The sequence below is a fragment of the Anomaloglossus baeobatrachus genome, chromosome 9, assembly GCF_048569485.1.
Source record: "Anomaloglossus baeobatrachus isolate aAnoBae1 chromosome 9, aAnoBae1.hap1, whole genome shotgun sequence".
Classification (NCBI taxonomy): Eukaryota; Metazoa; Chordata; class Amphibia; order Anura; family Aromobatidae; genus Anomaloglossus; species Anomaloglossus baeobatrachus.
The window spans coordinates 212,983,250-213,055,338 of NC_134361.1; the positions used below are offsets into that span (position 1 = coordinate 212,983,250).

At 51.5% G+C, this 72,089-nt stretch overlaps 1 protein-coding gene across 1 annotated transcript; it reads left to right on the plus strand.

The window, feature by feature from the left end:
* Positions 1 to 30,361: 30,361 nt before the first annotated feature.
* GFI1B (growth factor independent 1B transcriptional repressor) lies at positions 30,362 to 55,897 on the plus strand. Its single transcript, XM_075322924.1, has 7 exons — positions 30,362 to 30,737; positions 37,535 to 37,649; positions 43,829 to 43,963; positions 44,050 to 44,318; positions 52,894 to 53,031; positions 53,191 to 53,356; positions 55,463 to 55,897. Exons 2-7 carry the CDS (start codon positions 37,538 to 37,540, stop codon positions 55,639 to 55,641), a joined length of 999 nt encoding a protein of 332 aa, XP_075179039.1. The 5' UTR covers positions 30,362 to 30,737; positions 37,535 to 37,537; the 3' UTR covers positions 55,642 to 55,897.
* The last annotated feature ends 16,192 nt before the right edge of the window (positions 55,898 to 72,089 follow it).

Consider the following 72,089-nt stretch of genomic DNA (forward strand, 5'->3'; position numbering starts at 1 on the left):
GTGAGCTCCCTCTAGTGGTGACTGTATAAATCTGTATGTAGTGAGCTCCCTTTAGTGGTGGCTGTATAGATCTGTATGTAGTGAGCTCCCCCTAGTGGTGGCTGTATAGATCTGTATGTAGTGAGCTCCCTCTAGTGGTGGCTGTATAAATCTGTATGTAGTGAGCTCCCTCTAGTGATGGCTGTATAAATCTGTATGCAGGGAGCTCCCTCTAGTGGTGGCTGTATAAATCTGTATGCAGGGAGCTCCCTCTAGTGGTGACTGTATAAATCTGTATGTAGTGAGCTCCCTTTAGTGGTGGCTGTATAGATCTGTTTGTAGTGAGCTCCCCTTAGTGGTGGCTGTATAGATCTGTATGTAGTGAGCTCCCTCTAGTGGTGGCTGTATAAATCTGTATGTAGTGAGCTCCCTCTAGTGGTAGTTGTATAAATCTGTATGTAGTGATCTCCCTCTAGTGGTGGATGTATAAATCTGTATGTAGTGAGCTCCCTCTAGTGGTGGCTGTATAATCTGTATGTAGTGAGCTCCCCCTAGTGGTGGCTGTATCATATGTATGCAGTGAGCTCCCTCTAGTGGTGGCTGTATAAATCTGTATGTAGTGAGCTCCCCCTAGTGGTGGCTGTATAAATCTGTATGTAGTGAGCTCCCTCTAGTGGTGACTGTATAAATCTGTATGTACTGAGCTCCCTCTAGTGGTGACTGTATAAATCTGTATGTAGTGAGCTCCCTCTAGTGGTGGCTGTATAAATCTGTATGTAGTGAGCTCCCTCTAGTGGTGGCTGTATAAATCTGTATGTAGTGAGCTCCCTCTAGTGGTGACTGTATAAATCTGTATGTAGTGAGCTCCCTCTAGTGGTGGCTGTATAAATCTGTATATAGCAGGCTTCCTCTAGTGGTGACTGTATAAATCTGTATGTAGTGAGCTCCCTCTAGTGGTGACTGTATAAATCTGTATGTAGTGAGCTCCCTCTAGTGGTGGCTGTATAAATCTGTATGTAGTGAGCTCCCTCTAGTGGTGGCTGTATAAATCTGTATGTATTGAGCTCCCTCTAGTGGTGGCTGTATAAATCTGTATGTAGTGAGCTCCCTCTAGTGGTGGCTGTATAAATCTGTATATAGTGAGCTCCCTCTAGTGGTGACTGTATAATCTGTATGTAGTGAGCTCCCTCTAGTGGTGGCTGTATAAATCTGTATGTAGTGAGCTCCCTCTAGTGGTGGCTGTATAAATCTGTATATAGTGAGCTCCCTCTAGTGGTGACTGTATAATCTGTATGTAGTGAGCTCCCTCTAGTGGTGGCTGTATAAATCTGTATGTAGTGAGCTCCCTCTAGTGGTGACTGTATAAATCTGTATGTAGTGAGCTCCCTCTAGTGGTGGCTGTATAAATCTGTATGTAATGAGCTCCCTCTAGTGGTGGCTGTATAAATCTGTATGTAGTGAGCTCCCTCTAGTGGTGGCTGTATAAATCTGTATGTAGTGAGCTCCCTCTAGTGGTGGCTGTATAAATCTGTATATAGTAGGCTTCCTCTAGTGGTGACTGTATAAATCTGTATGTAGTGAGCTCCCTCTAGTGGAGGCTGTATAAATCTGTATGTAGTGAGCTCCCTCTAGTGGTGGCTGTATAAATCTGTATATAGTAGGCTTCCTCTAGTGGTGACTGTATAAATCTGTATGTAGTGATCTCCCTCTAGTGGTGGCTGTATAAATCTGTATGTAGTGAGCTCCCTCTAGTGGTGGCTGTATAAATCTGTATATAGTAGGCTTCCTCTAGTGGTGACTGTATAAATCTGTATGTAGTGAGCTCCCTCTAGTGGTGGCTGTATAAATCTGTATGTAGTGAGCTCCCTCTAGTGGTGGCTGTATAAATCTGTATGTAGTGAGCTCCCTCTAGTGGTGGCTGTATAAATCTGTATATATTAGGCTTCCTCTAGTGGTGGCTGTATAAATCTGTATGTAGTGAGCTCCCTCTAGTGGAGGCTGTATAAATCTGTATGTAGTGAGCTCCCTCTAGTGGTGGCTGTATAAATCTGTATATAGTAGGCTTCCTCTAGTGGTGACTGTATAAATCTGTATGTAGTGATCTCCCTCTAGTGGTGGCTGTATAAATCTGTATGTAGTGCGCTCCCTCTAGTGGTGGCTGTATAACTCTGTATGTAGTGAGCTCCCTCTAGTGGTGGCTGTATAAATCTGTATGTAGTGAGCTCCCTCTAGTGGTGACTGTATAAATCTGTATGTAGTGAGCTCCCTCTAGTGGTGGCTGTATAAGTCTGTATGTAGTGAGCTCCCTCTAGTGGTGGCTGTATAAATCTGTATGTAGTGAGCTCCTCTAGTGGTGGCTGTATAAATCTGTATGTAGTGGGCTTCCTCTAGTGGTGGCTGTATAAATCTGTATGTAGTGAGCTCCCCCTAGTGGTGGCTGTATAAATCTGTATGTAGTGAGCTCCATCTAGTGGTGACTGTATAAATCTGTATGTAGTGAGCTCCCTCTAGTGGTGGCTGTATAAATCTGTATGTAGTGAGCTCCCTCTAGTGGTGACTGTATAAATCTGTATGTAGTGAGCTTCCTCTAGTGGTGACTGTATAAATCTGTATGTAGTGAGCTCCCTCTAGTGGTGGCTGTATAAATCTGTATATAGTGAGCTCCCTCTAGTGGTGGCTGTATAGATCTGTATGTAGTGAGCTCCCTCTAGTGGTGGCTGTATAGATCTGTATGTAGTGAGCTCCCTCTAGTGGTGACTGTATAATTCTGTATGTAGTGAGCTCCCTCTAGTGGTGACTGTATAAATCTGTATGTAGTGAGCTCCCTCTAGTGGTGACTGTATAAATCTGTATGTAGTGAGCTCCCTCTAGTGGAGGCTGTATAAATCTGTATGTAGTGAGCTCCCTCTAGTGGTGGCTGTATAAATCTGTATATAGTAGGCTTCCTCTAGTGGTGACTGTATAAATCTGTATGTAGTGATCTCCCTCTAGTGGTGGCTGTATAAATCTGTATGTAGTGCGCTCCCTCTAGTGGTGACTGTATAAATCTGTATATAGTAGGCTTCCTCTAGTGGTGACTGTATAAATCTGTATGTAGTGAGCTCCCTCTAGTGGTGGCTGTATAAATCTGTATGTAGTGAGCTCCCTCTAGTGGTGGCTGTATAAATCTGTATGTAGTGGGCTCCCTCTAGTGGTGGCTGTATAAATGTGTATGTAGTGAGCTTCCTCTAGTGGTGACTGTATAAATCTGTATGTAGTGAGCTCCCTCTAGTGGTGACTGTATAAATCTGTATGTAGTGAGCTTCCTCTAGTGGTGGTTGTATAAATCTGTATGCAGTGAGCTCCCTCTGGTGGTGGCTGTATAAATCTGTATGTAGTGAGCTCCCTCTAGTGGTGGTTGTATAAATCTGTATGTAGTGAGCTCCCTCTAGTGGTGGTTGTATAAATCTGTATGTAGTGAGCTCCCTCTAGTGGTGGCTGTATAAATCTATATGTAGAGAGCTCCCTCTAGTGGTGGCTGTATAAATCTGTATGTAGTGAGCTCCTCTAGTGGTAGCTGTATAAATCTGTATGTAGTGAGCTCCCTCTAGTGGTGACTGTATAAATCTGTATGTAGTGAGCTCCCTCTAGTGGTGGCTGTATAAATCTGTATGCAGTGAGCTCCCTCTAGTGGTGGATGTATAAATCTGTATGTAGTGAGCTCCCTCTAGTGGTGACTGTATAAATCTGTATGTAGTGGGCTCCCTCTAGTGGTGACTGTATAAATCTGTATGTAGTGAGCTCCCTCTAGTGGTGGCTGTATAAATGTGTATGTAGTGAGTTCCTCTAGTGGTGGCTGTATAAATCTGTATGTAGTGAGCTCCCTCTAGTGGTGGTTGTATAAATCTGTATGTAGTGAGCTCCCTCTAGTGGTGGCTGTATAAATCTGTATGTAGTGAGCTCCCTCTAGTGGTGGTTGTATAAATCTGTATGTAGTGAGCTCCCCCTAGTGGTGGCTGTATAAATCTGTATGTAGTGAGCTCCCTCTAGTGGTGACTGTATAAATTTGTATGTAGTGAGCTCCCTCTAGTGGTGGCTGTATAAATCTGTATGCAGTGAGCTCCCTCTAGTGGTGACTGTATAAATCTGTATGTAGTGAGCTCCCTCTAGTGGTGACTGTATAAATCTGTATGTAGTGGGCTCCCTCTAGTGGTGACTGTATAAATCTGTATGTAGTGAGCTCCCTCTAGTGGTGGCTGTATAAATCTGTATGTAGTGAGTTCCTCTAGTGGTGACTGTATAAATCTGTATGTAGTGAGCTCCCTCTAGTGGTGACTGTATAAATCTGTATGTAGTGAGCTCCCTCTAGTGGTGACTGTATAAATCTGTATGTAGTGAGCTCCCTCTAGTGGTGGCTGTATAAATCTGTATGCAGTGAGCTCCCTCTGGTGGTGGCTGTATAGATCTGTATGTAGTGAGCTCCCCCTAGTGGTGGCTGTATAAACCCACCATAGAGAATTGCAGAGATCGCTTTTAACCCCTTCACTACTCCAGAGATTGGGTATAACATATTGCACCCTGTCGGTACGGGTGATTGGCACTTTGCTGCCTGTTATATGCCGTCCGTGCTGACATCGTGGTTTGCACTGCGGTTTTATTGATTGCACGCTTATTTTGCAGCGATTTTTCTCCGGTTTGGTGACATTTCTTCTCCTGGTATCTGGACAATGGTGCTGTGTGAATCCTGTGCCAGGCTGCAGAGCTGCCCCTGCGCCAATCTTCACTGCTGCATTACATCCTTGTCTGCCCTCTGGTGGACATTCTGCAAACTGCACTTTGTTTTTCTGTAAAAGGCTCTAAAGTGGGTGCATTCTGTGAGCCAATCCTCTGTGTGGCGCCTCCATGGCTGCAGCATTGTCTCATCACTTCTTCTGCAGCACATCGCGACTCCTAATATCATCATCTGCAGATATATAAAGAGAAATTGCACATAACAGATTAGGAGTAGTAGTCATTGTGGTGGTAGTAGTACAAAAGTGAATGCTGCTATTCCTCAGGGCGCCACACAGACTTCTTATTCTTCCTACCCAGACAAGTGTTGTGCTCAGTGCTGCCCCCTGCTGATTACTGTGGGAGCTGCGGAGGGGACTGGGGGAGGGGAAGTGACAACTGATTTGGTTACAATATTGATTCACAAAATTGGTAGTCACTGTCCACCTCTATTCACGCATTGGTCTGCTGTCGTGGGGTCACGCAGCTGATGGGATGTTACAGTGTACAAGGTGACCCTCCTGACCGTCCCTGCCACAGTGGGATATTTAGGAAGATGCTCCGCCATCGCTGGTTTGTGACACTGTGTCATGGAGTTATTTATATCTGCCTCCTTAGGGTGCAGATACAGTTGAACACACCGTCCGCTCCCTGCTCCACCGTCCAGCCTGTGTCTGCCCTCTGCACTGTCTGGGCCTCAGTACAGGAGACTCCGCACAGGGGGCGCACAGCTACCCCAAACCGTCCACAAAATAGAGACGCACAGTTACGTTAAGGGGGCTAGGTGAGGACATAATACTGTGTGAGGGGTCCTGTGGGGCATCATACTGTTTTGGGGGGGCACTGTGGGGCATCATTCTGTTTTGGGGGGGCACTGTGGGGCATCATACTGTTTTGGGGGCACTGTGGGGCATCATACAGTGTTGGGGGCACTGTGGGGCATCATACTTTGTTGGGGGCACTGTGGGGCATCATACTCTGTTGGGGGCACTGTGGGGCATCATACAGTGTTGGGGGCACTGTGGGGCATCATACTTTGTTGGGGGCACTGTGGGGCATCATACTTTGTTGGGGGCACTGTGGGGCATCATACTTTGTTGGGGGCACTGTGAGGCATCATACTTTGTTGGGGGCACTGTGGGGCATCATACTTTGTTGGGGGCACTGTGGGGCATCATACTGTGTTGGGGACACTGTGGGGCATCATACTGTTTTGGGGGGGCACTGTGGGGCATCATACTGTTTTGGGGGCACTGTGGAGCATCATACTGTGTTGGGGACACTGTGGGGCATTATACTGTGTTGGGGACACTGTGGGGCATTATACTGTGTTGGGGGCACTGTGGGGCATCATACTGTGTTGGGGGCACTGTGGAGCATCCTACTGTGTTGGGGGCACTGTGGGGCATCATACTGTGTTGGGGGCACTGTGGGGCTTCATACTGTGTTGGGGGCACTGTGGGGCATCATACTGTGTTGGGGGCACTGTGGAGCATCATACTATGTTGGCGGCACTGTGAGGCATCATACTGTGTTGGGGGCACTGTGGGGCATCATACTGTGTTGGGGGCACTGTGGGGCATCATACTGTGTTGGGGGCACTGTGAGGCATCATACTGTGTTGGGGGCACTGTGGGGCATTATACTGTGTTGGGGGCACTGTGGGGCATCATACTGTGTTTGGTCACTGTGGCGCATCATACTGTGTTGGGGCACTGTGGGGCATCATACTGTGTTGGGGGCACTGTGGGGCATCATACTGTGGGGCATCATACTGTGTTGGGGGCACTGTGGGGCATCAAACTGTGTTGGGGGCACTGTGAGGCATCATACTGTGTTGGGGGCACTGTGGGGCATCATACTGTGTTGGGGGCACTGTGAGGCATCATACTGTGTTGGGGGCACTGTGGGGCATCAAACTGTGTTGGGGGCACTGTGGGGCATCATACTTTGTTGGGGGCACTGTGGGGCATCATACTGTGTTGGGGGCACTGTGGAGCATCATTCTGTGTGAGGGGCACTGTGGCGCATCATACTGTGTTGGGGGCACTGTGGGGCATCATACTGTATTGGGGCACTGTGGCGCATCATACTGTGTTGGGGGCACTGTGGGGCATCATACTGTGTTGGGGGCACTGTGGGGCATCATACTGTGGGGCATCATACTGTGTTGGGGGCACTGTGGGGCATCAAACTGTGTTGGGGGCACTGTGAGGCATCATACTGTGTTGGGGGCACTGTGAGGCATCATACTGTGTTGGGGGCCCTGTGGGGCATCATACTGTGTTGGGGGCACTGTGGGGTATCATACAGTGTTGGGGGCACTGTGGGGCATCATACTGTGTTGGGGGCACTGTGGGGCATCATACAGTGTTGGGGGCACTGTGGGGCATCATACTTTGTTGGGGGCACTGTGGGGCATCATACTGTGTTGGGGGCACTGTGGAGCATCATTCTGTGTGAGGGGCACTGTGGCGCATCATACTGTGTTGGGGGCACTGTGGGGCATCATACTGTGTTGGGGGCACTGTGGCGCATCATACTGTGTTGGGGGCACTGTGCGGCATCATACTGTGTTGGGGGCACTGTGGGGCATCATACTGTGTTGGGGGCACTGTGGGGTATCATACTGTGTTGGGGGCACTGTGGGGCATCATACTGTGTTGGGGGCACTGTGGGGCATCATACTGTGTTGGCGGCACTGTGAGGCATCATACTGTGTTGGGGGCACTGTGCGGCATCATACTGTGTTGGGGGCACTGTGGGGCATCATACTGTGTTGGGGGCACTGTGGGGCATCATACTGTGTTGGGGGCACTGTGAGGCATCATACTGTGTTGGGGGCACTGTGGGGCATCATACTGTGTTGGAGGCACTGTGGGGCATTATACTGTGTTGGGGGCACTGTGGGGCATCATACTGTGTTGGAGGCACTGTGGGGCATCATACTGTGTTGGGGGCACTGTGAGGCATCATACTGTGTTGGGGGCACTGTGGGGCATCATACTGTGTTGGGGGCACTGTGAGGCATTATACTGTGTTGGGGGCACTGTGGGGCATCATACTGTGTTGGGGCACTGTGGCGCATCATACTGTGTTGGGGCACTGTGGGACATCATACTGTTTTGGGGGCACTGTGGGGCATCATACTGTGTTGGGGGCACTGTGGGGCATCATACTGTGGGGCATCATACTGTGTTGGGGGCACTGTGGGGCATCATACTGTGTTGGGGCACTGTGGGGGCATCATACTGTGTTGGGGGCACTGTGGCGCATCATACTGTGTTGGGGCACTGTGGGGCATCATACTGTGTTGGGAGCACTGTGGGGCATCATACTGTGTTGGGGGCACTGTGGGGCATCATACTGTGTTGGGGGCACTGTGGGGCATCATACTGTGTTGGGGGCACTGTGGGACATCATACTGTGTTGGGGGCACTGTGGGGCATCATACTGTGTTGGGGGCCCTGTGGGGCATCATACTGTGGGGCATCATACTGTGTTGGGGGCACTGTGGGGCATCATACTGTGTTGGGGCACTGTGGGGCATCATACTGTGTTGGGGGCACTGTGGGGCATCATACTGTGTTGGTGGCACTGTGGAGCATCATACTGTGTTGGCGGCACTGTGAGGCATCATACTGTGTTGGGGGCACTGTGGGGCATCATACTGTGTTGGGGACACTGTGGGGCATCATACTGTGTTGGGGGCACTGTGAGGCATCATACTGTGCTGGGGGCACTGTGGGGCATTATACTGTGTTGGGGGGCACTGTGGGGCATCATACTGTGTTTGGGCACTGTGGCGCATCATACTGTGTTGGGGGCACTGTGGGGCATCATACTGTGTTGGGGGCACTGTGGGGCATCATAATGTGGGGCATCATACTGTGTTGGGGGCACTGTGGGGCATCAAACTGTGTTGGGGGCACTGTGAGGCATCATACTGTGTTGGGGGCACTGTGGGGCATCATACTGTGTTGGGGGCACTGTGAGGCATCATACTGTGTTGGGGGCACTGTGGGGCATCAAACTGTGTTGGGGGCACTGTGGGGCATCATACTTTGTTGGGGGCACTGTGGGGCATCATACTGTGTTGGGGGCACTGTGGGGCATCATACTTTGTTGGGGGCACTGTGGAGCATCATTCTGTGTGAGGGGCACTGTGGCGCATCATACTGTGTTGGGGGCACTGTGGAGCATCATACTGTGTTGGCGGCACTGTGAGGCATCATACTGTGTTGGGGGCACTGTGGGGCATCAAACTGTGTTGGGGGCACTGTGGGGCATCATACTTTGTTGGGGGCACTGTGGAGCATCATTCTGTGTGAGGGGCACTGTGGCGCATCATACTGTGTTGGGGGCACTGTGGTGCATCATACTGTGTTGGCGGCACTGTGAGGCATCATACTGTGTTGGGGGCACTGTGGGGCATCATACTGTGTTGGGGACACTGTGGGGCATCATACTGTGTTGGGGGCACTGTGAGGCATCATACTGTGCTGGGGGCACTGTGGGGCATTATACTGTGTTGGGGGGCACTGTGGGGCATCATACTGTGTTTGGGCACTGTGGCGCATCATATTGTGTTGGGGGCACTGTGGGGCATCATACTGTGTTGGGGGCACTGTGGGGCATCATAATGTGGGGCATCATACTGTGTTGGGGGCACTGTGGGGCATCAAACTGTGTTGGGGGCACTGTGAGGCATCATACTGTGTTGGGGGCCCTGTGGGGCATCATACTGTGTTGGGGGCACTGTGGGGCATCATACAGTGTTGGGGGCACTGTGGGGCATCATACTGTGTTGGGGGCACTGTGGGGCATCATACAGTGTTGGGGGCACTGTGGGGCATCATACTTTGTTGGGGGCACTGTGGGGCATCATACTTTGTTGGGGGCACTGTGGAGCATCATTCTGTGTGAGGGGCACTGTGGCGCATCATACTGTGTTGGGGGCACTGTGGGGCATCATACTGTGTTGGGGGCACTGTGGCGCATTATACTGTGTTGGGGGCACTGTGCAGCATCATACTGTGTTGGGGCACTGTGGGGCATCATACTGTGTTGGGGGCACTGTGGGGTATCATACTGTGTTGGGGGCACTGTGGGGCATCATACTGTGTTGGGGGCACTGTGGGGCATCATACTGTGTTGGCGGCACTGTGAGGCATCATACTGTGTTGGGGGCACTGTGGGGCATCATACTGTGTTGGAGGCACTGTGGGGCATCATACTGTGTTGGGGGCACTGTGAGGCATCATACTGTGTTGGGGGCACTGTGGGGCATCATACTGTGTTGGGGGCACTGTGGGGCATTATACTGTGTTGGGGGCACTGTGGGGCATCATACTGTGTTGGAGGCACTGTGGGGCATCATACTGTGTTGGGGGGCACTGTGAGGCATCATACTGTGTTGGGTGCACTGTGGGGCATCATACTGTGGGGCATCATACTGTGTTGGGGGCACTGTGGGGCATCATACTGTGTTGGGGGCACTGTGGGGCATCATACTGTGTTGGGGGCACTGTGGGGCTTCATACTGTGTTGGGGGCACTGTGGGGCATCATACTGTGTTGGGGGCACTGTGGAGCATCATACTGTGTTGGCGGCACTGTGAGGCATCATACTGTGTTGGGGGCACTGTGAGGCATTATACTGTGTTAGGTGCACTGTGGGGCATCATACTGTGTTGGGGGCACTGTGGGGCATCATACTGTGTTGGGGGCACTGTGGCGCATCATACTGTGTTGGGGCACTGTGAGGCATTATACTGTGTTGGGGGCACTGTGGGGCATCATACTGTGTTGGGGGCACTGTGGCGCATCATACTGTGTTGGGGGCACTGTGAGGCATTATACTGTGTTGGGGGCACTGTGGGGCATCATACTGTGTTGGGGGCACTGTGGGGCATCATACTGTGTTGGGGGCACTGTGAGGCATCATACTGTGTTGGGGGCACTGTGGGGCATCATACTTTGTTGGGGGCACTGTGGGGCATCATACTGTGTTGGGGGCACTGTGGAGCATCATTCTGTGTGAGGGGCACTGTGGCGCATCATACTGTGTTGGGGGCACTGTGGGGCATCATACTGTGGGGCATCATACTGTGTTGGGGGCACTGTGGGGCATCAAACTGTGTTGGGGGCACTGTGAGGCATCATACTGTGTTGGGGGCACTGTGGGGCATCATACTGTGTTGGGGGCACTGTGAGGCATCATACTGTGTTGGGGGCACTGTGAGGCATCATACTGTGTTGGGGGCCCTGTGGGGCATCATACTGTGTTGGGGGCACTGTGGGGCATCATACAGTGTTGGGGGCACTGTGGGGCATCATACTGTGTTGGGGGCACTGTGGGGCATCATACAGTGTTGGGGGCACTGTGGGGCATCATACTTTGTTGGGGGCACTGTGGGGCATCATACTTTGTTGGGGGCACTGTGGAGCATCATTCTGTGTGAGGGGCACTGTGGCGCATCATACTGTGTTGGGGGCACTGTGGGGCATCATACTGTGTTGGGGGCACTGTGGCGCATCATACTGTGTTGGGGGCACTGTGCTGCATCATACTGTGTTGGGGGCACTGTGGGGCATCATACTGTGTTGGGGGCACTGTGGGGTATCATACTGTGTTGGGGGCACTGTGGGGCATCATACTGTGTTGGGGGCACTGTGGGGCATCATACTGTGTTGGCGGCACTGTGAGGCATCATACTGTGTTGGGGGCACTGTGAGGCATCATACTGTGTTGGAGGCACTGTGGGGCATCATACTGTGGGGCATCATACTGTGTTGGGGGCACTGTGGGGTATCATACTGTGTTGGGGCACTGTGGGGCATCATACTGTGTTGGGAGCACTGTGGGGCATCATACTGTGTTGGGGGCACTGTGGGGCATCATACTGTGTTGGAGGCACTGTGGGGCATTATACTGTGTTGGGGGCACTGTGGGGCATCATACTGTGTTGGAGGCACTGTGGGGCATCATACTGTGTTGGGGGCACTGTGAGGCATCATACTGTGTTGGGTGCACTGTGGGGCATCATACTGTGGGGCATCATACTGTGTTGGGGGCACTGTGGGGCATCATACTGTGTTGGGGGCACTGTGGGGCATCATACTGTGTTGGGGGCACTGTGGGGCTTCATACTGTGTTGGGGGCACTGTGGGGCATCATACTGTGTTGGGGGCACTGTGGAGCATCATACTGTGTTGGCGGCACTGTGAGGCATCATACTGTGTTGGGGGCACTGTGAGGCATTATACTGTGTTGGGGGCACTGTGGGGCATCATACTGTGTTGGGGGCACTGTGGGGCATCATACTGTGTTGGGGGCACTGTGGCGCATCATACTGTGTTGGGGGCACTGTGAGGCATTATACTGTGTTGGGGCACTGTGGGGCATCATACTGTGTTGGGGGCACTGTGGCGCATCATACTGTGTTGGGGGCACTGTGAGGCATTATACTGTGTTGGGGGCACTGTGGGGCATCATACTGTGTTGGGGGCACTGTGGGGCATCATACTGTGTTGGGGGCACTGTGGGGCATCATACTGTGTTGGGGGCACTGTGGGGCATCATACTGTGTTGGGGACACTGTGGGGCATCATACTGTGTTGGGGGCACTGTGAGGCATCATACTGTGTTGGGGGCACTGTGGGGCATCATACTGTGGGGCATCATATTGTGTTGGGGGCACTGTGGGGCATCATACTGTGTTGGGGGCACTGTGGGGCATCATACTGTGTTGGGGGCACTGTGGGGCTTCATACTGTGTTGGGGGCACTGTGGGGCATCATACTGTGTTGGGGGCCCTGTGGAGCATCATACTGTGTTGGCGGCACTGTGAGGCATCATACTGTGTTGGGGGCACTGTGAGGCATCATACTGTGTTGGGGGCACTGTGAGGCATTATACTGTGTTGGGGGCACTGTGGGGCATCATACTGTGTTGGGGGCACTGTGGGGCATCATACTGTGTTGGGGGCACTGTGGCGCATCATAATGTGTTGGGGGCACTGTGAGGCATTATACTGTGTTGGGGGCACTGTGGGGCATCATACTGTGTTGGGGGCACTGTGGCGCATCATACTGTGTTGGGGGCACTGTGAGGCATTATACTGTGTTGGGGGCACTGTGGGGCATCATACTGTGTTGGGGGCACTGTGGGGCATCATACTGTGTTGGGGGCACTGTGGGGCATCATACTGTGTTGGGGGCACGGTGGGGCATCATACTGTGTTGGGGGCACTGTGGGGCATCATACTGTGGGGCATCATACTGTGTTGGGGGCACTGTGGGGCATTATACTGTGTTGGGGGCACTGTGGGGCATCATACTGTGTTGGGGCACTGTGGGGGCATCATACTGTGTTGGGGGCAGTGTGGCGCATCATACTGTGTTGGTGCACTGTGGGGCATCATACTGTGTTGGGGGCACTGTGGGGCATCATACTGTGTTGGGAGCACTGTGGGGCATCATACTGTGTTGGGGGCGCTGTGGGGCATCATACTGTGTTGGGGGAACTGTGGGGCATCATACTGTGGGGCATCATACTGTGTTGGGGGGACTGTGGGGCATCATACTGTGTTGGGGGCACTATGAGGCATCATACTGTGTTGGGGGCACTGTGAGGCATCATACTGTGTTGGAGGCACTGTGGGGCATCATACTGTGGGGCATCATACTGTGTTGGGGGGACTGTGGGGCATCATACTGTGTTGGGGGCACTGTGAGGCATCATACTGTGTTGGAGGCACTGTGGGGCATCATACTGTGGGGCATCATACTGTGTTGGGGGCACTGTGGGGCATCATACTGTGTTGGGGGCACTGTGGGGCATCATACTGTGTTGGGGGCACTGTGGGGCATCATACTGTGTTGGAGGCACTGTGGGGCATCATACTGTGTTGGGGGCACTGTGGGGCATCATACTGTGTTGGTGGCACTGTGGGGCATCATACTGCGTTGGGGGCACTGTGGGGCATCATACTGTGTTGGGGGCACTGTGGGGCATCATACTGTGTTGGGGGCACTGTGGAGCATCATACTGTGTTGGGGGCACTGTGGGGCATCATACTGTGTTGGGGGCACTGTGGGGCATCATACTATGTTTGGGGCACTGTGGGGCATCATACTGTGTTGGTTGCACTGTGGGGCATCATACTGTGTTGGGGGAACTGTGGGGTATCATACTGTGTTGGGGGCACTGTGGGGCATCATACTGTGTTGGGGGCACTGTGGGGCATCATACTGTGTTGGGGGCAGTGTGGCGCATCATACTGTGTTGGTGCACTGTGGGGCATCATACTGTGTTGGGGGCACTGTGGGGCATCATACTGTGTTGGGAGCACTGTGGGGCATCATACTGTGTTGGGGGCGCTGTGGGGCATCATACTGTGTTGGGGGCACTGTGGGGCATCATACTGTGGGGCATCATACTGTGTTGGGGGGACTGTGGGGCATCATACTGTGTTGGGGGCACTATGAGGCATCATACTGTGTTGGGGGCACTGTGAGGCATCATACTGTGTTGGAGGCACTGTGGGGCATCATACTGTGGGGCATCATACTGTGTTGGGGGGACTGTGGGGCATCATACTGTGTTGGGGGCACTATGAGGCATCATACTGTGTTGGGGGCACTGTGAGGCATCATACTGTGTTGGAGGCACTGTGGGGCATCATACTGTGGGGCATCATACTGTGTTGGGGGGACTGTGGGGCATCATACTGTGTTGGGGGCACTGTGAGGCATCATACTGTGTTGGAGGCACTGTGGGGCATCATACTGTGGGGCATCATACTGTGTTGGGGGCACTGTGGGGCATCATACTGTGTTGGGGGCACTGTGGGGCATCATACTGTGTTGGGGGCACTGTGGGGCATCATACTGTGTTGGAGGCACTGTGGGGCATCATACTGTGTTGGGGGCACTGTGGGGCATCATACTGTGTTGGTGGCACTGTGGGGCATCATACTGCGTTGGGGGCACTGTGGGGCATCATACTGTGTTGGGGGCACTGTGGGGCATCATACTGTGTTGGGGGCACTGTGGAGCATCATACTGTGTTGGGGGCACTGTGGGGCATCATACTGTGTTGGGGGCACTGTGGGGCATCATACTATGTTTGGGGCACTGTGGGGCATCATACTGTGTTGGTTGCACTGTGGGGCATCATACTGTGTTGGGGGAACTGTGGGGTATCATACTGTGTTGGGGGCACTGTGGGGCATCATACTGTGTTGGGGGCACTGTGGGGCATCATACTGTGTTGGGGGCAGTGTGGCGCATCATACTGTGTTGGTGCACTGTGGGGCATCATACTGTGTTGGGGGCACTGTGGGGCATCATACTGTGTTGGGAGCACTGTGGGGCATCATACTGTGTTGGGGGCGCTGTGGGGCATCATACTGTGTTGGGGGCACTGTGGGGCATCATACTGTGGGGCATCATACTGTGTTGGGGGGACTGTGGGGCATCATACTGTGTTGGGGGCACTATGAGGCATCATACTGTGTTGGGGGCACTGTGAGGCATCATACTGTGTTGGAGGCACTGTGGGGCATCATACTGTGGGGCATCATACTGTGTTGGGGGGACTGTGGGGCATCATACTGTGTTGGGGGCACTGTGAGGCATCATACTGTGTTGGAGGCACTGTGGGGCATCATACTGTGGGGCATCATACTGTGTTGGGGGCACTGTGGGGCATCATACTGTGTTGGGGGCACTGTGGGGCATCATACTGTGTTGGGGGCACTGTGGGGCATCATACTTTGTTGGAGGCACTGTGGGGCATCATACTGTGTTGGGGGCACTGTGGGGCATCATACTGTGTTGGTGGCACTGTGGGGCATCATACTGCGTTGGGGGCACTGTGGGGCATCATACTGTGTTGGGGGCACTGTGGGGCATCATACTGTGTTGGGGGCACTGTGGAGCATCATACTGTGTTGGGGGCACTGTGGGGCATCATACTGTGTTGGGGGCACTGTGGGGCATCATACTATGTTTGGGGCACTGTGGGGCATCATACTGTGTTGGTTGCACTGTGGGGCATCATACTGTGTTGGGGGAACTGTGGGGTATCATACTGTGTTGGGGGCACTGTGGGGCATCATACTGTGTTGGGGGCACTGTGGGGCATCATACTGTGTTGGGGGCACTGTGGGGCATCATACTGTGTTGGGGGCACTGTGGGGCATCATACTGTGTTGGGGGCACTGTGGGGCATCATACTGTGTTGGGGTCACTGTGGGGCATCATACTGTGTTGGGGTCACTGTGAGGTATCATACTGTGTAATGAATGATTTTCTATTCGTTGGCAGCAAGCAGTGATCTTGAGCCCGGTATTTGGAAGGACACGATCCTGTTAGCAGGAGGCGTCCTCCGTGTGATCCTTCCCCCGGTAGTCGGGCACTGGCCTCTTGGTGCAGCTTTCGCTCATGTTCCGTGGGAAATCTCCAGCGTCGCCCGCACCCAGAAATAAGTTTGGGATTGTAACATATTTATAGAAGCAGCGAAGCAAGAAAGTAAACAGAGCGGAGAATAAAGCATATGGGAACAGGTGCGGTGCCAGCGCTGGCGAGGGAGCGGTGCCAGACCACCAAACCGAGTCAACAGAGAGCCGACCGGAGAGTTCTGAGGAACAAAAGAACCGCCCCTAATTACAGAGACCATATAGATATTTAAAGGGCACCTCCATTCATGGTATGTCGCCTGGCAACGCACAACTTCCTGTTTCAGTGACTACTTCTCTGGGCGAAGTTGGGCATTATAATGACCATCCAAGTCACCACGGAAGTATGTTAGATATTGGGAGTATTACTCCCCCAGCACAGGACTTGAGTAGATGTGGAGCCATCATACAACTTTCTAAGATGCTTGAAACCTCATCATAGGACCTTCTGTGACAATGGAGACACTTTGACAATGGAGACCTCATCATAGGACCTTCTTTGACAATGGAGACCTCATTATAGGACCTTCTAAGATTCTGGAGACCTCATCATACGACTCTCTATGATTCTGGAGACCTCATCATACAACTTTCTAAGATGCTGGAGACCTCATCATAAGACCTTCTAAGATGCTGGAGACCTAATCATTGCACCATCTATGATGACAGTGACCTCATGATATGACCTTCTAAGATACTGAAGGCTTTATTATACGACCTTCTAAGATGCTGGAGACCTCATCATATGACCTTCTAAGATGATGGAGACCTCATCGTAGGAACCCCTAAGATGTTGGAGACCTCATCATATGATCTTCTAAAATGCTGGAGACCGCATCATATGACCTTCTAAGATTCTGGAGACCTCATCATATGACATAAGATGCTGGAGACCCTCTATATTACCTTCTAAGTTGCTGCAGACCTCATCATACGATCTTTTAAGATGCTGGAAACCTCATCATACGATCTTCTACGATGCTAAAGACCTCATAATAGGACTGTCTGAGATGCTGGAGACCTACATATGTTCTTACAAGATGCTTGAGACTTCTCCATGCACGCTTTTAAGATGCTGGAGACCTCATTGTATGATCTAAGATGCTGAAGTCCTCTCCATTCAACATTCTAAGATGCTGTAGATACCTTCCTACAACTTTCTAATATACAGAAGACCTCTCCATAGGAGCATCTAATAAAAGCATCTCAGAAGCTGGAGAACACTTAATGGGACCTTCTTAGACACTAGAGAACTCTCTATCATCTTTTACACTGGAATTGTATCATGGGAAATTCTTAGAAACTGGAAGCACTCACCCATCATAGCTTCTGGACCACAGGACTCTCTTACATACTGGGCCTCTCATCACGGGACCCTCTTAGATACTGGAATGCTCACCACAGGACCCTCTTAGCTTCTGGACTTCTCACCCCAGGACCCTCTTAGATACTGGACCTTTTACCATGGGACCCTCTAAGATACTGGACCTCACACCACAGGACCCTCTGAGATACTGCAACGTTCGTAACAGGAGCCTCTTCGATACTGGGACTTTCACCACTGGACCCTCTTAGCTTCTAGACTAGACCTTCTCCCACCACGAGACCCTCTTAGACACTGGACCTGTTACCACAAGACCCTTTTGTACAATGGACCTCTCACTTCAGGACCCTCTTAGATACTAGACTTTTCACCATGGCACACTCTTAGATAGTGGACCTCTCACCATGGGACACTCTTAGATACTGGACCTCACACCACGGGACCCTCTTAGATAATGAGACTATCTTAGATACTGGGATAAACACCACTGGACCCTCTTAGCTTCTGGAACTTTTATAACCAAAATACCCTCTTAGACACTGGACCTGTTTCCAGGACCCTCTTAAATCTTGGACTTCTCACTTCTGGCCCCTCTTAGATACTGAACCTCTCACCACGAGACCCTCTTAGATACTGAACCTCTCACCACGAGACTTTCTTAGATACTGGACTTCTCACCATAGGACCTTGTTATATACTGGGCTTCTAACCATGGGACCCTCTTAGATACTGGACCTCTCACAATTGGATGCTCTTAGATAATAGACTTCTAATATGCCAGAGACCTCATCATGATATGACCTTATAAGATGCTAGAGGCCTATCCATGTGATGTTTTAAGATGCTGGCAATTTTTCCATACGGCCTTCTAAGATGCTGGAAACTTCATCATAGGACCCTGTTAGATACGGAAGACCTCTCTATAGGTTCATCTCAAAGAACCATGACAGGGGCTGGAGAACACTCAATGGGACCTTCTTAGACACTAGAGAACTCTCTACCATCTTATACACCGGAATCTCACCATGGGAAATTTTTAAAAACTGGAAGCACTCACCCATCATAGCTACTGGACTTCAGACAACAGGAACCTTCTACATACTGGACCTCTCATCATGAGACCCTCTTTGACACTGCCACGCTCACCTCGGGACTCTCTTAGATACTGGAATACTCACCAGAGAACCCACTTAGCTGCTGGACCTCTCACCACGAGACCCTCTTTGATATTGGACCTCTTACCATGGGATTCTCTCTGATACTGGACCTCTCACCATGGGACACTCTTAGACACTGAACTTTTCACAACGGGACCCTCTTAGATACTGGACCTTTTTTACACAGGACCCTCTTAAATACTGGACCTCTCATCATGGTACACCCCGTTAGATAATGGACTTCTAAAATGCAGAAGACCTCTCCATGCGACCTTCTAAGATACTAGAGACTTCATCACACGATATTCGAAGATGCTGGAGACATGTCCATACAACTTTCTAAAATGCTGGAGACCACATCATAAGACCTTCTTAGATATAGAAGACCTCTCCATAGGATCATCTGAAAGAACCTTCTCAGAAGCTGGAGAGCACTCAATGCGACCTTCTTAGACACTAGAGAAATCTCTACCATGCTATACACTTGAATGTCCCCATGGGAAATTCTTTGAACCTGGAAGCACTCACCCATCATAGATACTGGACCTCAGACCACAGGACCCTCTTACATACTGGACCTCTCATCATGGGACCCTCTGAGATACTGCCACGCTCATCACAGGACCCAATTAGATACTGGAATACTCACCACCAGACCCTCTTAGCTTCTGGACCTTCTCTAAGCACGAGACTCTCTTAGACACTGGCCCTCACTTCATGACCTTCTTAGATACTGGCCCTCTCACTTCATGACCTTCTTAGATACTGGACCTCTCACTTTGTGACTCTCTTAGATACTGGACTTCTTACTTTTGGACCTTTTTAGATATTGGTGCTCTCACCACGGGACCCTCTTAGATACTGGACCTTTCACCACGGGACCTTCTTAGATACTGAACCTCTCACCATGGGACACTCTTAGATACTGGACCTTTCACCACGGAATCCTTTTAGATATTGGACCTTTCACCACGGGACCCTCTTAGATTCTACACCTCTCACAATATGACTCTATTAGATACTAGATCCCTCATCACAAGATCCTCTTAGATACTGGATTTCTCACCACGTGACCATCTTAGATACTGCTCCTTTCACTTTGGGACCATTTTAGATACTGGACCTCTCACCACGGGACTCTCTTAGATACTGGACCTCTCACCTCACGACCTTCTTAGATACTGGACCTTTCACGACGGAACCCTTTTAGATAGTGGACCTATCACCTTGGGATCCTCTTAGATACTGGACCTTTCACCATAGGACTCTCTTAGATAGTGGGCCTCTCACCACAGGACCCTCTTAGATACTGGACCTCTCACCTCTGGACCCTCTTAGATACTGGACCTCTCACCTCGGGACCCTCTTAGATACTGGACCTCTCACCTCGGGACCCTCTTAGATACTGGACCTCTTACTGTAGGACCTTCTTAGATACTGGACCTCTCACCATGGGACGCTATTAGATACTGGACCTGTCACCTCGGGACCCTCTTAGATACTGGACCTCTCACAGTGGGACCTTCTTAGATACTGGACCACTCACTTCGGGACCCTCTTAGATACTCAACCTCTCACCACTGGACGCTCTTAGATACTGGACCTCTCACCATGGGACCCTCTTAGATACTGAAAACGATGGGCCACCTTTAGACGCTGTCGCTTTAAACTGCACAATCTTGGCCGCTGACGTTCCCTTATTTGCAAACCTGAATCTGACTTAAGAATCCGGTAATTAGGGCTGAAATTCAATCTCTCCAGTGCGGAGAGCGATGGCCGCGCAGCCTGAGAAACCAGAGGTGTCCACAAATAAATAGAAAGTAACTGGAAGGATTTAACGAGCGCAGTGCCAACATAAACACCATCAGCCACCATGGCCGCCGCCGCCGGACTATTCACACGCTACCAGGTACTAAGACTTATGCAAAGGAGTAAAACTTCCTCCCCCAATGTGTCATTGGTAAACAATGCACAATGTGCCCGTTGCCTATGCAAAGCAGGAGCCGATATTTTGGAGAATGGAGAACACATGGACAGACGCCAAAAATTTAAAGGGGAACTCCATATGAATGTATTTAAGACCCGTAGTTATGGAATTGCACTCATGAATCAGGAGGCTCTGGATGAACACACATTACTTTATATTACCAGGCTGATGATGGGGGTTATAGTTCAGGTCACATTTTATCCCAGCTGCGCCCACAAGGTGACATTAACAATAGAGGTTTGGAGCCGCGGAGACTCATTTATGCAAAGCGGCCAGAAACCGATAATCCTGCATTTCTTACATGCAAAACAGCTCTGTGCAAAGACGGCCGACTCCACCAGGGCGATCCGGACCGACTCCACCGGGGTGACCCCGACCGACTCCACCGGGGAGACCCCGACCTACTCCACCAGGGCGACCCCCGACCGACTCCACCAGGGCGACCGCCGACCGACTCCACCAGGGCGACCCCCGACCGACTCCACCGGGGCGACCCCGACCGTCTCCACCAGGGCGATCCGGACCGACTCCACCAGGGCGACCCCCGACCGACTCCACCGGGGCGACCCCGGACCGACTCCACCGGGGCGACCCCCGACCGACTCCACCAGGGCGACCCCGACCGACTCCACCGGGGCAACCCCTGACCGACTCCACCAGGGCGACCCCGACCGTCTCCACCAGGGTGACCCCCGACCGACTCCACCGGGGCGACCCCCGACCGACTCCACCGGGGCGACCCCTGACCGACTCCACCGGGGCGACCCCCGACCGACTCCACCGGGGCGACCCCTGACCGACTCCACCAGGGTGACCCCGACCGACTCCACCAGGGCGATCCGGACCGACTCCACCAGGGCGATCCGGACCGACTCCACCAGGGCGATCCGGACCGACTCCACCAGGGCGATCCGGACCGACTCCACCAGGGCGACCCCCGACCGACTCCACCGGGGCGACCCCGACCGACTCCACCGGGGCGATCCGGACCGACTCCACCGGGGCGACCCCCGACCGACTCCACCGGGGCGACCCCGACCGACTCCACCGGGGCGATCCGGACCGACTCCACCGGTGCGACCCCCGACCGACTCCACCGGGGCGACCCCGACCGACTCCACCGGGGCGACCCCGACCGACTCCACCAGGGCGATCCGGACCGACTCCACCAGGGCGACCCCCGACCGACTCCACCAGGGCGATCCGGACCGACTCCACCAGGGCGATCCGGACCGACTCCACCGGGGCGACCCCCGACCGACTCCACCGGGGCGACCCCCGACCGACTCCACCGGGGCGACCCCGACCGACTCCACCGGGGCGACCCCGACCGTCTCCACCAGGGCGACCCCCGACCGACTCCACCGGGGCGACCCCCGACCGACTCCACCAGGGCGACCCCGACCGTCTCCACCAGGGTGACCCCCGACCGACTCCACCAGGGCGACCCCGGCCGTCTCCACCAGGGTGACCCCCGACCGACTCCACCAGGGCGACCCCGGCCGACTCCGCCAGGGCAACTCCGGCCATCAGCGTCTGGAGCCCCATCAGTAAGCAGTGGAGGTGACAATGGGAGTAACGGTGCGGGCTGTGAAAGTTGCAGTACCCTAGACCACCAGGGAAGTTATCATAAACCTTTTATTTTCCTAATAATCAGGGAGGTAATAATTAACTCCCTGTGCTGCCATAGACCCCTATGGATGAACCCCAAATCCCTTACTGCCCTAGACCACCAGGGATATTAACATTCTCGTCACTGCCTTGGAGCATTGGGAATGTTACCATTACCGCATTCTGTCCACTAGACTATTGTCTCATTGCGCTAGACCACCATGGATGTTATCCTTAGCCGATTCTCTCTTCTAGACCACCAGGGATGTTATCCTGACCTTAACCCATTCTCAACTCTAGACCACCAGGGATGTTATCCTTAGCTCATTCTCTCCTCTAGACCACCAGGCATGTTATCCTTAACCCATTCTCTCCTCTAGACCACCAGGGATGTTATCCTTAACCCAATGTCTCCTCTAGACCACCAGGGATGTTATCCTTAACCCATTCTCTCCTCTAGACCACCAGGTATGTTATCCTTAGCTCATTCTCTCCTCTAGAACACCAGGGATGTTATCCTTAACCCATTTTCTCCTCTAGACCACCACAGATGTTATCCTTAACCCATTATCTCCTCTAGAACACTAGGGATGTTAGTATTGACATATTCTCTGCATTAGACCACCCACCAGGGATGTTGTCATGAACCCATTATCTGCACCAGGACACCAGGGATGTTAGCATTGACTGTTTCATTGTTCTAGCCCACCAGAGATATTACCATTAACCCATTCTCTCCTCTAGGCCACCAGGACTGTTAGATTTGACTTTTATTGCTGTAGACCACCAGGGATGTTACCATTAACTCATTATCTGCACTAGGCCACCAGGGATCCTTTCACTATCCAATAGCTTGGCTGAGAATATTATTACTTTGAAATATGAGACCCTGTAAGTTGCGGTCCCTCCGGTGGTTCTGGTTCTGCTGGTCCACGTTGACCCTCAGTCCTCCATGTCCGCCTCTGTCAGTGGACAAGCTGCTATATGGACAGAATGTCTACATGTGACGGCACAGAGACGCTCCATGGCTAGTGGTGGCCATTGTTATTGCTGAACTATAAGTTCACATGAAGGCTGATGACATTGTGCGATAATGCAGTGACTGAGGCCTGCACTGTGATACATTCACCAGCAGAGGGCGCTGGAATGCCATGTTTGAGCGCAGGATCTGCTGTGTATATCTCTATCAATGGTGGGCATTGGTATCTGGGCACTGTAGATGGTACTGTTATGGAGGTAAGTGGTTGACATTGATATCTGAGCAATGTAGATGGTACTGTTATGGAGTTAAGTGCTTGACATTGATATCTGGGCACTGTAGATGGTACTGTTATGGAGGTAAGTGGTTGGCATTGATATATTGGCACTGTAGATGGTACTGTTATGGAGGTAAGTGGTTGGCATTGATATCTGGGCACTGTAGATGGTACTGTTATGGAGGTAAGTGGTTGGCATTGATATCTGGGCACTGTAGATGGTACTGTTATGGGGTAAGTGGTTGGCATTGATATCTGGGCACTGTAGATGGTACTGTTATGGAGGTAAGTGGTTGGCATTGATATCTGGGCACTGTAGATGGTACTGTTATGGAGGTAAGTGGTTGCCATTGATATCTGAGCAATGTAGATGGTACTGTTATGGAGGTAAGTGGTTGACATTGATATCTGAGCAATGTAGATGGTACTGTTATGGAGGTAAGTGGTTGATATTGATATCTGGGCAATGTAGATGGTACTGTTATGGGGTAAGTGGTTGGCATTCATATCTGGGCACTGTAGATGGTACTGTTATGGGGGTAAGTGGTTGTCATTGATATCTGGGCAATGTAGATGGTACTGTTATGGAGGTAGGTGGTTGACATTGATATCTGGGCAATGTAGATGGTACTGTTATGGAGGTAAGTGGTTGACATTGATATCTGAGCAATGTAGATGGTACTGTTATGGAGGTAAGTGGTTGGCATTGATATCTGGGCACTGTAGATGGTACTGTTATGGAGATAAGTGGTTGATATTGATATCTGGGCAATGTAGATGGTACTGTTATGGAGTAAGTGGTTGGCATTCATATCTGGGCACTGTAGATGGTACTGTTATGGGGGTAAGTGGTTGTCATTGATATCTGGGCAATGTAGATGGTACTGTTATGGAGGTAAGTGGTTGACATTGATATCTGAGCAATGTAGATGGTACTGTTATGGAGGTAAGTGGTTGGCATTGATATCTGGGCACTGTAGATGGTACTGTTATGGAAATAAGTGGTTGATATTGATATCTGGGCAATGTAGATGGTACTGTTATGGGGTAAGTGGTTGGCATTCATATCTGGGCACTGTAGATGGTACTGTTATGGGGGTAAGTGGTTGTCATTGATATCTGGGCAATGTAGATGGTACTGTTATGGAGGTAGGTGGTTGACATTGATATCTGGGCAATGTAGATGGTACTGTTATGGAGGTAAGTGGTTGACATTGATATCTGAGCAATGTAGATGGTACTGTTATGGAGGTAAGTGGTTGGCATTGATATCTGGGCACTGTAGATGGTACTGTTATGGAGATAAGTGGTTGATATTGATATCTGGGCAATGTAGATGGTACTGTTATGGGGTAAGTGGTTGGCATTCATATCTGGGCACTGTAGATGGTACTGTTATGGGGTAAGTGGTTGTCATTGATATCTGGGCAATGTAGATGGTACTGTTATGGAGGTAGGTGGTTGACATTGATATCTGGGCAATGTAGATGGTACTGTTATGGAGGTAAGTGGTTGGCATTGATATCTGGGCACTGTAGATGGTACTGTTATGGAGGTAAGTGGTTGACATTGATATCTGAGCAATGTAGATGGTACTGTTATGGGGTAATTAGTTGGCATTGATATCTGGGCACTGTAGATGGTACTGTTATGGTTTAAGTGGTTGGCATGGATATCTGGCCATTGTAGATGGTACTGTTATGGGGGTAAGAGGTTGACATTGATATCTGGGCAATGTAGATGGTACTGTTATGGAGGTAGGTGGTTGGCATTGATATCTGGGCAATGTAGATGGTACTGTTATGGAGGTAGGTGGTTGACATTGATATCTGGGCACTGTAGATGGTACTGTTATGGAGGTAGGTGGTTGACATTGATATCTGGGCACTGTAGATGGTACTGTTATGGTTTAAGTGGTTGGCATGGATATCTGGGCACTGTAGATGGTACTGTTATGGGGTAAGTGGTTGGTATTGATATCTGGGCACTGTAGATGGTACTGTTATGGGGTAAGTGGTTGGCATGGATATCTGGTCATTGTAGATGGTACTGTTATGGGGTAAGTGGTTGGCATTGATATCTGGGCACTGTAGATGGTACTGTTATGGGGTAAGTGGTTGGTATTGATATCTGGGCACTGTAGATGGTACTGTTATGGGGTAAGTGGTTGGCATGGATATCTGGTCATTGTAGATGGTACTGTTATGGGGTAAGTGGTTGGCATGGATATCTGGCCATTGTAGATGGTACTGTTATGGGGTAAGTGGTTGGCATGGATATCTGGGCACTGTAGATGGTACTGTTATGGGGTAAGTGGTTGGCATGGATATCTGGGCAATGTAGATGGTACTGTTATGGAGGTAGGTGGTTGACATTGATATCTGGGCACTGTAGATGGTACTGTTATGGGGTAATTAGTTGGCATTGATATCTGGGCACTGTAGATGGTACTGTTATGGGGTAAGTGGTTGACATTGATATCTGAGTAATGTAGATGGTACTGTTATGGAGGTAGGTGGTTGACATTGATATCTGAGCAATGTAGATGGTACTGTTATGGGGTAATTAGTTGGCATTGATATCTGGGCACTGTAGATGGTACTGTTATGGGGTAAGTGGTTGGCATGGGTATCTGGGCACTGTAGATGGTACTGTTATGGAGGTCAGTGGTATTTCTGGCCATGCTGCTGCTGTGTGATCTGGCTGATTAGATAGCCCCTTATCAGGGCGGTGGCGGGGAGGACCCTCTGTGCTGCGGTTTGTGCCTCCGCATGACCCCATCGCAGGGCCGGTATCGGGGCGCTGCCATCTCCTCACAGATTGCCGCTCATCAGGGCACGGATTCACATGTGAAAAGATGGTATCTGATCACGATAGGGAGGACTGACCCATAACACACCCTGCAGGCAGATTGTCGGCCAGATCCCAGCAGCACAGAGGATTTCAGGACAGCAGTGAGCACAGAGTATTCTGAGCAGAGAAGGAGGCTGATTTTATTGCAGGTACCCCCAGCAGCACAGAGTATTCTGAGGAGAGAAGGAGGCTGATTTTATTGCAGGTACCCCCAGCAGCACAGAGTATTCTGAGGAGAGAAGGAGGCTGGTTTTATGGCGGGTACCCCCTGCAGCACAGAGTATTCTGAGGAGAGAAGGAGGCTGGTTTTATGGCGGGTACCCCCAGCAGCACAGAGTATTCTGAGGAGAGAAGGAGGCTGATTTTATGGCAGGTACCTCCAGCAGCACAGAGTATTCTGAGGAGAGAGGGAGGCTGATTTTATAGCGGGTACCCCCAGCAGCACAGAGTATTCTGAGGAGAGAAGGAGGCTGATTTTATGGCGGGTACCCCCAGCAGCACAGAGTTTTCGGAGGAGAGAAGGAGGCTGATTTTATGGCGGGTACCCCCAGCAGCACAGAGTATTCTGAGGAGAGAAGGAGGCTGATTTTATGGCGGGTACCCCCTGCAGCACAGAGTATTCTGAGGAGAGAAGGAGGCTGATTTTATGGCGGGTACCCCCTGCAGCACAGAGTATTCTGAGGAGAGTAGGAGGCTGGTTTTATGGCGGGTACCCCCTGCAGCAGAGAGTATTCTGAGGAGAGAAGGAGGCTGGTTTTATGGTGGGTACCCCCAGCAGCACAGAGTATTCTGAGGAGAGAAGGAGGCTGGTTTTATGGTGGGTACCCCCTGCAGCACAGAGTATTCTGAGGAGAGAAGGAGGCTGATTTTAGGGCGAGTACCCCCAGCAGCACAGAGTATTCTGAGGAGAGAAGGAGGCTGATTTTATGGTGGGTACCTCCAGCAGCACAGAGTATTCTGAGGAGAGAAGGAGGCTGATTTTATGGTGGGTACCTCCAGCAGCACAGAGTATTCTGAGGAGAGAAGAAGGCTGATTTTATGGCGGGTACCCCCAGCAGCACAGAGTATTCTGAGGAGAGAGGGAGGCTGATTTTAGGGCAGGTACCCCCAGCAGCACAGAGTATTCTGAGGAGAGAAGGAGGCTGATTTTATGGCAGGTACCCCCAACAGCACAGAGTATTCTGAGGAGAGAAGGAGGCTGATTTTATGGTGGGTACCCCCAGCAGCACAGTATTCTGAGGAAAGAAGGAGGCTGATTTTATGGTAGGTACTCCCAGCAGCCCAGAGTATTCTGAAGAGAGGGGGAGGCTGATTTTTATGGCGGGTACCCCCAGCAACAGTGAGTATTCTGAGGAGAGAAAGAGGCAGATTTTATGGTGGGTGCCCCCAGCAGCACAGAGTATTCTGAGCAGAGAAGGAGGCTGATTTTATGGCGGGTACCCCCAGCAGCACAGAGTATTCTGAAGAGAGGAGGAGGCTGATTTTATTGCAGGTACCCCCAGCAGCACAGAGTATTCTGAGGAGAGAAGGAGGCTGATTTTATTGCAGGTACCTCCAGCAGCACAGAGTATTCTGAGGAGAGAAGGAGGCTGATTTTATGGCAGGGACCCCCAGCAGCACAGAGTATTCTGAAGAGAGAAGGAGGCTGATTTTTATGGCAGGTACCCCCAGCAGCACAGAGAATTCTGAGGAGAGAAGGAGGCTGATTTTATGGCGGGTACCTCCAGCAGCCCAGAGTATTCTGAGGAGTGAAGGAGGCTGATTTTATGGCAGGTACCCCCTGCAGCACAGAGTATTCTGAAGAGAGAAGGAGGCTGATTTTATGGCGGGTACCCCCTGCAGCAGAGAGTATTCTGAAGAGAGAAGGAGGCTGATTTTATGGCGGGTACCCCCTGCAGCACTGAGAAATTCTGAGGAGAGAAGGAGGCTGATTTTATGGCAGGTACCCCCAAGCAGCCCCCAGTATCCTGAGAGAAGGAGGCTGATTTTATGGCAGGTACCCCCAAGCAGCCCCCAGTATCCTGAGAGAAGGAGGCTGATTTTATGGCAGGTACCCCCAGCAGCACAGAGTATTCTAAGGAGAGAAGGAGGCTGATTTTTCTGATGGGTACCCCCAGCAGCACAGGGTATTCTGAGGAGAGAAGGAGGCTGATTTTAAAGCGGGTACCTCCAGCAGCACGAAGTATTCTAATGAGAGAAGGAGGCTGATTTTATGGCGGGTACCCCAGCAGCACAGAGTATTCTGAGGAGAGAAGGAGGCTAATTTTTATGGCAGGTACCCCCAGCAGCCCCTAGTATCCTGAGGAGAGGGAGGCTGATTTTATGGCAGGAACCCCCAGCAGCCCAGAGTATTCTGAGGAGAGAAGGAGGCTGATTTTATGGTGGGTACCCCCAGCAGCACAGAGTTTTCGGAGGAGAGAAGGAGGCTGATTTTATGGCGGGTACCCCCAGCAGCACAGAGTATTCTGAGAAGAGAAGGAGGCTGATTTTATGGCGGGTACCCCCAGCAGCACAGAGTATTCTGAGGAGAGAAGGAGGCTTATTTTATGGCGGGTACCCCCTGCAGCACAGAGTATTCTGAGGAGAGAAGGAGGCTGATTTTATGGCGGGTACCTCCAGCAGCACAGATTATTCTGAGAAGAGAAGGAGGCTGATTTTATGGCGGGTACCCCCTGCAGCACAGAGTATTCTGAGGAGAGAAGGAGGCTGATTTTATGGCGGGTACCTCCAGCAGCACAGATTATTCTGAGAAGAGAAGGAGGCTGATTTTATGGCGGGTACCCCCTGCAGCACAGAGTATTCTGAGGAGAGAAGGAGGCTGATTTTATGGCGGGTACCTCCAGCAGCACAGATTATTCTGAGAAGAGAAGGAGGCTGATTTTATGGCGGGTAGCCCCAGCAGCACAGATTATTCTGAGAAGAGAAGGAGGCTGATTTTTTTTTATGGCGGGTACCCCCAGCAGCCCAGAGTATTCTGAGGATCTAAGGAGGCTGATTTTATGGCAGGTACCTCCAGCAACAGTGAGTATTCTGAGGAGAGAGGGAGGCTGATTTTATGGCAGGTACCCCCAGCAGCACAGAGTATTCTGATGAGAGAAGGAGGCTGATTTTATGGCAGGTACCCCAGCAGCCCAGAGTATTCTGATGAGAGAAGGAGGCTGATTTTATGGCAGGTACCCCCAGCAGCACAGAGTATTCTGAGGAGAGAAGGAGGCTGATTTTATGGTGGGTACCCCCAGTAGCACAGAGTATTCTGAGGAGAGGAGGAGGCTGATTTTATGGCAGGAACCCCCAGCAGCACAGAGTATTTTGAGGAGCGAAGGAGGCTGATTTTATGGCAGGTGCCCCCAGTAGCATAGAGTATTTCAGGGGATACTTTTTCTGATTTTCTAAGATTTCATTGTCCAAGCATACATACATAGTGGAAATTGCAGGGTCCCCCAGTAGTACAGAGTACAGGGGATAATTTTTCTTATCTTCTAAGATTTCATTGTCCAAGCGTTACATAGTGGAAATTGCAGGGTCCCCCAGTAGTACAGAGTATTTCAGGGGAAAAAAATGAGATTATTGGCTTAGTGTTAAATAGTTGAAATTGCAACATCCCCATAGTGCAGAGTATTTCAGCAGAAGCGTGTACTGATATATTGAGGGTGCACACACCAAGAGTCACATAGTGGAAGGAGCCTGTCCCACAGCAGCACACAGTATTTCAGGGAATAAGTATTCAGGAATTGCACTTTATGCAATTGCCCCCAAAAATTAAAATCTCCATTTTTATTTTGTTGTCATACAAAATCCTGGTACGTTTCCCAAGTGTAAATAAAGAATTCACAGAAAGTGTTTTGTGGCTTCATGGAGTTGTGCGCAGCTCCGGGCGACTCTGCGAGGTCTGCTCCACTTCTGATAAGCAAATATTGTCTCTCTGCTCCACCATTGGCTGCAACTACTCCAGATTTTGACACAAGTAATCAGATTGAAAAATCCGGGCGGGGGGAGAGGCTGAGGCCAAAGACAAGGCGAGGACAGTGGTGAGGTACAGTGTGACACCAGCGCCCACAGGGAGGGAGCACACCTATCATCCGACTACAATCACCGTCCGCAGGGAGGGAGCACACCTATCATCCGACTACAACCACCGTCCGCAGGGAGGGAGCACACCTATCATCCGACTACAACCACCGTCCGCAGGGAGGGAGCACACCTATCATCCGACTACAACCACCGTCCGCAGGGAGGGAGCACACCTATCATCCGACTACAACCACCGTCCGCAGGGAGGGAGCACACCTATCATCCGACTACAACCACCGTCCGCAGGGAGGGAGCACACCTATCATCCAACTACAACCAGTGCCAGGTAAAAAAATGACACTCATCCTGCAAAAATCCTACACTTTTTTTTTTTATATATTTTTTTTTTTATTATTATTATTATTATTATTATTTTACTTTTATTTTTTTTTTATTTATGTTTTTTTAAAGGTTTTCATAGTCCATAACTTATCATTAAATTAAAAAAGCCAGATGTAAAATAAGCTAAAATTTAAATAAAAAATTAATGTTTCATGTAGTTTAATAAGTTTTATTTATATATATATATATATATATATATTATTTATATAATATTTGTGTGTTTTTTATTACTTTTTCTCTTTTTCCTTTGCATATTATCTTGCTATCTATCACATGATTGTATCTTTTTGTATTTAGATACTTTTACTCATTTAATACAAATATCTCGTTGTATCATTTACATTCTTTTCACATTATGATACATTTGTATCATTTATTCCTCCCATATTATTTTTTAATGCTAGGCTGAAATAGATTTAATCATTAAAAATATCTATTAATAAATAAATTCTTTTTTTTCTTCAGATCTAATTAATCCTTTTCCTCTTGCTATAGATTTCAATGAGGACAATTAGGAGTTTCATAGACTTTTAGAATAAATACGTTTTTTATTTTTTAATGAATATATAGTTATGCTTGTTTTTGTTATTTTTGCTTTCTTTTATTTATTTGTATTCCATATAAGGGATTCATTTTAGAATTAAAATTCCATTTGTATAAAATGAGGTGCTGTGTATATTATATGTTAGAAGATATTTATATCAAATATATAAGTACATATATATGTTATATTATTATAAGTACACATATATGATACTTATGTCAGCTATATAAGTACATATATATTATATATGTGATGTGTGTGTGTGTGTGTGTGTGTGTGTATATATATATATATAATATATATATATATATATATATAATATTATATATATATCTATATATATATATAATATATATATATATATATATAAAATATATATATATATATATATATATGTATTTGAGCTTTTTTTTTCTTTATTTTTGTAAACCTGATAATATCTTTACATAAGGAATTTATAAGTGGTTGTGTGTGTGTGTAAAACTCCATGCACTTGATGAAAAAAAACCCAAAATAAAAAGCATCTAGATCTGTGGAATAAGTGATCACAGTGGAAATATTTTGCATCGCAGCTGCCATATTTCAGCGAAATGTCAGTGTTCCTGAATCTTTTGCTGCAGAGCTGCTGTAAAACTGCAACTCCCAGCATATTCTGACAGCTATTCCCCAACCTCTGTCTCTTGAGCTGTTGCAAAACTACAACTCCCAGCATGCCCTGTCATCAGTTCCCCAGCTCTTGCCTCTCCAGCTGTTGCAGAACTACATCTCCCAGCATGCCCTGACATCAGTTCCTTAATTTTTGCCTCTCAGCTGTTGCAGAACTACAACTCCCAGCATACCCTGTCATCATTTCCCCAACTTTTGCCTCTCCAGCTGTTGCAGAACTACAACTCCCAGCATGCACTGACATCAGTTCCTTAATTTTTGCCTCTTGAGCTGTTGCAGAACTACAACTCCCAGCATGCCCTGACATCAGTTCCTTATTTTTGCCTCTCCAGCTGTTTCAGAACTACAACTCCCAGCATGCCCTGACATCAGTTCCTTAATTTTTGCCTCTTAGCTGTTGCAGAACTACAATTCCCAGCATACCCTGTCATCAGTTCCCCAACTTTTGCCTCTCCAGCTGTTGCAGAACTACAACTCCCAGCATGCCCTGACATCAGTTCCTTAATTTTTGCCTCTCCAGCTGTTGCAGAACTACAACTCCCAGCATGCCCTGACATCAGTTCCCCAGCTCTTGCCTCTCCAGCTGCTGCAGAACTACAACTCCCAGCATGCCCTAACATCAGTTCCTTAACTTTTGCCTCTCCAGCTGTTGCAGAACTACATCTCCCAGCATCCCTGACCTCAGTTCCCTAACTTTTGCCTCTCCAGCTGTTGCAGAACTACATCTCCCAGCATGCCCTGACCTCAGTTCCCTAACTTTTGCCTCTCCAGCTGTTGCAGAACTACATCTCCCAGCATGCCCTGACCTCAGTTCCCTAACTTTTGTCTCTCCAGCCGTTGCAGAACTACATCTCCCAGCATGCCCTGCCCTCAGCCTATGCTGGGAGTTGTAGTTCTGCACAGCTGGAGGGGCAGGATTGGGGCTGTTGCTTGTGTCACTGGTGGCTTGCGCCCAATGCTGATATTTGCCTTGTCGCCCCCTTTCTCTCCCATATTTGAATTTTCTTGTCCCCAAACATTGGAACAAAGGCCCATAATGAGACAAATAACAGGTTCTCGGGCCCGGCGCCAGCGCTATTCTTCCCCATCAATGGCGGCCTGTGTCATCAGGGCCAGACTAAACCTTGCAGGACACATGCAAATGGCAAGCAAATGACTGCCTCCATCCGATGCCAGGAAGAACAGTTGTATGGTGATGTGGATGGGAACTACAACTCCCAGCATGCCTGGATATCTATTCCTCCATCCATTGTATCTCCTCATTCTCCCTGGATTCCATGCTGCCAGGCAGAACTGTCATAGGGTTTTTCGTTTCCCTGCAGCAGCTCTCCTCTATTGCTCCAGCATGGAGAATATTAGTGAATTCCATAACACCAGACATTGGATAAATTCTACCTACACTGCCTTGGAAAAGTATTCATACCCCGTGAACTTTTCCACGTTACACCCACAAACGTAAATGGGTTTTTTTTTATTGGGATTTTCTGTGATTTGTGAAAGAAATGATACAAAGTTTATAGATGTGCAAAGCTGGAGAGACAGACCCTGAAAGATGGAGAATGGGGGTCCTACAAAGTATTCACGGGGGCTGAATACTAATGCAAGACAGAGAAAGGTGGTCCTACAAAGTACTGACTCTGGGGGCTGAATACTAATACAAGACAGAGAATGGTGGTCCTACAAAGTATTGATGGGGGCTGAATACTAATGCAAGACAGAGAAAGGTGGTCCTACAAAGTATTGACGGGGGGCTGAATACTAATGCAAGACAGAGAAAGGTGGTCCTACAAAGTACTGACTCTGGGGGCTGAATACTAATACAAGACAGAGAATGGTGGTCCTACAAAGTATTGACGGGGGCTGAATACTAATACAAGACAGAGAAAGGTGGTCCTACAAAGTAATGACGGGGGGCTGAATACTAATACAAGACAGAGAATGGTGCTCCTACAAAGTATTCACGGGGGCTGAATACTAATACAAGACAGGGAATGGTGCTCCTACAAAGTATTCACGGGGGCAGAATACTAATGCAAGACAGAGAATGGTGGTCCAACAAAGTGCTGACTCCGGGGGCTGAATACTAACGCAAGACAGAGAATGGTGGTCCTACAAAGTATTGACGGGGGGCTGAATACTAATACAAGATACAAGACAGAGAATGGTGCTCCTACAAAGTATTCACGGGGGCTGAATACTAATACAAGACAGAGAATGGTGGTTCTACAAAGTACTGACTCAGGGGACTGAATACTAACGCAAGACAGAGAATGGTGGTCCTACAAAGTGCTAACTCGAGGGGCTGAATACTAATGCAAGACAGAGAAAGGTGGTCATACAAAGTTCTGAATCCAGGGGCTGAATACTAATGCACCTGACCGTATTTTTATATTTAAAATATTTAGAAAACCAGGAATCCTTTCCTTTATATTTCACAATTACTTGTACTTTTAACTTTGTGGGTGTAATGTGAAAAAATGTGGAAGTATTCACGGGGTATTAATACTTTTTTCAAGACACTGTATATAAAACCCACCCACTTTTCTGGAGGTGCTGATGTAGTATAGTAGAGCACTCCTGCAGTAATATCACTCTCTTTGCTCTCCCCAATATTTACAGTTTGCACATTGCAGTGTTCTATATTGTGCCAGGAAGAGTTGTCTTAGGGACGCAGCACAATGTATGTATCCTGGTATGTTCCCCGGCATGTAGGTGTGATAATAGCTGTATGCTGCCTCTGGGGCTTGTCCTCTCCATGCAGATCTGCAGACTGTGCCCTGCGGCGCCCCCCGGGGTCTGTGGACTGAGACGTCAGCTCTTGTGATTTCTCTGGAATCTCTCTGTGAAGTCTTCAGATTTTAAGACGTCTGAAGAAAAAGGAGGTTTTTGCCGCATGCGGCAGATTTAGCCGATGGAACGCTGCCTGCAACGTTTTTTGCTCCGGCAAAAAAAAATGCATCGCGCCGCATCGGCCGCTGCGGCGCATTTTTCAATGCATGTCTATGGACGCTGGATGCGGCGCGATGCGGAAAAAAACGCATCCGGCCGCATGCGGTTTCTTCCACTGCGCATGCTCAGTAGCGTGCCGCAACCGGAAAAAAACGGACGGGCCGCATGTAAAAATGTATGCAAAGGATGCGGTGTTTTCGCCGTATCCGTTGCATAGGTTTCACAGCTGGATTGAGCCGCAGAGCAAAAACCGGATGTGTGAAAGTAGCCTTATGGGGAGACAGAGATCTGGTGCCCGCGTCTGTGCCCCAGTGCCTGCTGACATGGAGGGTCCCCACAGGAAAATGATGGGGTGCTGCTCCCCTGAACCCGAACCTCCAGCGTTAAACATTACCACTGGTTAGAATGATGGCGCTGAGGCTGGTACCACTATCTGTTGTGTGCCAGGCTGGTATCACTCCCCATTATGTGCCAGGCTGGTATCACTCCCCATTATGTGCCAGGCTGGTATCACTCCCCATTATGTGCCAGGCTGGTATCACTCCCCATTATGTGCCAGGTTGGTACCACTTCCCATTATGTGCCAGGCTGGTACCACTCCCCATTATGTGCCAGGTTGGTATCACTCCCCATTATGTGCCCAGCTGGTACCACTTCCCATTATGTGCCCGGTTGGGAGCGCTTTCCATTATGTGCCCAGCTGGTACTGCTCCCAATTATGTGCCCGGCTGGTACCACTCACTTTTATGTGCCAAGCTGGTGCCACTCCCCATTATGTGCCAGGCTGGTATCACTGCCCATTGTGTGCCAGGCTGGTATCACTGCCCATTATGTGCCAGGCTGGTATCACTGCCCATTGTGTGCCAGGCTGGTATCACTCTGCGTTGTGTGCCTGGCTGGTACTGCTCCCCATTATGTGCCCTGGCACATAATGGGGAGCAGTACCAGATGGGCACATAATGGGGAGCAGTACCAGTCGGGCAATAATGGGGAGCGGTACTAGCCTGGTACATAATGGGGAGCGGTACCACTCTTTATTATGTGCCCGGCTGGTACCGCTCCCCATTATGTGCCCGGCTGGTACTGCTCCCCATTATGTGCCCGGCTGGTATTGCTCCCCATTATGTGCCAGGCTGGTACCGATCCCCATTATGTGCCAGGCTGGTATTGCTCCCCATTATGTGCCAGGCTGGTACTGCTCCCCATTATGTGCCAGGCTGGTACTGCTCCCCATTATGTGCCAGGCTGGTATTGCTCCCCATTATGTGCCAGGCTGGTACTGCTCCCCATTATGTGCCAGGCTGGTACCGCTCCCCATTATGTGCCAGGCTGGTATTGCTCCCCATTATGTGCCAGGCTGGTATTGCTCCCCATTATGTGCCAGGCTGGTATTGCTCCCCATTATGTGCCAGGCTGGTATTGCTCCCCATTATGTGCCAGGCTGGTACCGATCCCCATTATGTGCCAGGCTGGTACTGCTCCCCATTATGTGCCAGGCTGGTATTGCTCCCCATTATGTGCCAGGCTGGTACTGCTCCCCATTATGTGCCAGGCTGGTACTGCTCCCCATTATGTGCCAGGCTGGTATTGCTCCCCATTATGTGCCAGGCTGGTACCGATCCCCATTATGTGTCAGGCTGGTACTGCTCCCCATTATGTGCCAGGCTGGTACTGCTCCCCATTATGTGCCAGGCTGGTATTGCTCCCCATTATGTGCCAGGCTGGTACCGATCCCCATTATGTGCCAGGCTGGTATTGCTCCCCATTATGTGCCAGGCTGGTACCGCTCCCCATTATGTGCCAGGCTGGTACTGCTCCCCATTATGTGCCAGGCTGGTACCGATCCCCATTATGTGCCAGGCTGGTATTGCTCCCCATTATGTGCCAGGCTGGTACCGCTCCCCATTATGTGCCAGGCTGGTACTGCTCCCCATTATGTGCCAGGCTGGTACTGCTCCCCATTATGTGCCAGGCTGGTACCGCTTTCCATTGCGTGCCACATATGGCTTCTCTCACATAAGCCGGAGTAGAGGAGCATTCCTGCTGAGGTCTCCACCACCCATGATGGAGTCATGAAGTGGCCCTTTTCCTCCGTGGCCCTTCCTCCTCCGTGGCCCTTCCTCCTTCGTGGCCCTTCCTCCTCCGTGGCCCTTCCTCCTCCGTGGCCCTTCCTCCTTCGTGGCCCTTCCTCCTCCGTGGCCCTTCCTCCTCCGTGGCCCTTCCTCCTCCGTGGCCCTTCCTCCTTCGTGGCCCTTCCTCCTCCGTGGCCCTTCCTCCTTCGTGGCCCTTCCTCCTCCGTGGCCCTTCCTCCTCCGTGGCCCTTCCTCCTTCGTGGCCCTTCCTCCTCCGTGGCCCTTACTCCTTCGTGGCCCTTCCTCCTCCGTGGCCCTTCCTCCTTCGTGGCCCTTCCTCCTCCGTGGCCCTTCCTCCTCCATGGTCCTTCATCCTCCGTGGCCCTTTCTCCTCCGTGGCCCTTCCTCCTCCGTGGCCCTTCCTCCCCGTGGCCCCTGGCATTACGCCCGTCATCTTTGTATATATGTATATTACATCTCTAAATCTATAATTTGCTTCTTTTTTTTCAGAAAATGCCGCGATCATTTTTGGTAAAAACCAAGAAAACTCATAGTTATCATCAGCATCGCTACCTGGAGGACGCGGGCGCAGCCCCGGGGGACCCCAGCACGGCGCCGTGTCATGGTAGGTGACCCCATAATCCAGCCGGGAGGTCGGGCCTGGGTCTCCAGACCTAGTATTACTCACAGCTGAGGGTTTGTTACAATGTAGCAGAGCAGGAAACAGGATTCAGTCTGGACGGGATGCGACTGTAACAAACCCTCAGCTGTGACGTCTGAGCTGTGTATTCTCATTCACTGACAGCAAGCAGAGGATAGTGGTGTATAGCGCATTGTGTAATTATCAGCGCTGTGTAAACAGGGAAATAAATCGCACCCCGGTTTCCTGTTCCGACCTTACCCATAATGTGATTTATAAACATATAATAACGACTTCCCTGATTATACAACGCGTTAACCATTGAGCTGCTGGGGCGGAGAAAAAAATGGCGTCTCCGTCCAGACCGAAGGGGGCGCTGTGATGTTTTCATGGTTTGCAGCTGCACAGCGCCATCCATAGGGTTGTGGTCATGTCTGGCACTGCAGCTCAGGCAGAGTCGACATATGGCACAATATCTGGGAAAGGGTGAAGGGTATACAGCGCCCCCTGCAGTCTGACTACCACCGGGGGTCCCGAAAGATGCACCCCCCACCCATCAAACATTACAGTCCCACAATCCTCTTTGTTATTCTGGTAGATAAAAACATTCAGAGCAGCACAGAGTATTTCAGGAGAGGAGAGCACTGATCTTATAGGAGGTCACAGAGATACATAGAGGAAGGGGCAGGACCCAGCAGCACAGAGTATTTCAGGAGAGGAGAGCACTGATCTTATAGGAGGACACAGATACATAGAGGAAGGAGCAGGTCCCAGCAGCACAGAGTATTTCAGGAGAGGAGAGCACTGATCTTATAGGAGGACACAGATACATAGAGGAAGGAGCAGGTCCCAGCAGCACAGAGTATTTCAGGAGAGGAGAGCACTGATCTTATAGGAGGACACAGATACATAGAGGAAGGAGCAGGACCCAGCAACACAGAGTATTTCAGGAGAGGAGAGCGCTGATTTTATAGGAGGACACAGAGATACATAGAGGAAGGAGCAGGACCCAGCAGCACAGAGTATTTCAGGAGAGGAGAGCACTGATCTTATAGGAGGACACAGAGATACATAGAGGAAGGAGCAGGACCCAGCAACACAGAGTATTTCAGGAGAGGAGAGCGCTGATTTTATAGGAGGACACAGAGATACATAGAGGAAGGAGCAGGACCCAGCAACACAGAGTATTTCAGGAGAGGAGAGCACTGATCTTATAGGAGGACACAGAGATACATAGAGGAAGGAGCAGGACCCAGCAACACAGAGTATTTCAGGAGAGGAGAGCGCTGATTTTATAGGAGGACACAGATACATAGAGGAAGGAGCAGGTCCCAGCAGCACAGAGTATTTCAGGAGAGGAGAGCGCTGATCTTATAGGAGGTCACAGAGATACATAGAGGAAGGAGCAGGTCCCAGCAGCACAGAGTATTTCAGGAGAGGAGAGCGCTGATCTTATAGGAGGACACAGATACATAGAGGAAGGAGCAGGTCCCAGCAGCACAGAGTATTTCAGGAGAGGAGAGCACTGATCTTATAGGAGGTCACAGAGATACATAGAGGAAGGAGCAGGTCCCAGCAGCACAGAGTATTTCAGGAGAGGAGAGCGCTGATCTTATAGGAGGACACAGAGATACATAGAGGAAGGAGCAGGTCCCAGCAGCACAGAGTATTTCAGGAGAGGAGAGCGCTGATCTTATAGGAGGACACAGAGATACATAGAGGAAGGAGCAGGACCCAGCAGCACAGAGTATTTCAGGAGAGGCGAGCACTGATCTTATAGGAGGTCACAGAGATACATAGAGGAAGGAGCAGGTCCCAGCAGCACAGAGTATTTCAGGAGAGGAGAGCACTGACCTTATAGGAGGACACAGAGATACAGAGGAAGGAGCAGGTCCCAGCAGCACAGAGTATTTCAGGAGAGGAGAGCACTGATCTTATGAGGTCACAGAGATACATAGAGGAAGGAGCAGGACCCAGCAGCACAGAGTATTTCAGGAGAGGAGAGCACTGATCTTATGAGGTCACAGAGATACATAGAGGAAGGAGCAGGATCCAGCAGCACAGAGTATTTCAGGAGAGGAGAGCACTGATCTTATAGGAGGTCACAGATACATAGAGGAAGGAGCAGGTCCCAGCAGCACAGAGTATTTCAGGAGAGGAGAGCACTGATCTTATAGGAGGTCACAGATACATACAGGAAGGAGCAGGTCCCAGCAGCACAGAGTATTTCAGGAGAGGAGAGCGCTGATCTTATGAGGTCATAGAGATACATAGAGGAAGGGGCAGATCCCAGCAGCACAGAGTATTTCAGGAGAGGAGAGCGCTGATCTTATGAGGTCACAGAGATACATAGAGGAAGGGGCAGGTCCCAGCAGCACAGAGTATTTCAGGAGAGGAGAGCGCTGATCTTATGAGGTCACAGAGATACATAGAGGAAGGAGTAGGTCCCAGCAACACAGAGTATTTCAGGAGAGGAGAGCGCTGATCTTATAGGAGGCCACAGAGATACATAGAGGAAGGAGCAGGTCCCAGCAGCACAGAGTATTTCAGGAGAGGAGAGCACTGATCTTATGAGGTCACAGAGATACATAGAGGAAGGAGCAGGATCCAGCAGCACAGAGTATTTCAGGAGAGGAGAGCACTGATCTTATAGGAGGTCACAGATACATAGAGGAAGGAGCAGGTCCCAGCAGCACAGAGTATTTCAGGAGAGGAGAGCGCTGATCTTATGAGGTCACAGAGATACATAGAAGAAGGGGCAGGTCCCAGCAGCACAGAGTATTTCAGGAGAGGAGAGCGCTGATCTTATGAGGTCACAGAGATACATAGAGGAAGGAGCAGGTCCCAGCAGCACAGAGTATTTCAGGAGAGGAGAGCGCTGATCTTATAGGAGGCCACAGAGATACATAGAGGAAGGTGCAGGTCCCAGCAGCACAGAGTATTTCAGGAGAGGAGAGCACTGATCTTATGAGGTCACAGAGATACATAGAGGAAGGAGCAGGATCCAGCAGCACAGAGTATTTCAGGAGAGGAGAGCACTGATCTTATAGGAGGTCACAGATACATAGAGGAAGGAGCAGGTCCCAGCAGCACAGAGTATTTCAGGAGAGGAGAGCACTGATCTTATGAGGTCACAGAGATACATAGAGGAAGGAGCAGGATCCAGCAGCACAGAGTATTTCAGGAGAGGAGAGCACTGATCTTTTAGGAGGTCACAGATACATAGAGGAAGGAGCAGGTCCCAGCAGCACAGAGTATTTCAGGAGAGGAGAGCGCTGATCTTATGAGGTCACAGAGATACATAGAGGAAGGAGCAGGTCCCAGCAGCACAGAGTATTTCAGGAGAGGAGAGCGCTGATCTTATGAGGTCACAGAGATACATAGAGGAAGGAACAGGACCCAGCAGCACAGAGTATTTCAGGAGAGGAGAGCACTGATCTTATGAGGTCACAGAGATACATAGAGGAAGGAGCAGGATCCAGCAGCACAGAGTATTTCAGGAGAGGAGAGCACTGATCTTATAGGAGGTCACAGATACATAGAGGAAGGGGTAGGTCCCAGCAGCACAGAGTATTTCAGGAGAGGAGAGCGCTGATCTTATGAGGTCACAGAGATACATAGAGGAAGGAGCAGGTCCCAGCAGCACAGAGTATTTCAGGAGAGGAGAGCACTGATCTTATGAGGTCACAGATACATAGAGGAAGGAGCAGGTCCCAGCAGCACAGAGTATTTCAGGAGAGGAGAGCGCTGATCTTATAGGAGGCCACAGAGATACATAGAGGAAGGTGCAGGTCCCAGCAGCACAGAGTATTTCAGGAGAGGAGAGCACTGATCTTATGAGGTCACAGAGATACATAGAGGAAGGAGCAGGATCCAGCAGCACAGAGTATTTCAGGAGAGGAGAGCACTGATCTTATAGGAGGTCACAGATACATAGAGGAAGGAGCAGGTCCCAGCAGCACAGAGTATTTCAGGAGAGGAGAGCGCTGATCTTATAGGAGGCCACAGAGATACATAGAGGAAGGTGCAGGTCCCAGCAGCACAGAGTATTTCAGGAGAGGAGAGCACTGATCTTATGAGGTCACAGAGATACATAGAGGAAGGAGCAGGATCCAGCAGCACAGAGTATTTCAGGAGAGGAGAGCACTGATCTTATAGGAGGTCACAGATACATAGAGGAAGGAGCAGGTCCCAGCAGCACAGAGTATTTCAGGAGAGGAGAGCGCTGATCTTATAGGAGGACACAGATACATAGAGGAAGGAACAGGTCCCAGCAGCACAGAGTATTTCAGGCGAGGAGAGCACTGATCTTATAGGAGGACACGGAGATACATAGAGGAAGGAGCAGGACCCAGCAGCACAGAGTATTTCAGGAGTGGAGCCCTCCAGACTTGTTCCCCTCCTGGCAGTGCCACCTCCAGCCGCATTCAAATCAGTTCTATTCAAATCTCATTGTGCCCGTTATTGTAAGTGTTCCTGGGAAGCGTCAATCTGTCCGGAGCGCAGCTCTGCAGAATCCCACATCATGATGTCCAGCACTGCAAGAGTACCACGTATCTAAGCTACCTAAACATTCAGAGACATCAACACAATAGTAATATATACAAGCTCAGCAGAGAGTATCACACAGGATAGGATTAGATACACGGCTCAGGAGACAGTATCACACAGGATAGGATTAGATACACAACTCAGCTGAGAGTATCACACAGGATAGGATTAGATACACAACTCAGCTGAGAGTATCACACAGGATAGGATTAGATACACAGCTCAGCAGACTGTATCACACAGGAGAGGATTAGATACACACCTCAGCAGACAGTATCACACAGGATAGGATTAGATACACAGCTAAGCAGACAGTATCACACAGGAGAGGATTAGATGCACAGCTCAGCAGACAGTATCACACAGGATAGGATTAGATACACGGCTCAGCAGACAGTATCACACAGGAGAGGATTAGATACACAGCTCAGCAGACAGTATCACACAGGATAGGATTAGATACACAGCTCAGCAGACAGTATCAGACAGGATAGGATTAGATACACAGCTCAGCAGACAGTATCACACAGGAGAGGATTAGATACATGGCTCAGCAGACAGTATCACACAGGATAGGATTAGATACACAGCTCAGCAGACAGTATCACACAGGATAGGATTAGATACACAGCTCAGCAGACAGTATCACACAGGAGAGGATTAGATACATGGCTCAGCAGACAGTATCACACAGGATAGGATTAGATACACAGCTCAGCAGACAGTATCACACAGGATAGGATTAGATACACGGCTCAGCAGACAGTATCACACAGGATAGGATTAGATACACAGCTCAGCAGACAGTATCACACAGGAGAGGATTAGATACATGGCTCAGCAGACAGTACCACACAGGAGAGGATTAGATACACAGCTCAGCAGACAGTATCACACAGGATAGGATTAGATACACAGCTCAGCACACAGTATCACACAGGATAGGATTAGATACAGAGCTCAGCAGACAGTATCACACAGGATAGGATTAGATACACAGCTCAGCAGACAGTATCACACAGGATAGGATTAGATACACAGCTCAGCAGACAGTATCACACAGGAGAGGATTAGATACAGGGCTCAGCAGACAGTATCACGCAGGATAGGATTAGATACACGGGCTGAGCTGCTCGCTGTTGCTGGCAGTACTGGTACTGTGATGCAGCAGTGATATGGATTCGTCCGGTGACGGATGTGTCACTACGATGTGTTTTCTCAATTCAATCAAAGCCGGATTGTCAAACACAGAAATTGGCTCCGAGTCTGTACAAACATTGTGGTTTGTGTCACACACACTGCGTCAACACGACATGTCTGTATACACTGATCCTGCGCAGCACCAGCTGAATATATATATATATATATATATATATATATATATATATATATATACACACTACAGACAGGGGGCTCCAGAGCAGTAATCATAATGGGGCTCCAATCTATATCTCTCCCAAAGTTAGAGAAAAGGGTGCTGTGATCACCTGTCTATTCCTGGGTCTGTGGAGAGGGGTGCTCTATGCCGGCCCATGACGTAGGGTGAGGGAGGTCACCCCAATTTTACAGCATTTTTTCGATTCCTCACATTTCTTTTATTTGTATTACACCAGATCCTGAACCGTCTGTCATTGACCTTAAAGACTGCGCCCCCGAGGACCTGACCAAGAGCTCTCCTGGCCAATCAAAAGCCGACATACAGAGACCCCTCTATTTAAGCCATGGCCCCTCTGTGGCCTCGGGCCCAGGTAATGTACTACAACACTCATCATCACATTTACTGAAGGAGTAACACAATGAATCAGTAACACAATGCTGTGATTCCGTCTTTTAGGGCTCGCTTTGTCCTTGCTCCCCATGAAGTCATATCCGTCCTTCCCTCTGTCGGCCTTCTACAAGCAGAGCCTGTCCTGGGAGTCCCTGCATTCTGCCTATAGCTTCAAGCAAGTCCCATCCCACGTGCACCCCTCCATGCTGCAGGGTCCTATCGGGCTATACAGCAGCCCCCCCGCAGCTACAGAGACTGACTACGATCACCCTATTAATTACAGCCTGGGGTTCTCTTCTGTAATGGACAACTACCACTGTGTCAAGTGCACCAAGGTAAGATGTCCAATCTGGGGACTACTGGAGGAGGAGGGCTGCTGCAGGAGGAGGAGGGCTGCTGCAGGAGGGGAGGAGGAGGAGGACTGCTGCAGGAGGAGGAGGGCTACTGCAGGAGGGGATGAGGAGGACTGCTGCAGGAGGAGGAGGGCTGCTGCAGGAGGAGGAGGGCTGCTGCAGGAGGGGAGGAGGAGGAGGGCTGCTGCAGGAGGGAAGGAGGAGGACTGCTGCAGGAGGGGGAGGGCTGCTGCAGGAGGGGAGGAGGAGGAGGACTGCTGCAGGAGGAGGAGGGCTACTGCAGGAGGGGATGAGGAGGACTGCTGCAGGAAGGGAGGAGGAGGACTGCTGCAGGAGGGGATGAGGAGGACTGCTGCAGGAGGAGGAGGAGGAGGACTGCTGCAGGAGGGGATGAGGAGGACTGCTGCAGGAGGAGGAGGATTGCTGCAGGAGGAGGAGGGCTGCTGCAGGAGGAGGAGGGCTGCTGCAGGAGGGGAGGAGGAGGACTGCTGTAGGAGGAGGGCTACTGCAGGAGGGGATGAGGAGGACTGCTGCAGGAGGGGAGGAGGGGGACTGCTGTAGGAGGAGGGCTACTGCAGGAGGGGAGGAGCAGGACTGCTGCAGGAGGAGGAGGGCTGCTGCAGGAGAGGAGGAGGACTGCTGCAGGAGGGGAGGAGGAGGACTGCTGCAGGAGGGGAAGAGGAGGACTGCTGCAGGAGAGGAGGAGGAGGGCTGCTGCAGGAGGGGAGGAGGAGGACTGCTGCAGGAGGGGAGGAGGAGGGCTGCTGCAGGAGGGAAGGAGGAGGACTGCTGCAGGAGGGGAGGAAGAGGACTGCTGCAGGAGGGGAAGAGGAGGACTGCTGCAGGAGGGGAGGAGGAGGACTGCTGCAGGAGGGGAGGAGGTGGACTGCTGCAGGAGGGAAGGAGGAGGACTGCTGCAGGAGGAGGAGGATTGCTGCAGGAGGGGAGGAGGAGGACTGCTGCAGGAGGGGAGGAGGAGGACTGCTGCAGGAGGGGTGGAAGAGAACTGCTGCAGGAGGAGGAGGAGGAGGACTGCTGCAGGAGGGGAGGAGGAGGACTGTTGCAGGAGGGGAAGAGGAGGGCTGCTGCAGGAGGGGAGGAGGAGGACTGCTGCAGGAGGGGAGGAGGAGGGCTGCTGCAGGAGGAGGAGGATTGCTGCAGGAGGGGAGGAGGAGGACTGCTGCAGGAGGGGAGGAGGAGGACTGCTGCAGGAGGGGAGGAGGAGGACTGCTGCTGGAGGGGAGGAGGAGGGCTGCTGCAGGAGGGAAGGAGGAGGACTGCTGTAGGAGGAGGGCTACTGCAGGAGGGGATGAGGAGGACTGCTGCAGGAGGGGAGGAGGGGGACTGCTGTAGGAGGAGGGCTACTGCAGGAGGGGAGGAGCAGGACTGCTGCAGGAGGAGGAGGGCTGCTGCAGGAGGGGAGGAGGAGGACTGCTGCAGGAGGGGAGGAGGAGGACTGCTGCAGGAGGGGAAGAGGAGGACTGCTGCAGGAGGGGAGGAGGAGGACTGCTGCAGGAGGGGAGGAGGAGGACTGCTGCAGGAGGGGAGGAGGAGGGCTGCTGCAGGAGGGAAGGAGGAGGACTGCTGCAGGAGGGGAGGAGGAGGACTGCTGCAGGAGGGGAAGAGGAGGACTGCTGCAGGAGGGGAGGAGGAGGACTGCTGCAGGAGGGGAGGAGGAGGGCTGCTGCAGGAGGGAAGGAGGAGGACTGCTGTAGGAGGAGGGCTACTGCAGGAGGGGATGAGGAGGACTGCTGCAGGAGGGGAGGAGGGGGACTGCTGTAGGAGGAAGAGGGCTACTGCAGGAGGGGAGGAGCAGGACTGCTGCAGGAGGAGGAGGGCTGCTGCAGGAGGGTGAGGAGGAGGACTGCTGTAGGAGGAGGAGGGCTGCTGCAGGAGGAGGAGGGCTGCTGCAGGAGGGGATGAGGAGGACTGCTGCAGGAGGAGGAGGGCTGCTGCAGGAGGGGATGAGGAGGACTGCTGCAGGAGGAGGAGGGCTGCTGCAGGAGGGGAGGAGGAGGACTGCTGCAGGAGGAGGAGGGCTGCTGCAGGAGGGGATGAGGAGGACTGCTACAGGAGGAGGAGGATTGCTGCAGGAGGGGAGGAGGAGGACTGCTGCAGGAGGGGAGGAGGAAGACTGCTGCAGGAGGGGAAGAGGAGGACTGCTGCAGGAGGGGAGGAGGAGAACTGTTGCAGGAGGGGAGGACGAGGACTGCTGTAGGAGGAGGGCTACTGCAGGAAGGGAGGAGCAGGACTGCTGCAGGAGGAGGAGGGCTGCTGCAGGAGGGGAGGAGGAGGGCTGCTGCAGGAGGGAAGGAGGAGGACTGCTGTAGGAGGAGGGCTACTGCAGGAGGGGATGAGGAGGACTGCTGCAGGAGGGGAGGAGGGGGACTGCTGTAGGAGGAGGGCTACTGCAGGAGGGGAGGAGCAGGACTGCTGCAGGAGGAGGAGGGCTGCTGCAGGAGGGGAGGAGGAGGACTGCTGCAGGAGGGGAGGAGGAGGACTGCTGCAGGAGGGGAAGAGGAGGACTGCTGCAGGAGGGGAGGAGGAGGACTGCTGCAGGAGGGGAGGAGGAGGGCTGCTGCAGGAGGGGAGGAGGAGGGCTGCTGCAGGAGGGAAGGAGGAGGACTGCTGCAGGAGGGGAGGAGGAGGACTGCTGCAGGAGGGGAGGAGGAGGGCTGCTGCAGGAGGGAAGGAGGAGGACTGCTGTAGGAGGAGGGCTACTGCAGGAGGGGATGAGGAGGACTGCTGCAGGAGGGGAGGAGGGGGACTGCTGTAGGAGGAGGAGGGCTACTGCAGGAGGGGAGGAGCAGGACTGCTGCAGGAGGAGGAGGGCTGCTGCAGGAGGGTGAGGAGGAGGACTGCTGTAGGAGGAGGAGGGCTGCTGCAGGAGGAGGAGGGCTGCTGCAGGAGGGGATGAGGAGGACTGCTGCAGGAGGAGGAGGGCTGCTGCAGGAGGGAAGGAGGAGGACTGCTGCAGGAGGAGGAGGGCTGCTGCAGGAGGGGATGAGGAGGACTGCTACAGGAGGAGGAGGATTGCTGCAGGAGGGGAGGAGGAGGACTGCTGCAGGAGGGGAGGAGGAGGACTGCTGCAGGAGGGGAAGAGGAGGACTGCTGCAGGAGGGGAGGAGGAGAACTGCTGCAGGAGGGGAGGACGAGGACTGCTGTAGGAGGAGGGCTACTGCAGGAAGGGAGGAGCAGGACTGCTGCAGGAGGAGGAGGGCTGCTGCAGGAGGGGAGGAGGAGGACTGCTGCAGGAGGGGAGGAGGAGGACTGCTGCAGGAGGGGAGGAGGAGGACTGCTGCAGGAGGGGAGGAGGAGGGCTGCTGCAGGAGGGAAGGAGGAGGACTGCTGTAGGAGGAGGGCTACTGCAGGAGGGGATGAGGAGGACTGCTACAGGAGGAGGAGGACTGCTGCAGGAGGGGAGGAGGAGGACTGCTGCAGGAGGGGAGGAGGAGGACTGCTGCAGGAGGGGAAGAGGAGGACTGCTGCAGGAGGGGAGGAGGAGAACTGCTGCAGGAGGGGAGGAGGAGGACTGCTGTAGGTGGAGGGCTACTGCAGGAAGGGAGGAGCAGGACTGCTGCAGGAGGAGGAGGGCTGCTGCAGGAGGGGAGGAGGAGGGCTGCTGCAGGAGGGGAGGAGGAGGACTGCTGCAGGAGGGGAGGAGGAGGACTGCTGCAGGAGGGGAGGAGGAGGGCTGCTGCAGGAGGGAAGGAGGAGGACTGCTGTAGGAGGAGGGCTACTGCAGGAGGGGATGAGGAGGACTGCTGCAGGAGGGGAGGAGGGGGACTGCTGTAGGAGGAGGAGGGCTACTGCAGGAGGGGAGGAGCAGGACTGCTGCAGGAGGAGGAGGGCTGCTGCAGGAGGGTGAGGAGGAGGACTGCTGTAGGAGGAGGAGGGCTGCTGCAGGAGGAGGAGGGCTGCTGCAGGAGGGGATGAGGAGGACTGCTGCAGGAGGAGGAGGGCTGCTGCAGGAGGGAAGGAGGAGGACTGCTGCAGGAGGAGGAGGGCTGCTGCAGGAGGGGATGAGGAGGACTGCTACAGGAGGAGGAGGATTGCTGCAGGAGGGGAGGAGGAGGACTGCTGCAGGAGGGGAGGAGGAGGACTGCTGCAGGAGGGGAAGAGGAGGACTGCTGCAGGAGGGGAGGAGGAGAACTGCTGCAGGAGGGGAGGACGAGGACTGCTGTAGGAGGAGGGCTACTGCAGGAAGGGAGGAGCAGGACTGCTGCAGGAGGAGGAGGGCTGCTGCAGGAGGGGAGGAGGAGGACTGCTGCAGGAGGGGAGGAGGAGGACTGCTGCAGGAGGGGAGGAGGAGGACTGCTGCAGGAGGGGAGGAGGAGGACTGCTGCAGGAGGGGAGGAGGAGGGCTGCTGCAGGAGGGAAGGAGGAGGACTGCTGTAGGAGGAGGGCTACTGCAGGAGGGGATGAGGAGGACTGCTACAGGAGGAGGAGGACTGCTGCAGGAGGGGAGGAGGAGGACTGCTGCAGGAGGGGAGGAGGAGGACTGCTGCAGGAGGGGAAGAGGAGGACTGCTGCAGGAGGGGAGGAGGAGAACTGCTGCAGGAGGGGAGGAGGAGGACTGCTGTAGGTGGAGGGCTACTGCAGGAAGGGAGGAGCAGGACTGCTGCAGGAGGAGGAGGGCTGCTGCAGGAGGGGAGGAGGAGGGCTGCTGCAGGAGGGGAGGAGGAGGACTGCTGCAGGAGGGGAGGAGGAGGACTGCTGCAGGAGGGGAGGAGGAGGACTGCTGCAGGAGGGGAGGAGGAGGGCTGCTGCAGGAGGGAAGGAGGAGGACTGCTGTAGGAGGAGGGCTACTGCAGGAGGGGATGAGGAGGACTGCTACAGGAGGAGGAGGATTGCTGCAGGAGGGGAGGAGGAGGACTGCTGCAGGAGGGGATGAGGAGGACTGCTGCAGGAGGGGAAGAGGAGGACTGCTGCAGGAGGGGAGGAGGAGGACTGCTGCAGGAGGGGAGGAGGAGGACTGCTGCAGGAGGGGAGGAGGAGGACTGCTGCAGGAGGGGAGGAGGAGGGCTGCTGCAGGAGGGAATGAGGAGGACTGCTGTGGGAGGAGGGCTACTGCAGGAGGGGATGAGGAGGACTGCTGCAGGAGGGGAGGAGGGGGACTGCTGTAGGAGGAGGGCTACTACAGGAGGGGAGGAGGGGGACTGCTGTAGGAGGAGGGCTACTACAGGAGGGGAGGAGCAGGACTGCTGCAGGAGGAGGAGGGCTGCTGCAGGAGGGGAGGAGGAGGACTGCTGTAGGAGGAGGAGGGCTGCTTCAGGAGGAGGAGGGCTGCTGCAGGTGGAGAGGAGGACTGCTGCAGGAGGAGGAGGGCTGCTGCAGGAGGAGGGGGGCTGCTGCAGGATGCAGGAGGAAGAGGGCTGCTGCAGGAGGGGATGAGGAGGACTGCTACAGGAGGAGGAGGATTGCTGCAGGAGGGGATGAGGAGGGCTGCTGCAGGAGGGGATGAGGAGGGCTGCTGCAGGAGGGGATGAGGAGGGCTGCTGCAGGAGGAGGATGAGAGCTTCTGCAGGAGGAGGAGAGTCACTGCAGGAAGAGGAGGAGGGCTGCTGCAGGAGGAGGAGGAGGGCTGCTACAGGAGGGGGGCTGCTGCAGGAGGGGAAGAAGAGCAGCTGCAGGAGGAGGAAAACTGCTGCAGGAGTTTATGTACGTCTGCTGCAGGAGTGGAAGGAGGGCTGCTGCAAGAGGGGGAAGAGAGCAGCTGCAGGAGGAGGAGGGCTGCTGCAGGAGGGGGAAGAGAGCAGCTGCAGGAGGAGGAGGGCTGCTGCAGGAGGGGGAAGAGAGCAGCTGCAGGAGGATGAGAGCTGCTGCAGGAGGGGGAAGAGGGCTGCTGCAGGAGTACATGAAGGTCTGCTGCAGGAGTGGAAGGAGGGCTGCTGCAGGAGGATGAGAGCTTCTGCAGGAGGAGGAGGTCTGCTGCAGGAGGGGGAAAAGAGCAGCTGCAGGAGGATGAGAGCTGCTGCAGGAGGGGGAAGAGGGCTGCTGCAGGAGTGCATGAAGGTCTGCTGCAGGAGTGGAAGGAGGACTGCTGCAGGAGGATGAGAGCTGCTGCAGGAGTGGAAGGAGGGCTGCTGCAGGAGGATGAGAGCTGCTGCAGGAGGGGGAAGAGAGCAGCTGCAGGAGTGCATGAAGGTCAGCTGCAGGAGTGGAAGGAGGACTGCTGCAGGAGGATGAGAGCTGCTGCAGGAGGATAAGAGCTGCTGCAGGAGGATAAGAGCTGCTGCAGGAGTGGAAGGAGAGCTGCTGCAGGAGGATAAGAGCTGCTGCAGGAGGATGAGAGCTGCTGCAGGAGGATAAGAGCTGCTGCAGGAGGATAAGAGCTGCTGCAGGAGGATGAGAGCTTCTGCAGGAGGATAAGAGCTGCTGCAGGAGGAGGAGAGCTGCTGCAGGAGGATGAGAGCTTCTGCAGGAGGATAAGAGCTGCTGCAGGAGGATGAGAGCTTCTGCAGGAGGATAAGAGCTGCTGCAGGAGGAGGAGGGCTGCTGCAGGAGGATGAGAGCTTCTGCAGGAGGATAAGAGCTGCTGCAGGAGGAGGAGGGCTGCTGCAGGAGGATGAGAGCTGCTGCAGGAGGATGAGAGCTTCTGCAGGAGGATGAGAGCTGCTGCAGGAGGATGAGAGCTGCTGCAGGAGGATGAGAGCTGCTGCAGGAGGATGAGAGCTTCTGCAGGAGGATGAGAGCTGCTGCAGGAGGATGAGAGCTGCTGCAGGAGGATGAGAGCTGCTGCAGGAGGATGAGAGCTGCTGCAGGAGGATAAGAGCTGCTGCAGGAGGATAAGAGCTGCTGCAGGAGGATGAGAGCTGCTGCAGGAGGATGAGAGCTGCTGCAGGAGGATAAGAGCTGCTGCAGGAGGATGAGAGCTGCTGCAGGAGGATGAGAGCTGCTGCAGGAGGATGAGAGCTGCTGCAGGAGGATGAGAGCTGCTGCAGGAGGATGAGAGCTGCTGCAGGAGGATGAGAGCTGCTGCAGGAGGATGAGAGCTGCTGCAGGAGGATGAGAGCTGCTGCAGGAGTGGAAGGAGGGCTGCTGCAGGAGTGGAAGGAGGACTGCTGCAGGAGGATGAGAGCTGCTGCAGGAGGATGAGAGCTGCTGCAGGAGGATGAGAGCTGCTGCAGGAGGATGAGAGCTGCTGCAGGAGGATAAGAGCTGCTGCAGGAGGATGAGAGCTGCTGCAGGAGGATGAGAGCTGCTGCAGGAGGATGAGAGCTGCTGCAGGAGGATGAGAGCTGCTGCAGGAGGATGAGAGCTGCTGCAGGAGGAGGAGGTCTGCTGCAGGAGGATAAGAGCTGCTGCAGGAGGATGAGAGCTGCTGCAGGAGGATAAGAGCTGCTGCAGGAGTGGAAGGAGGGCTGCTGCAGGAGGATGAGAGCTGCTGCAGGAGGATGAGAGCTGCTGCAGGAGGATGAGAGCTGCTGCAGGAGGATGAGAGCTGCTGCAGGAGGATGAGAGCTGCTGCAGGAGGATGAGAGCTGCTGCAGGAGGATGAGAGCTGCTGCAGGAGGAGGAGGTCTGCTGCAGGAGGATAAGAGCTGCTGCAGGAGGATGAGAGCTGCTGCAGGAGGATAAGAGCTGCTGCAGGAGTGGAAGGAGGGCTGCTGCAGGAGGATGAGAGCTGCTGCAGGAGGATGAGAGCTGCTGCAGGAGGATGAGAGCTGCTGCAGGAGGATGAGAGCTTCTGCAGGAGGATGAGAGCTGCTGCAGGAGGATGAGAGCTGCTGCAGGAGGATGAGAGCTGCTGCAGGAGGATGAGAGCTGCTGCAGGAGGATAAGAGCTGCTGCAGGAGGATAAGAGCTGCTGCAGGAGGATGAGAGCTGCTGCAGGAGGATGAGAGCTGCTGCAGGAGGATAAGAGCTGCTGCAGGAGGATGAGAGCTGCTGCAGGAGGATGAGAGCTGCTGCAGGAGGATGAGAGCTGCTGCAGGAGGATGAGAGCTGCTGCAGGAGGATGAGAGCTGCTGCAGGAGGATGAGAGCTGCTGCAGGAGGATGAGAGCTGCTGCAGGAGGATGAGAGCTGCTGCAGGAGTGGAAGGAGGGCTGCTGCAGGAGTGGAAGGAGGACTGCTGCAGGAGGATGAGAGCTGCTGCAGGAGGATGAGAGCTGCTGCAGGAGGATGAGAGCTGCTGCAGGAGGATGAGAGCTGCTGCAGGAGGATAAGAGCTGCTGCAGGAGGATGAGAGCTGCTGCAGGAGGATGAGAGCTGCTGCAGGAGGATGAGAGCTGCTGCAGGAGGATGAGAGCTGCTGCAGGAGGATGAGAGCTGCTGCAGGAGGAGGAGGTCTGCTGCAGGAGGATAAGAGCTGCTGCAGGAGGATGAGAGCTGCTGCAGGAGGATAAGAGCTGCTGCAGGAGTGGAAGGAGGGCTGCTGCAGGAGGATGAGAGCTGCTGCAGGAGGATGAGAGCTGCTGCAGGAGGATGAGAGCTGCTGCAGGAGGATGAGAGCTGCTGCAGGAGGATGAGAGCTGCTGCAGGAGGATGAGAGCTGCTGCAGGACACAGAACCATTATATTATATGAAGCTAGATAATCTCTCCTGTTTTACAGGTTTTCTCTACATCTCATGGATTAGAGGTTCATGTCCGGAGGTCTCATAGTGGAACCCGACCATTCGTCTGTGATACTTGTGGGAAATCCTTTGGTCATGCGGTCAGTCTGGAGCAACATCTCAACATCCACTCACAGGTTAGGTCCATAATGTCCAGTGCACCGCTGAGCGGTGTATCTAATCCTATCATGGTGTAATGCGGTCGTGTACCACACAACGCTCCAACACCCACATCCCCATCATATAATGAGAGTTGCTCTATAACACGAGGTAATAAAACATGTCATCTTTTACAGGAGAGGAGTTTTGAATGTAAGATGTGCGGAAAAACCTTTAAGCGATCATCCACGTTATCCACTCACCTGCTCATCCACTCAGACACTCGGCCGTATCCCTGCCAGTTCTGTGGAAAGCGTTTCCATCAAAAGTCTGATATGAAGAAGCATACCTATATACACACTGGTGAGTTATATACTGCACTATATACACAAATATAGCTGTAAAAGTGCTCCTATGTACAAGAATATAACTACTATAATACTGCCCCTATGTACAAGAATATAACTACTATAATACTGCCCCTATGTACAAGAATATAACTACTATAATACTGCCCCTATGTACAAGAATATAACTACTATAATACTGCCCCTATGTACAAGAATATAACTACTATAATACTGCCCCTATGTACAAGAATATAACTACTATAATACTGCCCCTATGTACAAGAATATAACTACTATAATACTGCCCCTATGTACAAGAATATAACTACTATAATACTGCCCCTATGTACAAGAATATAACTACTATAATACTGCCCCTATGTACAAGAATATAACTACTATAATACTGCCCCCTATGTACAAGAATATAACTACTATAATACTGCCCCTATGTACAAGAATATAACTACTATAATACTGCCCCTATGTACAAGAATATAACTACTATAATACTGCTCCTATGTACAAGAATATAACTACTATAATACTGCCCCTATGTACAAGAATATAACGACTATAATACTGCCCCCTATGTACAAGAATATAACTACTATAATACTACCCCTATGTACAAGAATATAACTACTATAATACTGCCCCTATGTACAAGAATATAACTACTATAATACTGCCCCCTATGTACAAGAATATAACTACTATAATACTGCCCCCTATGTACAAGAATATAACTACTATAATACTGCCCCTATGTACAAGAATATAACTACTATAATACTGCTCCTATGTACAAGAATATAACTACTATAATACTGCTCCTATGTACAAGAATATAACTACTGTAATACTGCCCCGATATACAAGAATATAACTACTATAATACTGCCCCCTATGTACAAGAATATAACTACTATAATACTGCCCCCTATGTACAAGAATATAACTACTATAATACTGCTCCTATGTACAAGAATATAACTACTATAATACTGCCCCTATGTACAAGAATATAACTACTATAATACTGCCCCCTATGTACAAGAATATAACTACTATAATACTACCCCTATGTACAAGAATATAACTACTATAATACTGCCCCTATATACAAGAATATAACTACTATAATACTGCCCCCTATGTACAAGAATATAACTACTATAATACTGCCCCTATATACAAGAATATAACTACTATAATACTGCCCCTATGTACAAGAATATAACTACTATAATACTGCTCCTATGTACAAGAATATAACTACTATAATACTGCCCCTATGTACAAGAATATAACTACTATAATACTGCTCCTATGTACAAGAATATAACTACTATAATACTGCTCCTATGTACAAGAATATAACTACTATAATACTGCTCCTATGTACAAGAATATAACTACTATAATACTGCCCCTATGTACAAGAATATAACTACTATAATACTGCCCCCATGTACAAGAATATAACTACTATAATACTGCTCCTATATACAAGAATATAACTACTATAATACTGCCCCCTATGTACAAGAATATAACTACTATAATACTGCCCCTATATACAAGAATATAACTACTATAATACTGCCCCTATGTACAAGAATATAACTACTATAATACTGCCCCTATATACAAGAATATAACTACTATAATACTGCCCCTATGTACAAGAATATAACTACTATAATACTGCCCCTATATACAAGAATATAACTACTATAATACTGCCCCCTATATACAAGAATATAACTACTATAATACTGCCCGTATATACAAGAATATAACTACTATAATACTGCCCCTATGTACAAGAATATAACTACTATAATACTGCCCGTATATACAAGAATATAACTACTATAATACTGCCCCTATGTACAAGAATATAACTACTATAATACTGCCCCTATATACAAGAATATAACTACTATAATACTGCCCCCTATATACAAGAATATAACTACTATAATACTGCCCGTATATACAAGAATATAACTACTATAATACTGCCCCTATGCACAAGAATATAACTACTATAATACTGCTCCCTGTGTACAGGAATATATCTGCTAATGACTGTGTTTCTCCCTGTGTGTAGGGGAGAAGCCTCACAAGTGTCAGGTTTGTGGTAAAGCTTTCAGTCAGAGCTCGAACCTGATCACTCACAGTCGTAAGCACACCGGCTTCAAGCCGTTTACGTGTGATCTGTGCTGTAAAGGTTTCCAGCGTAAAGTTGACTTAAGGAGACACCGAGAAAACCAACATGGACTGAAGTGACGTAATGGGGGTTACAGTGAGACCCTCCTCCAGGTCCTGGGCATTGGTCAGGTGATGATCCCGTGTTTTACATGGTTGCGGTACATTGACGACATCTGATCACTGAGCAGTGAGTGGTGGTTGATAGCAGCAGATGCTTTGGTCGGTGGATGACATTTTGGACTCATAGAACCAGCACCACTGAGGGAATATAGCGGCGCTTTGTCTCTGTGGAGGGTTTTTTTTATTCCAAATTTTGTATAAACTTTATTTATTTCCACCAAAACAAAATAATAAATCTCAAATTTTCAGAAAAGTCTTGTATTTAATGTGTTCTGCTGCGTTTCACAGCTGTATTTTCATGGACACAGCGTGTTTTGCACCTTTTTACTGTATTTATGTCATATATGTCATATATATATATATATATATATATATATATATATATATATATATATATATATATATATATATCGCCTTGCGAAAGTATTCAGCCCTCTTGAATTTTTCAACCTTTTCCCACGTTTCAGGCTTCAAACATAAAGATAAAAATGTTAATGTTCTGGTGAAGAATCAACAAGTGGACACAATTGTGAAGTTGAAGGAAATTTATTGCTTATTTTAAACTTTTATAAAAAAAAATCAAAAACTGAAAATTGTGGCGTGCAATATTATTCATCCCCTGTAAGTGAATCCTTTGTAGCGCCCCCTTTTGCTGCGATTACAGCTGCAGTCTCTTGGGGTATGTGTCTATCAGTTTTGCACATGGAGAGGTGAAATTCTCGCCCATTCTTCCTTTGTAAACAGCTGGAGCTGAGTGAGGTTGGATGGAGGCGTTTGTGAACAGCAGTTTTCACCTCATTCCACAGATTCTCAATTGGGTTCAGGTCTGGACTGTGACTTGGCCATTCTAACACCTGGATATGTTTATTTGTGAACCATTCTGTGAGGCAAATCCCGGGATATGAAGATGAATTATGACTCCAGTCATAATCCCTCATCACTCCCTGGCAGTGCCCCCTCCCTTCTTGTTCTCAGTGTTCCACTTACACCTCCATGGCCATGTCCTGTGATATGGAGATGAGGTGGTGTGGGAACAATGGACACAGGATGACTCCCTGCCGTCACCCTGTAACAAGAGTTGTATCTCATTAGCAAGGCTATGGAAATAGCCAGACAGAACGACTCCGGTAAAAAATGGTTCATATCTCGCAAGCCATATTTCCGATAAATATGGCAACCATAAAAATGGTGTCTCCGCATGCGGACGATGCCGGCACACCCTTTTTATGGGAGCAGGACATTGGGAAATGCCCCAGGCGTGATATCAGCCAATGGGGAACTGGCAGGCAGGTCATGAGTCCCCTCGTTCTGTAGCTAAATTCATAACTGTCACAATGAGAGCATTGGCGTCCGCCTACGACGCTCCCAGGCCAAGTTATGGCCATATTCCATGTAGTGGATTTTGTCCATAACTCCAGCCAGGGGTGGAGCAGTGCTCCCTGTGAGGTCACTAAGGTAGGAGGGGACCTGGATTGCCCAGGTTGATAACCCTACTTCGGCCATTTTCCAGTGTTCTTTTCGCTGGGGGCACGTGTAGGAAACATCTGTGGGAAGGATCCTAGAAACCTGGCCTACAGCGCCCCCCTGTGGCCAGACGCAACAAGGTAACTGCTGGAACTGTGTATGCCTGTTTGTAACCCATGCTTTGATTGTAACTGTACTCTGACATATGTATATTCTGTAGATTCCCTATTGTATATATTGTAGTTTCTAGTGTGCTTTAGGCTGATTAAATTATATAATTAATCTTGGGCTGTTCTGTTATCTCGATCTTGAATCCCACGTCTGTGTGTTCGGCTAATAGTTACCGTAAATCGGTTGGTGGCAGCGAATTGTGCCAAGGATTATTGTGGGGAGGCCAGTGAGATTCGGGGAGATTTTATATATTCCGCCCGCAGAGGTCGGGGGAATATATACCCTACTCTCACCGGGGACCCTTCAATAATCGGCATAAGTAGTATAGCGGCCTCCTTGCTTATCGTCGGGCAATTCCATAATTGGCCTGACTATAAGAGGGGCGCTAGAGAGCGCATCACGTGCTCTGTCTGTCGGTCGGGAGGTATAAAGGAGGGGTGACCCCCACTTGTTACCCCCCGATTGTGACGTACTGGTAGCCAGACCGGGGGATTTCTGAGTGACCCCCCGGTGGTTTGTGACATATTGGTGGCAGCGGTGGGATCGAGATAATAGTGTGTGTGAGTGTGAGACCCATACTCCCAGACACTAAAGACTGCCTGCAGCAGCTGTGGCTGCTGGGGTCTTCAGACTAGCTCAACACTAGAGTGTCAGAGTGCAGATACTGTAAGGTGTGTGGAGGCATCAGGTGTCAGTTCTGTGTCAGTGACCAAAAGTCTGCAAGAATGGCTGATGGCACCAGGAGCAGAGCTATGCAACTGGCCAATGCTAAGGCAGGAGCCGAAGAGAGGGAGGACGGTGCTGTGGACAGCAATGAGGAGGTTGCCCACGAGTCCTCCAGGAGCTCGACGCCAGAAAACCGTTCTGCCGAGGACATTGCACAACCTGGCAATTATGGACAAGATGAGGAGCAGCTCACCCAAGGTTCCTCAACGAGCCAGATGCCAGCCCTCCGCTCGGAAAGGGACAGTGAATCGCCTAGCTCTGCAGCGTGCCGCAGATCACCACGTGCCATTCCACCGAGCCTGGGAGGCTCGGATAGCCTTCTTCAAATGGCTATGGCCCTTCTCCAGGCTGGAGACCAGAAGGGCTACAAGGAACTCCTGGCAGAGCGCAGGGCAGAGCGGCAGGCAGCGCGTGACGCTGAGGCTGCGGAGCGGCACGCAGAGCGTGAGGCTGCGGAGCGAGAGCGGCAGGCAGCGCGTGAAGAGCGAGAGCGAGAGCGACAGGCAGACCGTGACTACCAGCTGCAGCTAGCTCAGCTCCGGCCCTCATCAGCCACACGTGACCTTCGAGACACCAAACTTCCAAAGGTCCGTGTTGAGGACTTCCCAGTGCTGGAGAAGGATGGAGACTTGGACTCTTTCTTGACTGCTTTTGAACGGACTTGCTTGCAGCACCATCTGGACAAGGACCAGTGGGCCAAATACCTGACCCCCCGTTTAAGGGGTAAGGCCCTGGATATCCTTGGGGACTTGCCTGCTGAGGCAGATCAGGGCTACGACACCATCAAGCGGGCCCTGATCCAACAGTACAACCTCACTCCAGAGTCCTACCGCAAGAAGTTCCGGAGCCTACAGAAGGGACCAAAGGACTCCTGGGCTGACCACCGGCGGGCACTTGCCCGAGCTGCCGACCACTGGACCCAAGGCCTGCAGCTTTCCACCGGACCGGAGATCCTGGACTTGTTCATCACGGAGCAACTCTTGTGGAACTGCCCTGAGGATCTCCGCCAGTTCATCCGAGACCAGAAGCCAAAGGGGTCCACGGCTACAGCTGCCCTTGCCGATGACTACACCAACAACCGGGCCCCTGAGGCCAGGAGAGCGGCCACCAGCAGCACCTGGAGAGGGGGTAAGATGAATTCTGCGACTGCCCCACCTGCCCCTAGACTGCAGGGGGTGTCCCCCTCAACTCCCCTCTCCAGGCCCGTGGCAGAGCCAAGACGGTGCCACCAGTGCAACCTACCTGGACACTTCAAGGCCATGTGCCCTCAGCGTCCCAAGGCCCCGGCTCCGTCCCCGTCCCAAGGGCCGCCCAAGGTGTATTGTGTGGGTGGGGGTGGTGGTAGGTCCCTGGACAGCTTCCAACCTGTCACCGTCGGCCGGTCTGTGACCATAGGACTGCGAGACAGCGCCTCGGAGGTGACTCTGGTGCGGCCTGAGATGGTGTCCCCCCAAGACTTGATCCCTGGAAAAACCCTCGCTGTCTCCGGGATTGGAGGCACTGACCCGGCGCTGCCTGTTGCTGACATTTATGTGGACTGGGGCGCAGGGCGAGGGGTGAGGGAGGTGGTGGTAACTGATCGGATCCCTGCAAACGTGCTACTTGGGACAGATTTGGGGCAGATAACCTCCCAGTTTGGGCCCCAACCAAGGGCTGAACCTTCAGCCAGTACTGACATGCCTCCGGACAATGTTAATGTGTTATCTATGAATGATGTAAGGGAGGAGGGAGTGAACTCTGATATTTCTGCTTGCATAGACACCATAGACACACACACAGCTGCAGCTGTGACAGGGGAGGGGGTCAGAGAAAAGGTGTGACAATGCCTCTACAAGTAACCAGCCTGTGAGCTGGGATCTGCTGCCCTCTGCAGGGATAAGCAGAGAGCAGGGTGCTGCAGGGGGAGGACCAGTGTGTGGGGTGGGGGCTACCACAGCAAATGTGGGGTCCCCAGAGATTTCACAGCGGGGTTCTGTTGCTGCAGGAGGGGAACAGGCAGGTGAGATTGGGGCCGGTCCAGGAGCGGAAGTGCTCCCAGGTAAGATCTCGGTGCATGGTTCCCCCACAACCGGGGTGTCAGGAAGCCAGGTAGGTCTGCCTGAACCGGCGACTTGGTCAGGAACGGAGGAGGAGCAGGCACGACCCACGGTCGCAGCGGCTGTGGCCGCTGTCACCCGCAGTGGGAGTGCTGGAAGCCAAGGGGCCTCCCGGAGGTCCGATAGCTCTTCCCCTTCTGACCAAGTGGCAGCCGAGTCAGGTGGAGGCCAGGACACAGGTCCCGGGGTACTGACTGAAGATGTGACAGTCTCGTCGATTCTGGCCACATCTAGTCAGGGGTTTCAGGCAGCGTTAGAAGCTGACGACAGCCTGAAAGCTCTTAAGGAGCAGGCGGCACAGCCTCCCTCGGACTCGGACCCGGAGCGAGTGGTCTGGGACCAAGGACGGCTGTACCGGGCCACGGTCCAGCAGGGTTCACCGGAGGCGTGGCCCAGGGACCGACAGTTGGTGGTACCCTATCCGTTCCGGACGGAGTTGTTGCGGATCGCACATGAGATTCCGATGGCCGGACACCTAGGGATCGCTAAGACCAAGGCCAGGTTAAACCAGCATTTCTACTGGCCAAAAATGGGGGCCGATGTGGCTGCCTACTGCCGTTCGTGTGAAACCTGTCAGAGCGTGGGGAAGGCGGGGCCACGCCCCAAAGCCCCACTAGTATCTCTGCCAATCATCGATGAGCCTTTCAGGAGGGTGGCTGTGGATCTGGTCGGCCCGCTGGCCATCCCCAGCAGCTCCGGGAAACGCTTCCTACTGACGGTAGTGGACTATGCCACCCGGTACCCAGAAGCAGTGGCCTTGTCGTCCATTCGGGCTGACAAGGTGGCCACCGCATTGCTGGAGATTTTCTCCCGAGTGGGTTTTCCCCAGGAAATGCTCACTGACCGGGGGACCCAATTCATGTCCCAGCTGATGGAGGCCCTCTGTAAGCAAGTCCAGGTGCGACATCTGGTGGCCAGCCCGTACCATCCACAGACTAATGGCCTGTGCGAGCGGTTCAATGGCACCTTAAAGCAGATGCTTAAGATGTTGGTCGACTCCCATGGGCGTGACTGGGAGCGGTATCTCCCACACCTGTTATTTGCTTACCGGGAGGTTCCACAGGCCTCAACAGGATTCTCACCGTTTGAGCTCCTGTACGGGCGACGTGTGCGGGGCCCCCTGGCTCTGGTGAAAGAGGCTTGGGAAGGGGATTTGGCCACCCCTGGAGTGTCGGTTATCGAGTATGTCATGCGCTTCCGGGACAAAATGCAGGCCTTGACGCAACTGGTACACGACAATATGGCTCAAGCCCAGGCCGATCAGAAGCGTTGGTACGACCAGAACGCTTGTGAGAGGACCTACCAAGTGGGTCAAGAGGTGTGGGTACTGGTCCCCGTACCACAGGACAAGCTTCAGGCAGCCTGGGAAGGCCCATACCTCGTGTACCAGCAGCTCAACCCTGTGACGTACCTGGTCACCCTGGACCCTGCCCGTGGAAGGCGGAAGCCCTTCCATGTGAACATGATGAAGGCACATCATGAGCGGGAGGCATGTGCGCTCCCCGTGTGCAACCTGCCCGAGGAGGGAGAAGCGGAAACCCTCTTGGATATGCTAGCCCAGGTTAGGGCAGGCGGATCCATTGAGGATGTGGAGGTTGGCCACCAGCTCTTGGAGGACCAACGGTCCCAGCTGTGGGCCACCCTACACCCCTTCCGGGGGTTGTTTACCAACCAGCCCGGAAGGACTGACTTGGCTGTCCATCACGTGGACACTGGGGATCATCCCCCGATCCGGCGTTCAGCATATCGGGTCTCCCTGGAGGTGCAGCAACACATGCGCCAGGAGATTGACGAGATGCTGAAGCTGGGGGTGATCCAGGCATCCAACAGCGCTTGGGCCTCGCCTGTAGTCCTCGTCCCTAAGAAGGACCGAACCACTCGGTTCTGCGTGGACTACAGGGGGCTCAATGCGGTCACGGTCGCCGATGCGTACCCAATGCCACGCATCGATGACCTGCTCGATCAGTTGGCCGGGGCTCAGTACCTGACCATCATGGATCTGAGCCGGGGATATTGGCAGATCCCCCTGACTCGCAAGGCCAGGGAACGCTCCGCCTTTATTACCCCATTTGGACTGTACGAGTCCACGGTGATGCCATTCGGGATGAGGAATGCCCCTGCCACTTTCCAGCGGATGGTCAACACCCTGCTCAAGGGACTTGAAGGGTACGCGGCCGCGTACCTGGATGACATTGCCGTCTTCAGTCCCACCTGGGAGGACCACCTAGAGCATCTAGCACAGGTGCTCAGGCGGATCCACCGGGCAGGTTTGACCATCAAGCCGGGAAAGTGTCAGCTGGCCATGAGCGAGGTCCAGTACCTCGGTCACCGGGTAGGCGGGAGAACACTGAAGCCCGAGCCTGAGAAAGTGGAGGCCATCGCATCCTGGCCCACCCCCAGGACCAAGAAGCAGGTGATGTCCTTCTTGGGGACCGCTGGGTACTATAGGAGGTTTGTTCCATGCTATAGTAGCCTGGCAAAGCCCTTGACGGACCTCACCAAGAAGAAGCTGCCCTCTGCAGTCGATTGGACAATGGACTGCGAGACAGCCTTCCGGGCCCTAAAGGACGCCCTGTCCAGCCCGCCCGTGCTACAGGCAGCCGACTTCACGCGGCCGTTTGTAGTACAGACCGACGCCAGTGACTTCGGCCTCGGTGCGGTGCTCAGCCAGGTGGACTCTGCGAGCCAAGAGCACCCAGTCTTGTACCTGAGCAGGAAGCTGTTACCAAGGGAAGTTGCCTATTCCACGATGGAGAAGGAGTGCCTGGCCATAGTGTGGGCCCTGCAGCGTCTGCAACCCTATCTATACGGGCGCCACTTCATCGTGGAGACGGACCACAATCCCCTCAGCTGGTTGCACACCGTCTCTGGGACGAATGGGCGATTGTTGCGATGGAGCCTTGCGCTCCAGCAATACAACTTCACCATTCGCCACAAAAGGGGCCGTGACCACGGTAACGCAGACGGGCTGTCCCGACAAGGAGAGGTCGCGGACGGGCGCACGGGGGAACACCGGAGTGTGCTGCCCCCTAGCGCCCTCAAAAGGGGGGAGGTGTGAGGCAAATCCCGGGATATGAAGATGAATTATGACTCCAGTCATAATCCCTCATCACTCCCTGGCAGTGCCCCCTCCCTTCTTGTTCTCAGTGTTCCACTTACACCTCCATGGCCATGTCCTGTGATATGGAGATGAGGTGGTGTGGGAACAATGGACACAGGATGACTCCCTGCCGTCACCCTGTAACAAGAGTTGTATCTCATTAGCAAGGCTATGGAACTAGCAGACAGAACGACTCCAGTAAAAAATGGTTCATATCTCGCAAGCCATATTTCCGATAAATATGGCAACCATAAAAATGGTGTCTCCGCATGCGGACGATGCCGGCACACCCTTTTTATGGGAGCAGGACATTGGGAAATGCCCCAGGCGTGATATCAGCCAATGGGGAACTGGCAGGCAGGTCATGAGTCCCCTCGTTCTGTAGCTAAATTCATAACTGTCACAATGAGAGCATTGGCGTCCGCCTACGACGCTCCCAGGCCAAGTTATGGCCATATTCCATGTTGTGGATTTTGTCCATAACTCCAGCCAGGGGTGGAGCAGTGCTCCCTGTGAGGTCACTAAGGTAGGAGGGGACCTGGATTGCCCAGGTTGATAACCCTACTTCGGCCATTTTCCAGTGTTCTTTTCGCTGGGGGCACGTGTAGGAAACATCTGTGGGAAGGATCCTAGAAACCTGGCCTACAGCGCCCCCCTGTGGCCAGACGCAACAAGGTAACTGCTGGAACTGTGTATGCCTGTTTGTAACCCATGCTTTGATTGTAACTGTACTCTGACATATGTATATTCTGTAGATTCCCTATTGTATATATTGTAGTTCTAGTGTGCTTTAGGCTGATTAAATTATATAATTAATCTTGGGCTGTTCTGTTATCTCGATCTTGAATCCCACGTCTGTGTGTTCGGCTAATAGTTAGCGTAAATCGGTTGGTGGCAGCGAATTGTGCCAAGGATTATTGTGGGGAGGCCAGTGAGATTCGGGGAGATTTTATATATTCCGCCCGCAGAGGTCGGGGGAATATATACCCTACTCTCACCGGGGACCCTTCAATAATCGGCATAAGTAGTATAGCGGCCTCCTTGCTTATCGTCGGGCAATTCCATAATTGGCCTGACTATAAGAGGGGCGCTAGAGAGCGCATCACGTGCTCTGTCTGTCGGTCGGGAGGTATAAAGGAGGGGTGACCCCCACTTGTTACCCCCCGATTGTGACGTACTGGTAGCCAGACCGGGGGATTTCTGAGTGACCCCCCGGTGGTTTGTGACACATTCCATTGTAGATTTTGCTTTATGTTTGGGATCATTGTCTTGTTGGAAGACAATTCTCCATCCCAGTCTCAGATCTTTTGCAGACTCCAACAGGTTTTCTTCAAGAATGGTCCTGTATTTGGCTCCATCCATCTTCCCATCAATTTTACCCATCTTCCCTGTCCCTGCTGAAGAAAAGCAGGCCCAAACCATGATGCTGCCCCCACCATGTTTGACAGTGGGGATGGTGTGTTCAGGGTGATGAGCTGTGTTGCTTTTACACCAAAGATATTGTTTGGCATTGTGCCCAAATAGTTTGATTTTGGTTTCCTCTGAGCAGAGCCCCTTCTTCCACATGTTTGGTGTCTCCAGGTGGCTTGTGGCAAACTGTAAACAACACTTTTTATTGATATCTTTGAGAAATGGCTTTCTTCTTGCCACTCTTCCATAAAGGCCAGATTTGTGCAGTGTAGGACAGATTGTTGTCCTATGGACAGACTCTCCCACCTCAGCTGTAGATCTCTGCAGATCATCCAGAGGGATCATCGGCCTCTTGGCTGCATCTCTGATCAGTCTCCTCCTTGTGTGAGATGATAGTTTGGATGGACGGCCGGGTCTTGGTAGATTTGCAGTGGTATGATGCTCCTTCCATTTCTATATGATCGCTTGCACAGTGCTCCTTTGGGATGTTTAAAGTTTTGAAAATCTTTTTGTAACCAAATCCGGCTTTAAACTTCTCCACAACAGTATCATGGACCTGCCTGTTGTGTTCTTTGGTCTTCATGATGCTCTCTGCGCTTTACACAGAACCCTGAGACTATCACAGAGCAGGGGCATTATACGGAGACTTCATTACACACAGGGGATTATATTTATCATCATCAGTCATTTAGGACAACATTGTATCATTCAGAGATCCTCAATCAACTTCTGGAGTGAGTTTGCTGCACTGAAAGTAAAGGGGATGAATACTATTGCACGCCCCAATTTTCAGTTATTTATTTTTTACAAAAGTTTAAAATAAGCAATAAATTTCCCTCATCTTCACAATTGTGTCACTTGTTGATTCTTCAGCAGAACATTAACATTTTATCTTTATGTTTGAGGCCTGAAATGTGGGAAAAGGTTGAAAAATTCAAGGGGCCGAATACTTTCGCAAGGCATTGTGTGTGTATATACAGTGCAGACCAAAAGTTTGGACACACTTTCTCATCTCTAGAACAACTGTTAAGAGGAGACTTTGTGCAGCAGCCTTCATGGTAAAATAGCTGCTAGGAAACCACTGCTAAGGACAGGAACAAGCAGAAGAGACTTGTTTGGGTAAAGAACACAAGGAATGGACATTAGACCAGTGGAAATCTGTGCTTTGGTCTGATGAGTCCAAATTTGAGATCTTTGGATCCAACCACCGTGTCTTTGTAGAAAAGGTGAACGGATGGACTCTACATGGCTGGTGCCCACCGTGAAGCATGGTGGAGGAGGTGTGATGGTGTGGGGGGGCTTTGCTGGTGACACTGTTGGGGATTTATTCAATATTGAAGGCATACAGAACCAGCATGGCTACCACAGCATCTTGCAGCGGCGTGCTATTCCATCCGGTTTGCGTTTAGTTGGGCCATCATTTATTTTTCATCAGGACAATGACCTCAAACACACCTCCAGGCTGTGTAAGGGCTATGTGACTAAGAAGGAGAGTGATGGGGGGGCTACGCCAGATGACCTGGCCTCCACAGTCACCAGACCTGAACCCAATCGAGATGGTTTGGGGTGAGCTGGACCGCAGAGTGAAGGCAAAAGGGCCAACAAGTGCTAAGCATCTCTGGGAACTCCTTCAAGACTGTTGGAAAACCATTTCCGGTGACTACCTCTTGAAGCTCATCAAGAGAATGCCAAGAGTGTGCAAAGCAGTAATCAAAGCAAAATGGCGGCTACTGTGAAGAATCTAGAATATAAGACATATTTTCAGTTGTGTCACACTTTTTTAAGTATTTCATTCCACATGTTTTCATTCATTCTTTTGATGCCTTCAATGTGAATCTACAATTTTTAGAGTCATGAAAATAAAGAAAACGTTTTGAATGAGAAGGTGTGTCCAAACTTTTGATCTATACTGTATATAATAACGATATTATGACTTGTGAGAAATCACTTCACACATATAAAAGGTACAACAGCCAATCACATTTGCCCACAAAATGCAAGGAGAAATGTGATTGGCTGTTGGTGATTCTCCCTGACAAAAAAGGTGGGAATAAAGAGGGCCCATCCAATCAGATAATTGTTAGCAAAGTGAAAGAAGGAATCCGATTGGTTTCTCTAATTTATAGACATTATTGAATTAAAGGGGTATCCCATCTCTAAGATCCTCCCAATATGTAGAAGGCGTCACAATAATATTAGCAAATACCTCCAATTAGAGATGTAGTATAGTCTGCTGATTAGCCATGTCTCTTACCTGATGTGCAGCTCAAGTATCCATGGTTACATCCACTCATATAGGGAGAGGTGGTCGTAACCATGGATACCAGTGCTGAAATGCCCTGGGAAAGGATAGTATCCCGAAATCTGGATGCCATATTCGTGTTTGGTGTCTACGATGCAGTAAATATGGCTTCATATTAACCCCCGACAGGCTGATGTGTAGTATGCCCTTCCCCCGGGTCCGGGCAGCGTCTCCCCCGCCCCATAAGAGTCAGATTCATTTTTACGGTCTCTCAGATTTGCATTGTTCGGGAGGAGAGAATGAATGGAGGCATTTTATCCGGCCGCCCTTACATTTGCTTTGCAGATCACATCCTTCCTCTTACAAGACGGGTCATTAAATTCACTTGTTCCTGTTAACCCCTGGTGAGACGAGGCACGGTGCGAACTCCGGAGCATCTACCTGTCTAAGAGATCCGTATGGTGGCCATAAGTGTCCATTTTGCACAGTAATTGATACTTTTATTTAGCACTTCCATACTCTAGCCCACCAGGGATGTGTACTCTAACCCATCCTTCTCTACACCACCAGGGATGTGGACTCTATCCCATCCTTCTCTACACCACCAGGGATGTGGACTCTAACCCTTCCCTCTCTACACCACCAGGGATGTGGACTCTAACCCATCCTTCTCTACACCACCAGGGATGTGGACTCTATCCCATCCTTCTCTACACCACCAGGGATGTGTACTCTAACCCATCCTTCTCTACACCACCAGGGATGTGGACTCTAACCCTTCCTTCTCTACACCACCAGGGATGTGGACTCTAACCCATCCCTCTCTACACCACCAGGGATGTGTACTCTAACCCATCCTTCTCTACACCACCAGGGATGTGGACTCTAACCCTTCCTTCTCTACACCACCAGGGATGTGGACTCTAACCCATCCCTCTCTACACCACCAGGGATGTGGACTCTAACCCTTCCTTCTCTACACCACCAGGGATGTGGACTCTAACCCATCCCTCTCTACACCACCAGGGATGTGTACTCTATCCCATCCTTCTCTACACCACCAGGGATGTGTACTCTAACCCATCCTTCTCTACACCACCAGGGATGTGGACTCTAACCCTTCCTTCTCTACACCACCAGGGATGTGGACTCTATCCCATCCTTCTCTACACCACCAGGGATGTGGACTCTAACCCATCCTTCTCTACACCACCAGGGATGTGTACTCTAACCCATCCTTCTCTACACCACCAGGGATGTGTACTCTAACCCATCCTTCTCTACACCACCAGGGATGTGGACTCTAACCCTTCCCTCTCTACACCACCAGGGATGTGGACTCTAACCCATCCTTCTCTACACCACCAGGGATGTGGACTCTAACCCTTCCCTCTCTACACCACCAGGGATGTGTACTCTAACCCATCCTTCTCTACACCACCAGGGATGTGTACTCTAACCCATCCTTCTCTACACCACCAGGGATGTGGACTCTAACCCATCCTTCTCTACACCACCAGGGATGTGGACTCTATCCCATCCTTCTCTACACCACCAGGGATGTGGACTCTAACCCATCCTTCTCTACACCACCAGGGATGTGGACTCTAACCCTTCCCTCTCTACACCACCAGGGATGTGTACTCTAACCCATCCTTCTCTACACCACCAGGGATGTGGACTCTATCCTATCCTTCTCTACACCACCAGGGATGTGGACTCTAACCCATCCTTCTCTACACCACCCGGGATGTGGACTCTAACCCATCCTTCTCTACACCACCAGGGATGTGGACTCTATCCTATCCTTCTCTACACCACCAGGGATGTGTACTCTAACCCATCCTTCTCTACACCACCAGGGATGTTTACTCTAACCCATCCTTCTCTACACCACCAGGGATGTGTACTCTAACCCTTCCCTCTCTACACCACCAGGGATGTGGACTCTAACCCATCCCTCTCTACACCACCAGGGATGTGGACTCTAACCCATCCCTCTCTACACCACCAGGGATGTGGACTCTAACCCATCCTTCTCTACACCACCAGGGATGTGGACTCTAACCCATCCTTCTCTACACCACCAGGGATGTGTACTCTAACCCATCCTTCTCTACACCACCAGGGATGTGTACTCTAACCCTTCCCTCTCTACACCACCAGGGATGTGGACTCTAACCCATCCCTCTCTACACCACCAGGGATGTGGACTCTAACCCATCCTTCTCTACACCACCAGGGATGTGGACTCTAACCCTTCCCTCTCTACACCTCCAGGCATGTGTACTCTAATCCATCCTTCTCTACACCACCAGGGATGTGGACTCTAACCCATCCTTCTCTGCACCACCAGGGATGTGGACTCTAACCCTTCCCTCTCTACACCTCCAGGCATGTGTACTCTAACCTATCCTTCTCTACACCACCAGGGATGTGGACTCTAACCCATCCTTCTCTACACCACCAGGGATGTGTACTCTAACCCATCCTTCTCTACACCACCAGGGATGTGGATTCTAACCCATCCTTCTCTACACCACCAGGGATGTGGACTCTAACCCTTCCCTCTCTACACCTCCAGGCATGTGTACTCTAACCCATCCTTCTCTACACCACCAGGGATGTGGACTCTAACCCTTCCCTCTCTATACCACCAGGGATGTGGACTCTAACCCATCCCTCTCTACACCACCAGGGATGTGGACTCTAACCCATCCTTCTCTACACCACCAGGGATGTGGACTCTAACCCTTCCCTCTCTACACCTCCAGGCATGTGTACTCTAACCCATCCTTCTCTACACCACCAGGGATGTGGACTCTAAACCATCCCTCTCTACACCACCAGGGATGTGGACTCTAACCCTTCCCTCTCTACACCACCAGGGATGTGGACTCTAAACCATCCCTCTCTACACCACCAGGGATGTGGACTCTAACCCTTTCCTCTCTACACCACCAGGGATGTGGACTCTATCCTATCCTTCTCTACACCACCAGGGATGTGGACTCTAACCCTTCCCTCTCTACACCTCCAGGCATGTGTACTCTAACCCATCCTTCTCTACACCACCAGGGATGTGAACTCTAACCCTTCCCTCTCTACACCACCAGGGATGTGGACTCTAAACCATCCCTCTCTACACCACCAGGGATGTGGACTCTAACCCTTTCCTCTCTACACCACCAGGGATGTGGACTCTAAACCATCCCTCTCTACACCACCAGGGATGTGGACTCTATCCCATCCTTCTCTACACCACCAGGGATGTGGACACTAACCCATCCTTCTCTACACCACCCGGGATGTGGACTCTATCCCATCCTTCTCTACACCACCAGGGATGTGGACACTAACCCATCCTTCTCTACACCACCCAGGATGTGGACTCTATCCCATCCTTCTCTACACCACCAGGAATATGGACTCTATCCTATCCTTCTCTACACCACCAGGGATGTGGACTCTATCCTATCCTTCTCTACACCACCAGGGATGTGGACACTAACCCATCCTTCTCTACACCACCCGGGATGTGGACTCTATCCCATCCTTCTCTACACCACCAGGGATGTGGACTCTATCCTATCCTTCTCTACACCACCAGGGATGTGGACTCTATCCTATCCTTCTCTACACCACCAGGGATGTGGACTCTAACCCATCCTTCTCTACACCACCAGGGATGTGGACTCTATCCCATCCTTCTCTACATCACCAGGGATGTGGACTCTATCCTATCCTTCTCTACACCACCCGGGATGTGGACTCTATCCCATCCTTCTCTACACCACCAGGGATGTGGACTCTATCCTATCCTTCTCTACACCACCAGGGATGTGGACTCTATCCTATCCTTCTCTACACCACCAGGGATGTGGACTCTATCCCATCCTTCTCTACACCACCAGGGATGTGGACTCTATCCCATCCTTCTCTACACCACCAGGGATGTGGACTCTAACCCATCCCTCTCTACACCACCAGGGATGTGGACTCTATCCTATCCTTCTCTACACCACCAGGGATGTGGACTCTATCCCATCCTTCTCTACACCACCAGGGATGTGGACTCTATCCCATCCTTCTCTACACCACCAGGGATGTGGACTCTAACCCATCCCTCTCTACACCACCAGGGATGTGGACTCTATCCTATCCTTCTCTACACCACCAGGGATGTGGACTCTATCCCATCCTTCTCTACACCACCAGGGATGTGGACTCTATCCCATCCTTCTCTACACCACCAGGGATGTGGACTCTAACCCATCCTTCTCTACACCACCCGGGATGTGGACTATAACCCATCCCTCTCTACACCACCAGGGATGTGTACTCTATCCTATCCTTCTCAACACCACCAGGGATGTGTACTCTATCCTATCCTTCTCAACACCACCAGGGATGTGTACTCTAGCCCATCCTTCTCTACACCACCAGGGATGTGGACCCTAACCCATCCCTCTCTACACCACCAGGAAAGTGGACTCTAACCCATCCTTCTCTACATCACCAGGTATGCAGACTTTAACCCATCCTTCTCTACACCACCAGGGATGTGTACTCTAACCCTTCCCTCTCTACACCACCAGGGATGTGTACTCTATCCCATCCTTCTCTACACCACCAGGGATGTGTACTCTAACCCATCCTTCTCTACACCACCAGGGATGTGGACTCTAACCCTTCCTTCTCTACACCACCAGGGATGTGGACTCTATCCCATCCTTCTCTACACCACCAGGGATGTGGACTCTAACCCATCCTTCTCTACACCACCAGGGATGTGTACTCTAACCCATCCTTCTCTACACCACCAGGGATGTGGACTCTAACCCTTCCCTCTCTACACCACCAGGGATGTGTACTCTAACCCATCCTTCTCTACACCACCAGGGATGTGTACTCTAACCCTTCCCTCTCTACACCACCAGGGATGTGTACTCTAACCCATCCTTCTCTACACCACCAGGGATGTGGACTCTATCCTATCCTTCTCTACACCACCAGGGATGTGGACTCTAACCCATCCTTCTCTACACCACCCGGGATGTGGACTCTAACCCATCCTTCTCTACACCACCAGGGATGTGGACTATAACCCATCCCTCTCTACACCACCAGGGATGTGGACTCTATCCTATCCTTCTCTACACCACCAGGGATGTGTACTCTAACCCATCCTTCTCTA

Coding starts and splice junctions, on each gene's coding strand:
- GFI1B (XM_075322924.1), top strand. CDS start 37,538: ATGCCGCGATCATTTTTGGTAAAAACCAAGAAAACTCATAGTTATCAT. Junction 43,964..44,049: donor CTCTGTGGCCTCGGGCCCAG/GTAATGTACTAC, acceptor TCCGTCTTTTAG/GGCTCGCTTTGTCCTTGCTC. Junction 53,357..55,462: donor GCATACCTATATACACACTG/GTGAGTTATATA, acceptor CCCTGTGTGTAG/GGGAGAAGCCTCACAAGTGT.